General features: G+C 41.7%; 1 protein-coding gene across 5 annotated transcripts; it reads left to right on the top strand.

Moving 5' to 3' along the window:
• Nucleotides 1-16,470: 16,470 nt before the first annotated feature.
• LEPR (leptin receptor) lies at nucleotides 16,471-64,869 on the top strand. 5 transcript variants are annotated; one of them, XM_064454879.1, is made up of 19 exons: nucleotides 16,471-16,571; nucleotides 22,209-22,267; nucleotides 26,488-26,787; nucleotides 27,807-27,924; nucleotides 35,245-35,450; nucleotides 37,040-37,185; nucleotides 37,886-38,030; nucleotides 40,832-41,128; nucleotides 41,305-41,422; nucleotides 45,180-45,379; nucleotides 47,448-47,596; nucleotides 47,850-48,006; nucleotides 48,096-48,178; nucleotides 49,645-49,861; nucleotides 51,033-51,215; nucleotides 51,788-51,883; nucleotides 52,428-52,530; nucleotides 53,227-53,302; nucleotides 58,214-64,869. In XM_064454879.1, the coding sequence occupies exons 2-19, from the start codon at nucleotides 22,228-22,230 to the stop codon at nucleotides 59,027-59,029; spliced, it is 3,450 nt and encodes a 1,149-aa protein (XP_064310949.1). In that variant the 5' UTR covers nucleotides 16,471-16,571; nucleotides 22,209-22,227; the 3' UTR covers nucleotides 59,030-64,869. The 5 variants fall into 5 exon arrangements, with proteins under 5 accessions (XP_064310949.1, XP_064310950.1, XP_064310948.1 ...); XM_064454880.1 differs by lacking the exon at nucleotides 16,471-16,571 and adding an exon at nucleotides 16,625-16,806 and having other exon boundaries at nucleotides 40,832-40,975; XM_064454878.1 differs by lacking the exon at nucleotides 16,471-16,571 and adding an exon at nucleotides 16,625-16,806.
• Nucleotides 64,870-71,680: the final 6,811 nt, after the last annotated feature.

Genomic DNA, 71,680 nt, shown 5'->3' with positions numbered 1-71,680 from the left:
AGAAAACAAATTCTGAGGCAGTCTTTGACTAAGCAGTTGGGGGTCACAGCTAGTAGGCTAGAGAAGATATATACACAGTGCATCTTGGGAGAAGGTAATATGTAGGGAGTGGGAGAAGAGGCAGAATTAAGGCTGACCTTGTGGGTGGAGGCACTGTGGCCTTGCAGGCACTTAAAGGACAGAAGATGAGATATAGGACTGGCTGAAGTCATACGAGACTAATGACATTAAATATGTCTTGATGGATTAGGAATTGGTTTGGTTAGGAATTGCCAGTGTAGTTGTGTGGCTTCTGTTTTGCAGGGTAAAGTCTGATAAGTGGTTTATGAAAGCACTGGCTACCCTTAAAGTATAGGGAAATAGTAACAAAGAGATTCTAACTATAAATAGAACGTGAAAATGAAATGATGATCAGATCCTGCCAGTCTTCGTGTGCACTGATGTGAATCTCTGCTGCGGTTACATTTACCAAAGATTATTGTTAGGTTTGCTTCTTTTCTGGACTGCCTTTTGTGTACTCCTGTAAAAAGGCCTCTTAAGCTATAGTGGATAGACATATGACCCTTTCCATTTTTAGAGAAGAGAAATGCATCTGAGAAGAGCTATGAAAGACACATGAGGGTCTCTCTTATTTAGGGATTTTTTTCCCTTTTGGGATGGTGGGACAAGGTTGGTGAGGATCCTTGTACTCATTCTCAAACTTCCCCTGCTTTCATGAAAAAATGGTGGCATTTTCATTTATTGTGGGCATGAAGTAGGTGAGGTTTCTATTTTGTGTTGGATGAAACTCATCACTGATACATAAACATTTGAAATAAAATCTTCTTCCCATGGCCAAAATCACAAAAGATTTGGATTAGACCACTGTTCCATGTGGTATTTTTCCTGTGTAGTATTGAGTGCATGAATGTCACACTGGGCAACAGGCTGAATTTCTGCCAGGTTTAGAAATGTCTAAGTTGCTAAAAGGCCTTGGGTTTTTTTTTTCCTTTAAGTTATTTGTTCAAAATTCGTTCTCATTTTCTCCACCTTTTAGCTCTCTTGCCAGTTATATTCTGTGAATTCATATGCTCTGTACTAGGTGACACACTTGAGAAACTTGGGTTGGTTCCAGGTTTTATAAAGTGCTTCTGGAGATAGATTTCCACCACCACCCCCTTAGGGAAAAAGCAGTGGTGTTACTTCTGTTTCACTGAAATGTGGTTGTGTAGTGCTCTCATCCTGGCAGGGATTATGGAGATAATAGACTAAACAATGCTCCTCTTCTGAACCAAAAGCAATAATGTTTTTTTTTTTCCCCATGGTTATAGCATCAGCAAAGAGTAACTTTACGTGACCAGCAGTGTTTTGGCTGTGCTACAGTCTCATTCATGTACTTTTTCACTATGGTCTGAATTGAGTGAATACACATCAGGAAGAAAAATTGAAGGAAAAAGCAGGCCAGCGCATTGGAGAGGTGTCTGATAGCTCTACATAAGTTACCTTCACTCTTTCCATCGTCCTCTGCTCTCTATATTTTCTAGCTGCTAATTGCTCTTAGGCAAATGCATGATTACAAAGTGTTTTTACTGGAACCAAGAACCCTGGCTAAAGCACCAATGATCTGTTATTCTGTCAAGCTGCATTTTTTTAATTCCGTTTTTTTATGCGCTCCCTTCCCCTCAGCACTTTTGCCTGGTAAGTGTTTAAGCACATCAGAGGGGAGAAATCCTGCAAGATCTCATTCTGCTGCTAGAAGTTGGAAACATATTAAATCACACGCAGTCCATAAACTGACTTCTAGGTAAATGCTGTAAGGTGAAGAGTTCAGGGAGGGAAATCAACACATAAGAACATATGGAGAGCTTGTTTCTCTTTTTCCCCACCATAGGGACACATGAGAGGAAGGTTTTCAATAGTTGCTTTTAGTTTAACTTGTCTTTGTACTCTCGGTCTTTATTCCTGCCCATAATGATATGAAAAATGGAAAGGTGCAGCTGTAGGCACCTGTACTATAGCATTGTATGTCCTTGGTTCATTTCTTCCTTATCTGCCAAAGAGGGACACATTTTGCTATCAAAATATCTTGCTTCTGTAGAGTTAGAATAGAATTTAACCATGCCAACTTGCAGAAATAAGACCTCATGGAGAGCAGAATAGGTCTTCCTAAGATAGCTGAGCAAGGTTATCTATGTCTGTCTTGTGATTACTAACTGTAACTTTAATAAAGTAAACTGATAGGTATGCAGGGATGCAAATAGAGCAGACATACAGAAGCACTTGAAAATGGTAACAAATCAACTAGTAAGAAGCTGGGAAAATAGTGGGAAGGACAGTAGAGGCAGAGCTCAGAATGGGCCATGCTGCTTTGCTGTTCTAACAGGCTAAAATAAAAGCTACAAAGGAGAAGACTATTTGTCCAAAGGAATAATAATCTGTCATTTTACCATGATTCCTACAAGAGGAAACTAAATTACAGAAGGACCAGAAAAGCAAGATTTGTCTTATTTCTCCATATTGCAGTTTTCTTTCTACCTACATTCTCCTTGTTCTCCCTGGAACCTGGAAGGTTTCATGTTCCCACACATGGGGCTTAGTAATTTAAAAGAAAATTAGATCAAATGTACTCTAATTTATAATCTGAGAAGTAAAATAATTAGAGAAAAAGACAATTTATTAGAAAACAGGTTTGCCATTTAAAATACTGCAGCAATGAGGTACAAAGGTTCACATAGCAGATTGGTTTTCTGTATCTCAGAGGCAACATAAGTACAACCTATGATGTAAATGTTACTATAGTAACTAGTGTTTTTATTTAAAAGCCCAGTAAATTGACATATCAAACCCATGTAGCTTGTCAAAATATAAGTTGAACTGCAGAGCCTGCTAGTTGAAGGAACACTTTTATTGCCAAACTTGTATTTTTGCTGCAATTTCCCCCAAATGCACTCAGTATTTTCTTGTAGCCAAACTGCCACTTGGCACTCAGTCTTCAGTAATGGTGACAGCACTAATTACCTGGGACTTCTCAAGCAGCCATGTGAAGGCTTAAAAAGGGGTGAAGATTCCTTCTAGGGATTTTTCTGTAGATCATTCCCTCTGCCTCCCCTGAAAGATTATTTCTAAGAGCTAGAGCTACCTAACTGTAAAAAGAGTATTTCATAACATATTCTTAATTCTGTACCCCTCCCTTCTATTCCATTGATTCAGCTGAATAGGAGAGATGGGTCCGTTGAGAAGCCAAGTGTGTTTAGTGCTGTTCTGTTTACCTCTCTCCCTTCCTCTTGCTCCATCTGAGAAGCTGGTGTGACTCTGCCCCTCCTGACCCTGTGCTGGCCACAGCCAGGGCTGCCATCAGAGCTGACTGTCCCCTGAGGTGTCAGCTCTGCTCTCTCAAATTCGCATTGTCTGCTTTGATTATAAAGTAATTACAGATTTGCATAAATGAAGAATCATGTCGTATGAATATCAGGGATATATTCTGCTTTCTGTGCTAATATTTTCCATTTTGAAACCTTCCCTGTGCTTGCTAGCATGAATTAATGTTAGCTGTTTGCCTAAAAATGAGTGAGTGGGGTCTTGCTGTTCAACCTGTTGATATTACATATCTTGTGTTGGACTCTGAGGCTTTTGTGACTAGACCATTGATCCATCTAAGGTTGAGTGCCAGGAGGAAACCCATCTTGTGCTGTATTTGACATAGCTTGTTTTCTAAAAGGTCATACTCATAAGCATATGGGAATGTCAAAAGCTTAGCAGGTTCTTGCAGAGAGGTTGGGATACAACCTTTGCATTTGCCAGCTCTAAGTTCTCAGAGGGTTTTTGGTACCCTTCAGGCTTTAAACATATGGGGTATGTCCTGCAGGGTTCCTCTCTGCTGGGAAGGATGTGATCTGAGGAAGGTGGTGTGAAGGGAACAAGCCTCCTATGAGAGTTTTTAGAATGATCATCAACAGGATCTGAGCCCCCAGGCAGGCTGAAGAAAAAGTCCTGACAAAGGATTGGGAAGATTAAGAGCCAAGAGACCAGAGCAAATGGGTGTGAAGCCTGTTTATAAATGGAAGGAACTAACTTGAAGCTAGGGAAGGAGGCTCAAATATATTGTAAGACTGTCACCTGGGGAGACAGGGCAGTAGCAAGCAGAAAACTGGGAGAATCTGGATGCAACTCACCTGGGCCAGGATAGAGAGGGAAAGGCTTTTCTGCAGCTTGCAATGGGATGGAGGGAGACTGAGGTGCGTCTCCACATGGCAACAGTGCACTGTGTTGTCTGGTTAGATTCCTGGCTATGGCAAGTAGGAGAATTATATGCATAGTGCCTGTAATCTGACCTAGGCCACAGAAAAATCAATGTTAGTTTGCAACAGTGCATCTAGGGTTATGACAGAGATGAAGCTTAAGTCTCACTTGCTGTCAATAGTGATCTTTCTCAAGCTGTTAGTTAAAACTCTGCTTTGATATTGCTGATTATCACTTGCCCTGAGGAGGTTTATACTTTAGCAGGCAAGATGAGAAGAATTGCCAGTATTAACAATGAGTACCAGATGGGCTGAGTCGATTTCCAGTGACTCACTTATGATCAGACTAACCAAATCTACATAAACATGGTGCAAATAGCAGAGGCCTTGGCTGACAAGTCCATACGGCCAGTGTGACACCATGCAAATTTACAGTGTCGGCCCAAGACCACCACAGACCTTTTCTCCTGGGGCTGCACTTGAGGCAGTAGGCTCAGCTTGCAGAGCTGCAGCAACGTGCTCCCCAGCACTTAGGAGACCTGTTAGCATGGCCAGAGCTGGCCTTTTGCGCTGTGCTCAGGCTGCCCTGCCAGCGAGCACAGTTACAAACTCAGCTTAAACCTTGTAAGCTTGTGCCGTGGTTTAGCCGGCAGCTCAGCCCCACGCAGCCGCTCCCTCACTCCCCCACCGGTAGCTGGGGGAGAGAATCAGAAGGGTAACGCTCGTGGGTTGGGGTAAGAACAGTTTAATAATTAAAAGAAACAACAACAGAAATGCAGCGTAAAAGAGAACAACGAGAGGCGCAAAGCCCCGGGGGGTGGGGGGAGGAAGGGAGGGAGGGGAATTACCGCCGAAACAAACCGCACGCGACGCAGCTGCTCCCGAGCCTCCAACTGCCCCCCCCCCCTTAATATACTGGTCATGGTGTCACATGGTACAGAATGAACCTGCCATTGGCCAGTCGGGGTCAGCCGCCCCCGCCATGGCCCCGCCCCTCCCAGCCCCCCCCCCCCCCCCCCCCCCGGCCACGCGGCAGAGCGCGGGAAGCTGGAAAGGTAGCCGACCCCCACAGTGAGGAGAATTAACCCCTTCTCAGCCAAAACCAGCACAGCTTGGCTGCCTTAGGAAAGAGAAAAACTTTCTTCAGGATAACACCAAATATCAAATGCATCTCTGGCTGTGTAAAGATATGCATTCATAAGGGAGAACTTCAATATTTTAGGTTTTTTGTTTTAATCTCTTTCACAGTTATTTTTTTTTAAGCATATATTGAATACATTATCATTAATTTCTCTTGATGATGAGGTACAACTCCCACAGGATGATAGGATCACTGGGTATTTAAGGTTAGAAGGGACTTCAGGAATTCTCTAAAACAACTTTATGCTCAGGCAGAGCCAGCTCTGAGACAAGCCCAGGTGCCTGGGGCCTTTATCCATTCTGGTTTTGGAAATCTCCAAGGATGGAGACTGCTCTGTCTGTTCCACTGCTTGACTGTTCTCATGGGGGAAAAAGTTTTTTGTATAATTTCTGAACCCTGTTGTTTGAATTTATGCCTGTTGTCTCTTCTGACCATGCACCACATTGAAGAGCCTGGTTCTGTCTTGATAACCTCCCCTTGGGAATTTGTGCACTACTCACCAATTTGTGAACCAGTTTGGCATTGATGCATCCAGATGATGACATTTTTTCTGCAAAAATGCATGCCGTTCTGTAAGTATTTTTAGTATTTTTTGTAAAGATGCTTCAGACACACTTATTTGGCAAACTCTGAGATGGTTCATGGAAGTAATACAGATGCTTAAAAGCACAAGGAAATATAAAAATTTAGAAACCTGATGTGTCTATTGACTTCAATTATTAATGTGTGGAAAAAAAGCATGATGCAAAAGTGGGCAATTTGTCTCATATGAATCAAACTTCTTACACTTCTCTCATTAATAATTTTCAAAGTCTCTATTATCCTCAGAGACTTCTCGGCTTTGCGTAATTTCTATCTATATGACTCACTGAATTACTTAATCCTCTACAACTCTTTTCTTGCCTCAAAAACTTTCATTTAAGATGGCAATAGTAGTATATATCACAATCTACATTCATTTAGTTGTCTCAAATTTTTTTCTCTCTATATTAGGAATGGAATATTTCAATGTACACATTTCTGAGCATCTAGAATATGCAGCTGAACATAAATATCCTGATGACAACACTTCTTACTTTAGCCTGGTGGCGATTTCTTCCCTTCGCTTCTGTGTGTTTCCATCAGGTGTTTAGCAACATGCTGCTAGATCCAATATGGATGGCCACATCCATCTTGGGACAGCCAGGGTGGGAATACTCATGCTAGGGGAACTATAGTGAAAAGCCAAACAGTTCTAAGTCAAAGTTTTGTTGAATATTAGCCTATTATTTCAAAAGGTTTTAATCTGTCTCTTGGTATCCTTCTGGTTTTTTCTGCGTGCTTTTTGGGACAGGGAGAATCCTCTCACAGTGCATTGGTAAACAGATCTAAGGTTAATACAATTATGCAGAGTGAGGCAGGTTTTTCCTTAATATTAAATTTAACCCCAAAGGCAGATCTTGGTAATCATTTGTCAATAGTTTCACCTGGATTAGTTTCTCACAGGAGGAGGATCTACTCCCTTTTAGGTGCTTGTCCAATGTGTCAGAGAGATTAATTTTATCCTTTCATATAAAGACACAGACTTGGAATCCCACTTTTCTTTTTCCCCGAGGGCATCTTAATAGCATGTCACCAGGGCACTCTTCGATAACTGCTCTGCAGACAGGATGGTTCAACTGTTCCACTGTTCACAGCCAAACTGGTCTTACCCTGCCATCATGTGAGACAAAGATACGAGTTTCACAGATCTTTTAAAAAAGAGAAGATCTATTCATACTACACTGTTGTTCAAAAGTTTCTCTTTATGCTGGCATAAATGTCTGGGAGTGAGTCAGTGTTTTAAGATCCCTGTTTTGCTGCTAGTATCTCTGCTGTTAACAGATGTGATCCATTCGTGTATGCCTCCAAGGTGAATCACTGTCAATGAGGTTTAGACACCTAACGATGAATGATTCTGTCCTGGAAGGTAAACGTGTGCTTCCAGAGCTGCAATTGTTTCTCCAGTCCAAGGCAACACTATTTTTTGTCCTAAAACAAAATGAATCAGCAGGGGACTTCGGAATAATGGGGAGGAGTTATTCTGCTCTAATCCAACAGACAACCTTTCTAATTTATCTTTATTAAATTAATATAGTTACACTTGCATCAGTCTGGAGAGGACATTTGAGCATGCAGTTGCTAGGGGTTTCCAGCAAAGGAGGAACATACGTGTAATTACCTGTTGGCATTTGATGGTATGTCTAAGAAGTTTTAATGTCTCTTCAGTTGTTCTTTATTTTGGTTATAAGTCAACTCTATTTTTTTTGATTCTGCAATTAAAATTTTAGTTTGTTAGTGTATTTCATGGCAATTTATTGTATCAGTCAAAGTATGGGACTGCAGTATGTGTACAGCCGTGGGAAACAGATTAATCTTTCAGGGGAAAGAACAAATTTTTTTTTGCACAGAACATGTTTAATCACCACCTCTGCTGTTTTTAATTTGTAATGCAGATTGCAGAGAGCATTTCTGTGCACCCACAGAAAGTAAAGTTTCATTTTGTTCATGGTCTTAATACAGTAGCAAGCTTTTGGTTGACTGATTAAGCTTGGATGCTGGCAGAGAGATAAGTGCAAAATATTCTTGCAGCAGCAATAATGTACTACTGAAAACATCCCCTTGTGGAGGCAGAGCCCATCTTTGTGTTAACTTCGTTATTGTCCTGGTTTCAGCTGTGATAGAGTTAAATTTCTTCGTAGTACCTAGTCTGGGGCTATGTTTTGGATTTTTGCTGGAAACAGCGGTGATAATGTGGAGATGTTTTAGTTGTTGCTAAGTAGCGCTTACACTGGTCAAGGACTTTTTCAGCTCCCCGTGCTCTGCCGGGTGCACAAGGGGCTGGGAGGGGGCACAGCTGGGACAGCTGACCCAAACTGACCAATGGGATATTCCATACCATATGACATCATGCTCAGTATATAAAGCTGGGGAAGAAGAAGGAAGGGGGGACATTGGGAGTGATGGCGTTTGTCTTCCCAAGTAACTGCTACGCATGATGGAGCCCTGCTTTCCTGGAGACGGCTGAACACCTGCCTGCCCATGGGCAGTAGTGAATGAATTCCTTGTTTTGCTTTGCTTCTGTGCGCAGCTTTTGCTTTACCTATTAAACTGTCTTTATCTCAAACCATGAGTTACCTCACTTTCACTCTTCTGATTCTCTCCCCCATCCCACCAGGGGGAGAGTGAACGAGCGGCTGCGTGGTGCTTGGTTGCTGACTGGGGCTAAACCACGACAGTTATGAAAACAGACTTCACCTTTGGTGGTCATTAAATGATTCAGAAAAACTTCTGATGCATACATGCATACATGTGAGTTGTTTTTATGTAGAATAACAGTATTTGATTTTTCTGTAGCAGTTCCATCCATAGTTAGTCTCTTTGACCTGTTTAAATGACTGGAGAAGAGAAGGCTCTGGGGAGACCTTATAGCAGCCTTCCAGTACATGAAGGGGGCCTACAGGAAAGCTGGAAAAGGACATTTTACAAGGGCATGTAATAATAGAACAAGGGGTGATGGCTTTAAACTGAAAGAGGGTAGATTTAGATTAGATACAAGAAAAAATTCTTCACTCTGAGGGTGGTGAGGCACTGGAACGGGTTGCCCAGAGAAGCTGTGGCTGCCCCATCCCTGGAAGTGTTCAAGGCCAGGTTGGATGGGGGTTTGAGCAACCTGGTCTAGGGGAAAGTGTCCCTGCCCATGGCAGGGGGGTTGAGACTAGATGATCTTTAAGGTGCCTTCCAACCAAACCATTCTACAATAAACTGGTTAACTTGGCATGAATCAAATTGGATAGATTAGAGGGGAAAAAACCCAAGAGAAAAATGTTGAAATGACATTTAACCTGGTAGGACTGACACTGAATTTCTAACACCTTTTCTGGCTCTTTCAGATGCATAATAGCTCAGTTTGCACCAAGTAGCTAAGGTGTCGTGGTTCAGCCTCAGCTGGCAACTGAACACCACGCAGCTGCTCGCTCACCCCCCCACCCCTGTGGGATGGGGAAGAGAATCGGACCAGCAAAAGAACTTGTGGGTTGAGATAAGCACAGTTTAATGATTACAATAAAATGATAATGATAAATGATTATGATAATAATGACAATAATGTTAATATAATAAAAGGGAAAAGGAAGGGAAAGGGAAAACAGGGAAAAAAACACAGAAACACAAATGATACAGCCGCTCACCACCCGCCAACCGATGCTGCCCGTTCCCAAGCCGTGATTGCTCCCCCCTCCCCCGGCCAGCGCCTCCCAGTTAACATACTGGGCATCACGTTACATGATATGGAATATCCCTTTGGTCAGTTTGAATCCGCTCTCTTAGCTGTGCCCCTCCCAGCTTCTTGTGCACCCAGCAGAGCATGGGAGGCTAGACATGTCCTTGACTAGTATAAGCGCTACCCAGCAACAGCCTAAACATCTGTGTGTTATCTCAACAGTTTGTTTTTTTTCCATGCTAATTTCAAAGCACAGCACTATACCAGCTAGAGTGAAGAAAATTAACTCTATCCCAGCTAAAACCATGACATAAGGTTAGTATGCTTTATATTTCTGCATCTTTATTCAGAACTGGAAACCTCAGAAAAGTACTTCTGTTTAGACTTAGGTTGTCACTAACCTGTCACTGTTGGGGCAGATGGCTGTAGTGTTCTTCCTCGCTACAGGAGGAAAATAACTTGGGGGTTGCTTTTTTGTTGGTGTGGGTTTTTTTTTTACGCTCTTGAGTGGGAAGTTTGCAGGTCTTTCTACAAGCCTAGAAGAGACTTGGTTGCCGTACTACCTGGCAGCAAGATTAGCATCTCAATAGATATCTATATGGATGTAAAGCTGTGCAGGAGACAACAGATGTTTTTATTTGTAAGAGGTCAGAGTACTATCACCTGCCAACACAGTGCCCTGTATGACTGTATCCAGCATGATTGGTGGAAGGGAAGGAATTGTTTTAATTTTGTGTTTTTAAAATAAATAAACCTTCAAGGCTAAATAACATTGAGTACTTTTGTTCTGTCAGTGAAACTTCATCTACAGTTACATGTTTCTTGCTCACAGTCAATTGCAAAGCATGCACGTAGGTCACCAAAGTCTTGTCATGTGCTTTGCAAAAACACTTGGGACTTGGTGTTGTTCTTCAATGTGTAACTCTTTAAAAGGCTTCTGGACCTTTGTTATTTTTATAATGCTTCAAGGGAGAAAATCTGAGGTGAAATGCAGATGCTGAGAGAGAATAAATGTCCTTGTTGTTTGTATTTATAAAAACCACTCTCAAAAAAAAAAGTTCCGCTTCCACAAAGAGTGAGGCCCTAAGAAGAGGGGATGCTGTGCTGAAGCTGGAGAACGTCATCTTTGATCACAGGCTTGCTAAACTGGAGTGGATTCCTTTGAATTGGGACTGGCAGGGCCCAATGTCATAGGCCCAATGGTTAAGTACACATTTTGATAACATGGTAAAGGTGCAAAAGCTGTGGAGCTCACTCAAGATACAGTTACAGGAGCAAAAGAAGGAAGATCATGGGTCAGTTTGCTTAACATCCTGGACGCCTGTATACACATGAATAAACTATGGAGAAACTGAAAATCTTTTTATTGAGTCAAAACAACACTGCACTGGCAAAATAGAAACTTTGTGAGATAATTCACATGGGAAAGGAAAGACTTGTTCAGAGAGGTCTGAAGGCATGGGAGGAACGGAGTCTTTCTCACTAGGACGTGTATGATTTTTGCTGAGATCCAGCATATATAGGAGGTGAAGGAACTTTCACTTTGGGCAAAGATATGAAGTAAAAGATGAAGGTAAGTGTTTATTGTGTATTGCCGAAGAAGTCAGGTGGATGAGGATTTTCTTAACCAGAGCTTGTTAACATCTTGAGAAGATTTTTCTAGATATTTTTTTTTCTGGACTGAGAAAGAGGAACCAGTTGAGAATGTGAAGATGTAAGGTTACAGCAGAACAGAGATGAAAGTAGTTGAGAAAGAAAATTTCAATCAATTCACATACAGTGAACATCAAATTGAAAGTAAGTCTGAGAAGAAAGGTTGTCTAGAAGTGTTGGCATTTTCTTGAAAGAAATACACATGAGAGGCAGGAAAGTGCCTGCTCCAATATGAATTAAAGGCAGGAAAGTTTAGTAGAGGAGCAAATGATATTTTCCTCAGTAATGTGAAACTTTAATTGGAATTGAAAGCTAGGTTAAGTTATTGAAGAGAACTTGGTGAAAAAATAACACAAGCATATAGAGGTAAATCAGAAAGACAAAGGACAGAAAAAATAGGACTAAAAGGGTCGCTCAAGGTGTCCAAGACATTGTTCTTGGTAGTGAGAGGAATTCCTACCTACAGAAAACTTATAACACCATAACATATTATCTTTAGTGATGTTTTTTATGCTGTCTCATGTTACTTTCTCCTAAGCAAGCTAGGGAAGTCTAGTCTACCTTAAATGACTGTAAAGCGTTCACTTGGACATAAAGGCACTTTAAAAAAAAAAAAAGGGCAGTCAACAAGTCACAGATTGGAAGACTGTATATGGGGTGGTTGTTCAGGGGTACACCTGAAGTCTAAAACTATTTGATATTTTCAGTAAGTCCTTGAACAGTTGAAAAGGGTATGTTATATTGAATCTTTGGATAATGAAATACTAGCAACAGTTGCAAACACTTTAGAGAACGAGATTAGAATTTAAAGTGATCTTGACAAACTGCTGAAGTGGTCTGAAATAAATAGGCTGTAATTCAATAAAGACAAGTGCAAGGCACTTAGCTGAGAGACAAACTGAGAAACTGCACAAACAAGAGTTCTGCAGGAAGGATCCGAGGGTTAGGGAGATGTGCAAACAGAGCCTGCGTCAACACAGGCGCGCTGTTGGGACTTAAAAAAGCAAACGACCTTATGGGATGTCTAAATATGGTTGCATCGTGTAAAAAGTGAGATATTTCTTCCCCCTAAATAGCACTACCAGGACTTTGGTTGGAGTACTTGCGGGCATTGCTCCTCAGAAGAGAGAGACTGACAGGAATAAGTCCAAAGGAGACGAGTAAGCCTTACCAGGTCCCCAGAAAAGAGGAGCTATACAGAAAGACTGAAAGAAATGGAACTTCAGTTTACACAAAGGATGATCAGTATGAGACAAAAGCACAACATACATCAGAGGACTTCTGAAAGGAGGAATTACCTGTCTTCTGTCTTTCTCAAGTACGTGGAAAAAGTACAAGGATTAAAAGTCAGGAAGATTTAGTTTAGATATTAAGGGAGGAAAATAAAAACCTTAAATAAATAAATAAATATGCACTAGTGTAAGTTACGTAAGTAAGATTTTTTTCCTGGTTCAGTGACCACCAGTGCTACACGCGGAAGTGAAAGCAAGCTTACTCTGTCAAATGTCTGTCTCAAGATGTTCTAACCTAAATAGAAAATTATTTTCTAGTGGTCCCTCTTTGGACCTCGCCTAGCAGAGACATGGCGGACTAGACAGTTTGTGACAGCTTTTGCTTACACTATGAAAGTGTGGGATACAAAAGCTTCAACGTCTTCCTAACCTCAGACACAAATTGTATGTAGTCAGAATTCCCAAACTGTTGTATTAGAATACAGAAATATTTTTAAAATAGAATTTGTCAATTAGAGATGGTGGTTATTTTAATAAGGAGTGAAATTGGCTGATGCTACTTTGAGGAAATGGATCATGAATTACGGAAAGTCAATAAATAAATTAAAGCCAATCAGTAGGTTTGTTTATACAGCTATGGTAGAACTATTTACACAATACAAAAGACAGCATGATATGGTCAAGTCTGTTTACTGAGAAGGGCTTGCAGTAGGTAAATCAAAATATTTTTCTTCATACCTTATGAAGCAGAGATACTGCTTTTTGCATTTATTTTAAAATAATATTGTTCAAAATAATAAACCAGTGTAAAAAACCTCAGTTGCACATACCTGGGACTTAACAGTCTCTTGTATGCTGGTTCTAAACTCTTGCTGCTTTTTCCAAGAAAAAGGATAAGCACTAGCAAGAGTAAAGGTGCATTTTTCTAGCAGGGCTCAGTCCTCACTTTAAGTTCCTTGACATAATTTCTGGGTTTTGTTTTTTAATTGGGAGTTCCTGTTAAATATGTGGTGTTGCCTTACATATATGTCAGCTCTTTTCTCAGAGCCCTTTATTCATGAGGACAAACACTGAAGTGCAAAAGGGTCAAAATATGATTTAGTCCACTACTTGTGAAGTAAAATGTGACTTTTATCCACAGCTCTTGAAAAAGAGAGCCAGCAGGTAATGGATACATGTGTTACAGCAGAAGCAGGTCTTTGAGAGATTTGAATGAAGTAATGTCCTTAAGAGAAAATAAGCCATACAAGAGGATACCATGCAAGCCTTGAAAATTACTGTGGAAGTGAGGAAGTGGGAGATAAAGCATTGCTTTGTTTCAAGCAGCAGTGTGATGAAAGGTATATTCAGAGAGGGAGAGATACCTGACTGTCAGGTAGTACTAGAATTTAAATCTGCGCGTGTGGACAGAGGAGTTGTACTGAGTGGTCTGAAGTGTGGGTGAAACGGGTAGTTACTCAAGGAACTCACACTGGTAGCAAAGAAACTTGAGGCTAGAAAAGTCTGTCTAAATTATTTTAACAAGCTCTTTTGTTATTAGAGGCACAAACCTGTATAATAATTATTCTAATAAACTTACTAAACCCTCACTTAAACTGTTTCTTTCTTGTACTGTTATTCCCATTAGATTTTTCCAGAAATGAGTCTTTTATTAGCCAAGATTCAGATTTTAATAACAGGCCTAAATGTTTCTGTGGCAGGTTTATAACCAACTGATTTAGTGCCAGTATTGTCCTTTGCTTTAAAAAGTTCGTATTTCCTTCTCCTGGGGTTTACTCCCCAACTTCACCCAACACACAGTGTCTTGTATGTTTTAGAAATCAGATGATATCACACCCTGTATTTTTTTTCTTAACTCTTATTGTACTACTAAACAGATTGGATTAAAATACCAGTGCCTGGGTCTTGCCATTTCATGTGCTAATTATTCATAACTCTGTTTTCATGTATTAAACTCCTTGTGTTCTCCCTACTGTGGCTATAGAAATTTTAGTTTCCTTGCCCCTTGTTATCCTTCCTGCTCCTAATACTACTGTCAACATTGTTATCTCTATGGCAAACTGAGGAGATTCTGTATCTAACAAAGGGTTACAGCAAATCTGTAATCTCTACTTTTGCAGATTGTTTTAAGGGTGTTATCTCTAATCTATAACTTAATCTCTGCTATTGCTATTTGGTTTAGTATTTTTTCCAAGTCTCCTTTGGTTGGGTTTCTTGCCATATCTTTAGTGACACCTGACATGGGCTACTGTTAGAGACAAGGTGCTCTTGGTGCGTATTCTACTCTGGGCCTGATCCAAACTGGAAATTCATGCATGTAACTGGGCCCATAGTGTATAACCGTGGATTCGGAAAAAGAACAAACATACCAAAAAAGTGGCATTTTTTATCTTCACGTAGTAACTGAACTTCCAGCTTCCCTGTGAAGGTAGCTTCTCAGCTACATATGGTGTAGCTTTTTGGAAAAGTACAGATTGCTATGGTGTAGTCGTTGTTTACCTGGTCTTCATTAATTTCATACTTGAAAAACTAATTTTAACAATTCAAGGTCAGGATTTAAGCTTAGTTCCAGTTACTAATTTTCACTGTCAATTTCTTTGGTATGGCTCAGGAGTTTTAAGTTAAACAAAATCTTTGCGATAACAATCCACATATAGCTGCTATTAAAACGTCATTAGCTATAGGAAAGTAGTATAGTAAAGAAGAGATTAAAATAGTCTCTCTGCATCCAGATTGTTCAAAGAAATGTTAATTTTTAAAATACTGGGAAATAATTATCTGTCTTTCAACTGAATGGTTCGTAACAGTTACAAACCTAGTGCTTTTTTTTTAAACACATTATCTTTGACAATTTTATGGTGCAGGAATGAGTTCCAGCTGGAAATCTGGGTGTTTTGAAGAAATAGCTCCATTGTTTGATATTGTAATTCTAAACAGAAAATAATTTTTCTAGATTTTTTCCTGGAGAGTCAATTCAGATTATGTTTCAGAACAAATTTCTTTGGACTAGCGAGTCCTCTGTGGGCAGTGGATGTTAGTCCTGCTGAACTGCAGCATATGCCCGCAGGAGTTTCAGTGAGCGGAGTTGCACATAGGGTAAGAAGGAACCTGGGATCATCTCCACGTGATAGTTCCATCCCAGCGCATGCAAAGGTAATGATCCATGTTTTGTATTTGCAAATGCACGTGAGTGCCTGGACTGGTAAATCGGCCACAAACCCTTATCTGTGACATGAAAAGAGGATCAGACTTCTCTACACATCATCCAGTGTGTAAAAACACTGAGACTTTCCCTAAGGATTCTCTTTGTTTAAGAAAGAAGAAAAGAAAAAGCATGTAACAGGGTAGCCTTCTCGCAAGGATATGTAAGCGACTTCAGTACTCTGCATGTATTTACTTAGAACTCCATGTCCGATTTTGTGTACATAACCAACACAGCTTAAATGCAGATGATAAAGCTATCTTGCTTTTCAGTAGCTTTAGAAAAATCAGAAAATACAGGATAATGAGTTAGTTTCAAAATAAAGCTCTGATTTTTGTCCTTAAACAGTCTTCGAACAATTAGCATTTTAAAAAGTCAATCAAAATAAAAATTCAAATCATACTTAATACCACAGGGGAAGTCACCACCGCAGTGAAGATGATGGCAATCCCTTCAGTATTTTGCCCAACCTGACATACCGTCTCGTATGAACAAGTTTTTTAAATAAGAGGTGGGGCGGCTCCGGCCCGGGGTTGCCCCCGCGGGGGCAGCGGCGCCGGGTCGGGGGCTCACCTGCTCGGCGCCGCCAGGCCCCGCCCGCCCGCCTCGCTGCCCGTGAGCCGTCTGAAGGCTTAAGCTTTACCTTCTTCGGTGGCGTGCTATTTGTAAGGAATTAAATTAAAATACTCTGGGGGAAGCACCGCCCCGTCCCTGCGCCGCGCTGCGAGGGGGCCTGGGCCGCGCGCCCCGAGCCCCCGCCCCGCCATCCCGTGTGTGAGGGGAGGCCGAGGCAGGCCCCGGCGCCAGCCCCGGGGGGCCGTGTGGGGGGTAGCCGGCGCCTCGCCGCCGCTGGCGAGCCGGCACGGAGGGACGGGCGGCGGGCGGGGTGAGGCGGGGCGGGGCGGGGCGGGGCGGGGCGGCGGGAGGCAGGCAGGCACCGTCCGGCGGCGGGCGGGCGCTGGCGGGGCCGCTGCGGGGAGGGCCGCTGGGTGCCGCGGGCGGCGGCGGGGCCCTCCGCTCCCCGGCCGGGGCTTCGCAGCGGGCGGAGGCGCCCGGCGAGGGGTGACCGCCGCCGCGTAACTTCGGCTGCCGGTTAAGGCTCCGGGAGTGAAGCGAAGTAGGTCGGTGAATTTACGGTTTGTTCCGCTTGTTTCTTTAGCTCAGGTTTCTTGCGGCTTTCCCCGCGCGAACAGCGGCGGGGCTGGGGGCCCTGCCCGCTTCCCTCCCTGCCGGGAGGCTCGGCGGGGCGCTTCCCCCCGCCCGTGGGGCGGCCGGCGGGGCCGTGGGCTGCCCGCGGGGGGAGGCGCCCCTCCGGCCGGCTCCTTCCCGCCCGGCGGGGGGACGCGGGGCGCAAAGCGGCGGCCTTGTGCCGGGACGCGCACCGCGGCCGGGGCGGCAGGCGGGGCTGTTCCCCCGCCGAGCAGCGCCCGAAAGGACCGGGCGGCTTTGGAGGTTGGCACGGTGCATCCAGATCGGACCTTTTTTTAATTTTTATTTTTTCCTGAGGCTCAGCATCTGAAGAAAAAAAAAAAAAATCTCCATGAATGTGGGTTGTGAGTTGCTGATGCTGCAGAAACCGTTATAGTCCGCTCTGATAAGAGAGCGCTTTGGGAATTTAATGTTAATTAGTGACACAGCATTTATAAACAGCGTTCATAATGAAAACGCTGAGAACCCTTAACTGCCAGGTGTGGATGTAATATGAAGGAGCTTTAAGTGCCAGGTAGTTAAAGGAGCTCTGCTCACAGCTGCTTGTTAGGAAGCAACAATCCGTATTAATCAGTGAAGAACAATGACAGTTTTCTCTATTGCTGACTTAAAATCAGGAATGTTTATGAAACGTATCTCAAATTGTGTGTCATGAGCATGCACAAACTTCGGTACTGCGCTCAGCGCTGTGGTAGCGGAGATGCACGAACAAATGCAACTGCTGTGCTGCTGGGTCCCCCACCTTCCATCTGCGGTGGGCTGGTGAAGGGAACCTGCGAGCAGCGTCGGTGTTTGTGAAATGAGGGGGTAGTTTCAGTACAATCAAGAGAAATTGTACAATCTGGAGAAACTCTCTAAGTTTGGGTCGTTTTGCTGTTGAGTTTCAGAAGAGAGGCTCCACCAGCAGACTTGGAGACTGTTTCTGTAGCTGTGCTTTTGCCCAGCAGTCGTGCATGAGTGAGACAGCTGTGCTGCAAGTTCTACTGTACTTAGCGCGTGGGGAGACATGCAACTTGGGTTGCCTTGGTTAAAGCTTTAGTATTAGAAAGCAAAATTATTCAATGCAAGTCATATTTATTGCTATTTTCTATATTCCATTTACTCTGAAGTCTTTATTAACAATATTTACTAATATACTAAATGACAATCAAATGCAGTGAAATTCCATGCCCAGGAGGGCTGACCGAAAACCAGGTCTTGCCAAAACCAACAGCACTAGAAAGCCCTCAGCACCCTTAAACAGCAGGCCAGAAGATGCTGTGTGTAGGCATTATTACTAAAATATTTTTATGCTTTATGGAGATCTCTTAAATATTGAAAAACAGCCATCATGGTGGAGTGCTTGCAAAACTCAGGGACAGATTGTGTGCTTGCAGTATTATGTTCCTGTTTCCCATTAACTAGCAGCTGCTATTGGTTATTTTTGGTTTGTTTTTTTTGGTTTGTTTTTTTTTGGGGGGGGGGGGGGAATAAGAGAAAAAAGGAACTGCAGACCCTATGTGTGTGATACATTACTGGAGGAAAAATAGGAGATCCTTGCAACTGAGTTTCTATAAATTTCTGTTGGCTTTGAAATTGCTCATTAGAAACCACTAATAACTAATGTTGCAACATTGCTCATCTGGTCCCTTTGTCCCTATAAAAGTAATTGAAAAATTTACAGTTGAGTTTAGTGGTGTCGGGCTTGTGCTACTCCGCTGTGTCCAGGATGGCTTGTAGAGACGTGGCACTCTTAGTCACCAGTGCCACCCTCTGTTCGCTGATGTTCAAACTGGACGGGTAGACCTGCGTCATACTGTAGTCCTCTTTCCATGTCAACCCTTTTTTTGTAGTTCAGAAAGGAGACAGGCAGAAATGTAAGCTGTCAAGACAGGAAACTGAAAAGAAAAGGCAGCTCCAGAAGGAAAAGGAAAATTGCAGTACATTTTCCGTGCCCAGTGAGCAGGTGTCTGTGGACCACCAGCCATGCTTGCTTCAGGCTGTGCTGAACATGTTTCTCGTACTGATATGCCAGTGGATTGTATGACTTCTCAGCCAGCCTGTAGGGGAAGAAAAAAAAAAAATTCTTACTTTCATTGTTGTCCTTGCTTGTCTGATCTGCTGTGTTTTGTTTTAAATTGGATGTTTTTGTAATGAGAGGGACTCTCCTTACTGAGGTTTTTTGTACAGTGGTTAGCATGGAGAGGAACATACTATTTACCTATGAAATTGGAAAATTTCTTACATGCAGCAGCAACAATGTTGGTGGTTTCAGAACATCAAATATGAAGATAGATGCGTTAAAATGGGCCTGATTCCTTCCATTTGTATGGATACTTAACCAGCCATGGATAAAACCATTTGTCCGTGCTGTGTTAACTTACTCCCTCTGGGACAGAGCTATAGTTACAATTTTAAATAATTCTCCTTTATTATCTTCCTGTTCCCTGTAACCATTCTTGCAAAACTTGTATTCTTTCTTACAGTGAAGTTAGGAATGCTGGTAAATTCAATATTCTCACTAGAAAAGATATTGGATAGTCCCATCTGGTCCAGTAGTACGTTTTTGTCCTGGGAGTTATCTGTGGATATCAGTTTTTACCCAATTCCTGTGTAAAGGTTACATGAGCAATACTGAACTTCGAACAGAAAAGGAGCTAATGCTAGTGGCATATAGTTCCCATTGCTTTTTGATCATGTACAGCACTATTTTTTGTTCATGAATATTGTTGGAACCAGGGTTGAAAAATAACACCTTGTAAAAATCAGCCTAGATCGATGCAATAGAAGTGGGTAAAGAAGATGTCTCAAACTGCCCTGAGCTGTATTTTTGCCTTCTGGTCTGAATATTTTTAATTATGGTAAAATTAGTGCTGATATCAGAATCTCTTTGCTCTATCTGGACATTTATATTGGCAGAAGGAAGGGAAAATGCCTTTATCTTTCACAGACTGCATAATTATAACTTGCCTTCTATGAGCTCTATGTGGTTCTGGGGATCTGCAGTCACTTTCTTTTCAGTCTGCTGTAGGTATTGCATGGATGAAACTAACACAGCAGCTGCTGTTAACACCGTTAACTATTTGTCTTCTTACTTCCAGGAGCAAATGAGAGATGGTGTTTCACATGTTTCTTTGAAATAGTACAATGAAATGTATATAGTTACCAAAATAGTGGTTCTTTCTTTCAAACATCTAGGAGCAATAGGGCTAAGATACCTGAGAGACAGCTTTTACTTCTTGCAGTGCCTGTGGTGGGAGGGCAAAAGATGGATCATAACTTTATGGATTATTTAGAGCTCTTGATGGTGGACATTTTTTACTTGTTTCAAAAGTAAGAGCTTTACAGCATTTGCAATAGCATCCATAACATATTGATGACTTTATAATCCTTTGAAATGTATGGCTGATTTTCTTGTACAACATAGGGAGGTGATGTCTGCCAGTTTCCTACTGAGAAGTGGTTGTGCTATGAACAGCAAAGTTTTGTTGCACCTTTGAAAGTGGAACATGGGCTGTTTTTCATTAAACCATATGTTTAATAGTATGAATAGTATATGTTTATGTCAAGTCAATTATTTTAAGCGGTTTGTTTTTTGTGGTTTTTTTTTTTTCTTTCAGTCCGAAACTCGGAAAGAAACTAGATAACTTCTATCATAGGTTTTTGGAAATAATCCCAGCCTGTATCTTTGTGAAATTACAGACTTAATAGACAGTTGTAGCTAGATAATTCCTCTGGCCTTCATGGCTCACCTATTAGGAAATAGACTAATGGAAGAGGTACAGGTAAGGTTGGCCTTCTAACAGCTATGCTGAGAGGCACATTTTCCTCTGAAGTAGGGATTGTGAAGCACTGCCTTTGAAGCTTTGAGCTTTCCTCTTTAATTGCTCAAAATGTAGCTTAAAAGGTACTCTGATTATAACCTGGGTGAATGGGGGGAAAAGTGGATGGGTCTGACTCATCTTGCAGACCAAAATGAAGATGGTCTGTGCTGAAGAAATGGCTTGTCTCCGGCTCCAGCCCGAGCTAAATTTGCAAGGGCCTTCCTTGTAGAAGAGCTTGCAGGGAGACAAGAATACTGAAATATTGTAACTTCACTGGGCAGTTGTCTGTTGCTTCAGGTAGGCAGCTATGCCTATTGAATCACCTCTGCTTTAAGCCATGGTCAAGGCTTAAAGCAGTGTCATAGGTCACTGGATGATGATATCAAACTCTGGTGAGGACAAAAGGGCGAGGAGGGACAGCTGTGAGCAGAGGATGTCTTTCCTTATTGTAACCAAATGATTTGGTTTTATTAGCAGCCACTGGTTCCTCTGTGGGGCTGACCCTCCACTCTGCACTGGCTTGTTGAGGTGCTGCCCTGGGTGAGACAACAGGGATGTACTTGCACTGTGTATTGACAGGAGTGGAAAAACGAGGAATTGTTCTGTTTCTCTCCTTCTGGTCTCCTGTGTCCACATACACTTTCCTTCCAAGCTGCAGAGCCAACAGCCGTGTAGCCGCTATGGAGACTCTCCCACCGCAGTAGCCTGTAGGTATCATATAGTGTGTATGTATATATAGTACAGTACATGCAGCCCCAAACTGAAAAGCCAGTGGATTACATGGCATTGGCACCAGTTTTTTTGGCGACATAGATCTTCTCAAGGGAATTGTTCTCAGAAATATCTAAGGAATGAGAATACTTTGGAGGGACTCCCCAAATCTTATTTCTTGTCCCAGCATTCTCTGTCTGACTTAATATGTAAATTTTACAAATCATCTAGTTCGGGTTAACTACAAAGGCAACCAAACTCTATATGTTTTTCTCTGATATCCTCCGTTGAGCTTTTTTTAAAATATAAAAATACTTATATGTGGGTTTTAACAGAACTGATGTGACTATAGGATGAAAATCAAAAAGAGGAAAGTACCTCAAATGAAAGAAGAGTATTGAAATATTGTTATAAAGTGTAGTGAAGTCTTCGCTGTTAAAGTGGGTGCCCGAGTGCTTTTGTGTGTGCTGCACTTTGAAAATCGAGTATCTCTTGGGCATTTTGATTGTTCAGATTTGTAGTGCCTTTCAGATGACCAAACCCAGAAGGTGAATAATGATGAGCAAAAGCCTGGAGAAATGAGGTTCTATATAGTCCTAATGATGAAAGAAGAGCTGTAGTGATATTTAGTTGATATTCTAAGCAATGTTGGCTTTTTTCTCAACTGACATTCTGGTTTTGTCCTTCCTTTCGGCTTACAAAGGCGTAAGTATCAAATTAACTGAAGTGCAACAAAATGAAACCCTGATGAAATAATAGACATAATTATCAGCTCTCAGTTAATTTTCTATGTTTTTCAGATCAGCTCTACAAAACAAGATGTATTGGCGAATCTTTCTGACCATTTTTATGCTATTGGGTAAGTTACTAAAAAAGTAAGTCTCTTAGAAATTAGGTAGAATAAAGAGCAATCACAATTTCTGTTTTACAGTGGTGTTTCAAGTCATGCTACTGAATTAGTATTTTCTCACAACGTGCAACTACACAGGACCTGGTGTTATCATTGTGCGGAATTGATATGTTTACACTCTCAGGGTTGTGCCTATGTATCTTCTCCCAAAAAGCAGTGCAACTTACTTTTAAGATCATTAAACATCAGTAGAAAGTATGTGGTGAGTCAAGACACATTCAAATAAACACCCCAGTCAAAATTTGATAACATGGGCAATTTGTTTTGTTACCCTAATAGGTCAAAAGTGGAAGGAAAAATCTTGGTGCCATCAGAACTGTGAAGTTCCTGTTTAGTTCAGTGTAGCCAGGGTGTCACTTTGAGTTCGAGCTCTGGTTTTTTAGGTAGCTGACATTCCTGCTTTCGTGTGCACAGTGCTGCTAAAGGGTGCTCAATTAACTGTAAATGTTGAATATAATAAACTGATTTTCTAACTGGGAAGCATCTGTAACAATATTGGTATATGCCGTTCAGGGACAGCTGGGATTTGCTTTTCTTTATTTGATTAAAAAACGAATTATTTAAAGACTTTTGGTGATGATCCTTAGGGAGAAAGCAGATGCTGTAATCCAATGAAGCTAGTTTCAAAATTTGTGTCATCTTCACAAAAGATTAATAAATCATTAGATTTCAATATCTTTTCTGTATACACGCATAGACACCTTTCTGAATCTTTCTATATACATACCTTTATCCGCTCAGAATTGAGTATTGTGTTGTTGACAAATTCTTCTTTCAAATACCTTATGTAATCTGTAATCTAAACATACTGTGTACCTTTTAATTAGAAAACCTGGGTGCCTCAGGGAGTTTTCATTAGGCTTCAGGGCTGTTTGGCACTGTCTGGTAGCCTGTAATGACTGAAAGTCACTGTATCTATCAAGTAGCCATCTCTGTTTCCAAATAAACTAACAGCCATGGTTGGCATCATTGTAGCCCTGTTAACCCAGATGTGAAATAAGCTGCTGTTTGAGGGATAGAACTGTAAGTGATGGCCTCCTGTGTGTCTGTGTCATGGACTAACTATTACACCTGTAGCAGGAAAATATTCCTAATGCATGCTGCAGTTTATTAATGGGCATTTCAGAGCTGTAGCAATCCTATGGTAAATGTTCTGTATTGTAATGCGTTATAATTTTCTACCACTTCTGCAGAACTGGTAAGTAGCTGCACACATTTTGACTTTATAGGATTTAATTAATCCTGTGAGATTTTCTGGTGTGATATGCAAGGGAGGGAGTCTGCTTTTTAGAAAAATAGATGACTGGCAGAAATCTCTTCCCACCCTGCAACTGACTCTCCGAATTGAGTATTATGTTAGTTATCTGTCCTGCTTCACAGGCAGTCATGTCATTTAATCATTTGTCCTTTTTAAATCATGTATTATGGACTAAGAGTCTGTTCAGTCAACTGAATCCTTTGCATGGAGCCAGGAGGTCTAACGAAGCTGATATTTACAGAGGCACAAACTCTGTTAAATGAGGGAGGAGGAAGGAGCAGAACCCTTCATGAGTCTGGCAATACAAAGTCTGTGTAAAGGGAAAACGAAACACTTCAACGCGTTGCATAGTAATACAGTATCTGCTATAAAGGTAGCACACATGTATTTTTTTAAAGGCTTTCATTTTGTGTTTGCATATTATTTAGCTTGTGTGTGTGCTATTAATCAAACAGCACTAGAGGAAGTCTGTGGGTTTGTTGGTGGGTTTTTTGGCTATTGCAAGGCATAGAGCATGAATTAATTTCTATCTAATGAACAGCTTAAAATATTTATGCCCTTACTGAGCGAAAAGCTAAATGCAAAGTGCAGAAATGACCCACATGCCTTTCTGTAACTAGAGCTTGAATCTTTGAAATTCATGCAGTGTTTTACAGTAAGCTATTTCCAAAACTGACATGCTTATTCTCAAAATCATTGTTAGCGTAATTCAAGCTATGACTTACCAACAAGAGCTACAAATGTGGTCAAAGATATTTTATTTTGAAGAAACTGATTTAAAAGGTTCTTCTTTTCCTACATCTCATTTCCCAGATATTGCCCTGGGGTTGCGTAGTTCCATACAGTCATGTATTCTTGTAATACTGTTCTTTGGTATTTAACAGCTACAGTGTGACTATGTGCTATATTTACAAGGGGATTATTTTTTCTATGTAACGGAGATGTGTTGTAAGAGCTGGATTGTGAGTGTCCCAGCACTGCAGGGGGAGATAAGAGTTATACCTGTATAGTGTGTGAACTTAGGTTTAGGATTCACTGTATTTTGAATTAATATAAGCCTATTTTCCATAGAGAGATGCTTCCTCTTGAGTCTTGGTCTTCGACCTATTTCAAGAGGTTGAGAAAACAAATCATTGGTTGTAATGACCTTGGGGGAGAAGGCTGGCATCTGTCAGATGTGACACCAGTTCAGAGGGGGTGTTTTTAGTAATTTTGCTTCCAGCTCGGAAGGGAACAGCCCTTGGAAGTAGTCTGATTTTTATGTAATGAATTTATTTCTGTATAACATCATAAAATAATTAAGGTTGGAAAAGACCTCTAGGATCATCAAGTCCAACTGTCAACCCAACACTACCATGTCTCCTATACCATGTCCTGAAGTGCCGCGTCTACGTGTCTTTTAAATACCTCCAGGGATGGTGACTCCACCACCTCTCCAGGCAGCCTGTGCCAATGCCTGACCACTCTTTCAGTAAAGAAATTCTTCCTAATATCCAATCTAAACCTCCCCTGATGCAGCTTGAAGCCATTTCCTCTCATTCTATCACTAGTAACCTGGGAGAAGAGACCAACACCCACCTCACTACAGCCTCCTTTCAGGTAGTTGTAGAGAGCGATGAGGTCTCCCCTCAGCCTCCTCCTCTCCAGACTAAACACCACCAGTTCCCTCAACCTCTCCTCATAAGACCTGCTCTCCAGACCCTTCACCAGCTTCATTGCCTTTCTCTGGACACACTCCAGCGACTCAATGTCCCTCTTGTACTGAGAGGCCCAAAACTGAACACAGTATTCCAGGTGTGGCCTCACCAGTGCTGAGTACAGGGCCACTATCACCTCCCTACTCCTGCTCACCACACTATTCCTGAGGCAAGCCAGGATGCTGTTGGCCTTCTTGGCCACCTGGGCACACTGCTGGCCCATGTTCAGCCGGATGTCAGCCAACACCCCCTGGTTCCTCTCTGCCAGGCAGCTTTCCAGCCACTCTTCTCCAAGCCCGTATCATTGCATGGGGTTGTTGTGACCAAAGTGCAGGACCCAGCCCTTGGCCTTGTTGAATCTCATACAGTTGGCTCCAGCCCATTGATTGGCCTGTCCAGGTCCCTCTGCAGAGCCTTCCTACCCTCAAGCAGGTCAACACTCCCACCCAATTTGGTGTCATCTGCAAACTTGCTGAGGGCCCACTCAATCCCCTCATCCAGATTGTTGATAAAGATATTAAACAAGACTGGCCCCAACACTGAGCCCTGGGGAACCCCGCTCGTGACCAGACGCCAACTGGATTTAGCTCCGTTCACTGCAGCTCTCTGGGCTTGGCCATCCAGCCATTTTTTTGCCCATCGAAGAGTACACCTGTCCAAGCCATGGGCTGCCAGCTTCTCCAGGTGGGTGCTGTGGGAGGCAGTGTCAAAGGCTTTGCTTGAAGTCCAAGTCGACAACACCCACAGCCTTTCCCTCATCCACTAGGCAGGTCACCCTGTCATAGAAGAAGATCAGGTTGGTCAGGCAGTACCTGCCTTTCATGAACCCATGCTGACGGCCTGATCCCCTGGTTGTCCTGCACATGCCTGGTGAGCTCACTCAAGATGTATCGCTCCATAATCCTTCCCGGTACCGAGGTCAGGCTGACAGGCTGTAGTTCCCCAGATCCTCCTTCCGGCCCTTGTAGATGGGCATCACATTGGCAAGCCTCCAGTCGTCTGGGACCTCCCCTGTTAACCAGGACTTCTGGTAAATGGTGGAGATTGGCTTGGTGAGCTCCTCTCCCAGCTCCTTCAGTACTCGAGTGGATCCTGTCAGGCCCCATAGACTTGTGAGTGTCTGGGTGGAGCAGCAAGTTGTCTACTCTCTTTTCATTGTCAAGTAATATGAAGTTTCCCTTTTATTTCTGATATCTTTGTCTTTATGTTTGCAGACCTTCTTCAAATAACAGTTGCCCACTGTTTGGTCCATCAGATTCCTCCCAGGAATTTTACATTACCCTGTATGCTGCAGAACGAGACATTTTTGAGTCCTTTCTCTGCTGGAGTTGTAGACAGCTGGTCTGGTTTGAGGAGAGCATCGAAAGCCAAGCCTTCCTTGCTAATGAATGAAGAAAGTTTTCTGTGTTGCCTTTGGAGTGGTAACAACATTGATTGTTCTTTGTACAGAGCAAGCATGCAAGCACGGAATCTTATTCCTTCAGAAATAATTATCTCTGCTTCTCAGGAAATAGGTAGGTTTACCATTCAAGGGCATAGGAAGTTACTACTTCTTCAAAAAAAAACAAAAACGGTTGAGGTCTGTTGTTTGGGGAGCAGGCTGGGTTGTATTAATGGATATTCATCTTTATCCAGAGCAGACAACATAGTGTAGTCAAATCCTTCCTCACAGAATTCTGTAGTGGAAGATAGAGGAAATTGTATAGCACAGATTCAAAGGGGAAGAAAATAGTTGGCTGTCTTTCTAGGGGAATGCTGAACAAAATATGTAGCACTGCATATGAGGATGTAAGCCCAGATCTTCAAAGGTGTTTAGACACTATGAGAAATATTTTAAATATTTTTGTGGATGTGGGCTTCAGACTCCTTCAGGAGGCGGGGGAGATGGAGAGCAAATGCCATCTTTTCTGCCTGGATTGTGATGCCTTAGTAAATATCTGTACATGGATTAGATTGAATTATTTTTTCCTAGACTGTGTTTCTCTTCCTGTAAACCACAGTCTCTGGCAACATACTGGCCAGTTGGCCTATTGCTATCAGTGGTAGGAAGCTCATTGACCTCGGTAGAGTAGAATTTCATTTTACGAGAACTGTCCAATGGAAAAAATAGATCTCTGTTAAAGACTGCCACACTAAATTTGCTGTTGTACATGCATTTGTGTGCACAAAGTGCTTGCAGTACAGCCACATTGAGGCTGTAGCTGTTAACAGCAGCAAAACCTTCAACCTGCAGCAGCAGCTTAATTTCTTTCTTCCCCTTGTGGCCTTGTCTGTAAAGCCTGGTAAAATATATTCCTTCTCTAATAATTAGAATGCAGCAGTATCACATAGGTTGTAAGCCTTTTCAGTGTTAAAGGGCATATACTGGTGCCCATTTCGGCAAGGATTATTTATAAATGTTGGCACGCTTGGGGTACAGCCTCACCTTAATGAGTATCTGTTCTCTTTGTGAGTGAATTTTACCCTGGCTCTTCAGTTCGTTTTTTTGGTTTTAATGTAGTTCAGAACTGTTTAATCCCTTTCTTTTGTTTAGATTCAAACTGGAACATTGAATGTTGGATTAAAGACCAGCTGGACCTGCTAGTTTGTAGCCTGCGGTTTTTGAAGTTGTACTTGAAAGCTGACTTGAAGGTTAATCTTTTATATGCTGTGTAAGTAGAGACTCTGATAAATTTGTCACTGTCAGCATTAGAAATCTGAAAGCATTTTCTAGAACACCAACATTGGCCTCTCAAGCTTGCAACATAGTGGTAGCATTAGCTTTGCAAGCAGATGATACATTACGTTTCTTTGTCTTATCTAAAAATAATCTTGAACCATATGGGAAGTTTATGTTTCTATCTTTGAGAAATGGTTGGAATGGAGAGTCCCTTTCCATGCTTCTTAAAACGCTTTAATGAAACCAGTGTTGAGCTGCTGTCCTGGCTTCAGCTGGGGTAGAGTTAATTTTCTTCCTAGTAGCTGGTATAGTGCTCTGCTTTGGATTTAGAATGAGAATAACTTGGTAACACACTGATATTTTAGTTGTTGCTGAGCAGTGCTTATACTAAGTCAGCGACTTTTCAGCTTCTCATACTGCCCTGCCAACAAGGAGGCTGGGGGTGTACAAGAAGGTGGGAGGGGACGCAGCTGGGACAGCTGACCCCAACTGACCAAAGGGATATTCCATATGATAGGACATCATGCTGAACAAAAACTAGGGAGGTTGGCTGGAGTGGGCGGGGCTGCTGCTTGGGAACTGGCTGGGCATCAGTCAGTGGGTGGTGAGCTATTGCACTGTGCATTGTTCGTTTTGTATATTCTTTTATCATTAATGTTACCTTTCCTTCCTTTTCTGTCCTATTAAATTGTCTTTATCTCAACCCATGAGTTTTACTGTTTTTCTTCGAGTGAGCAAGTGGCTATGTGGTGTTCAGCTGCCTGCCAGGTTAAACCATGACACTTGCTAAAACATCTTTGCTTTTAAAGTTGTTTAATTTTAAAGCTGCTGTCTTTGTTCTGCCTTTTTTTTTTATGCTTTTGACTATAATGTTCTCTCTCTTTAAGTAGTTATGTTACTTAACATTTAATACAATGCTAAGTGGTACTCCAGTCATATTGTTGACTCTGAGAGGCAGCCACCTGTGCAGTTGCCACTGTGGTAAATATTTTGTGGAATGGTAATGTATGGTAATCTTACTGATTGTGGGCTGAGTAGGTCTTGTATACATGACTTGCCTGATTTGATCATAAAAAGATCTATTTGATTCTACTTCTGAAACCACACTGTTTCCTTAGGAAACAAGCTAAACAAAAATATTTGAATTGCTGAATTTACAGGTGATGACTTCTACTTAGAAGGCTGGAACTGGATGACAGATATCACTTGCCACAAATTACCCCTGTAGTCAGGGTAGAAAGCAAGTGTATTAACTGGTAGTAAATATGGTTGTTCAGCTGACATAATACTTTAAAGCTGAAATCAGATTTTGAGTGGGTTTCCATTTCCAGTGTTCCTCATTACGTTGATTTCTGAAATACCATTACACGTGTATTTGTGGGAGAAGTAGATCTGAATTTGCCTCTGTTCCATCCAGTCTCAACTGCAATTAAAAAGTCTTTGCCAGTAATCCTAGTGTAATAATCTCTATATTGAATTTTGATGGTATGCTTAACATCCGTGGAACAACAGATTCAAGTCCCAGCCGGGATGAAGAGGTTCTTTATATTATGAAAGGAATTCAGTAAGTGTCATGCAATTTATGAGAGAAGGCCCTGTAGACTCACTAGAGTCCTTGTGGCGTTTGTGGCATTTCTGTATTTGATTACTTCTTGCTGCAAAGGTGAGATGCAGTGCAGTCCCTGACATTGGAGAACTTGTTTTGCTCCCCAGATTTCATATTAATATTTTTCTTTTAGGGTCCCGATATTCTGGGGGAACAGCTAGCAAAGCATTTCCGATTTTGGTAAGGTGACAGCTTTCACTGTTGGCTTGCTGATACCTTAACATTTTATACACATCAGCCAAAATACCTTGAAAACATTCCCAGTTTTAAAAATATGCATTCCTGGCATGTGTTACTCCCTGGGAGTCTGGAGATCAAGCCAGAATTCTCACATATAGGACAGGCAACCTACAAAAATAATGACCTAGAAGAATCTACAACAAAGAAGCTAGGGTCCTCAACAGCTTTTAATTTTTTTTCAGCATTAACGAAGCCACCCTCTTACTTTACACATCCACAGTTTGCCTGCTTGTAAATGATATCAGGTTTCTGTGAATAGAAAATGTTCTGTTCTGTCCAAAACAGTGCTGTGACAGTATTCTATAAGAGGCTCAAGCAAGGGTAGTGATAGGGCTTTTACCTTCCCTAGCAGCATGTCTTTGGGAGGGGAAAGATTGTTCTGAAACTTAATTAGACAAATTAGGTTAATTGTCTACCAAAAGTGAATGATCTTTCCACATGTATGTATTCTAGGAATGCTGTAAACCCTGATGGTTAATTACATTAACTGAAATCGCTTAGCCTTAGGGATCCTTTTGTAGTGACACAGATGAATGCTCCCAGTTTAATTTTGAGCACTGATTATAATTTGCTCTTTCAGCATATGGTGATGTATAGGGTATGCTCGTATTTCTGACCTATTTGAAGTACCTGTGAGGTAATCCTTTAGTTCTGGGATTAGTCTTGTATGTTTTTAAGGGTAAATCATGCAATTTGCCTCAAGACTAGGGGCTTAGTTGACTGCATCAGTTATACATTGAGCCTTCTTCAGCTGGAGAACATCAGTCTTTCATTAGAGATTTACTGTCTTATGAGCTAGGCAGCCATCAGATGTTCTACAGTTTAATGGGGCAGCTTGTTCAAATAAGTATTGTCCTAGAGCTACTATATATCAAATACATTGAGATATAATTATTGAAAGTCCTTAGAACCTCAGACAGCTTTGCTCCGTCAATTCCTAATAAAGGTAGGCTTGCACAAACACAGTATATAGAAATATTGAAAGCAGAGTTACAGTGGTGACCTTATTTCTTGTAGCCCTCAACAAAGTTACATAAATGTGATGATATACCTTTCCTGAAATTAGAGGAATTGTAGAAATTCATGTGTTTCTTCCTAAAACAATTTTGACCTTTTGTTTTCGGTTAGGTGTTGCAATTGCAAGAAGTAAAGACATTCTGCAACTCCTAACTTAAAGTCTCAAAGTTCACCACAGGGCCACGGATTAAATTAGCATAAGTAACAACGCCTTCTGAAGTATGACTGAATTGTGCACCAAAATACAAAACATTTAGGAAGTGTGAAGTTAAGGTGTTGACTAAAAGAACTATCTGTGCACAACTTGAAAAGTGCAGTGCTTGAAGTAGAAAAGAGAAGAAAGCCTTGGACGCGGCCCTTGTTGCAATGTTAATTCAGGGCATGCAGTATTTCATTTTTTCTCCTTTTCTGCAGTGTCTTATGCTGTAGTCCCATGTTTCCAGCTTAAAGTCAGATTGCCTTTGCACATCTCCCTCCCTTCTCTGCCAGCCATTAACACTTAAGTCCAGTTCATTAGTTTTCTGTTGAATCTCAGAGGCGGGCTCTGGTAATCCATTCATGGAAGTTCATATGCTTAGTATCTATCTGTTTTTTGTCTTACCTCTCTGTGCCAAGACAAATCTCTCCAATTCCAGCAGCCAGCACTATAAAACTAAATGGGGACATAGTATATACTCATATATTTTATAAGCCCTCTGTATTTCCTTCCCTCCCACCACAATTTGGATCTGGCTTAGATCTGATCACTGTTGTGAGATGTAAAGTGCTTGTTGAACCAGGATTTATAGCTTCTCTCAGTGTGCTGCAAGTTTGATGGAAAACTTTGCTTTTTAATAGCCCATTGCTTTGTTTTAAGTTTACCCAAAAGTTCTCCTCTCATCCTACTGAATGAAGGCACTGACTTTTCCTGAACTTGTAAGGGCTTTATAAGCATAAGCTCCTCTAAAGTCAGTATCTACAGTTTAGGAACAGTGGTTATTCTGTGACTGGATCCATCTGCAGCCAAACCAAAGGTGACAGACTGCTCATGCAATCCAAGGCTGCCACAGTTCTCCAAAATATTTTGGCTTTCTGTTGTTTTGCCTGTAATCAGTCTCATACATTTAGCCCAGGCTTGGCAATTTGAAATAAGTTGATGTGGGGGCCCCTCATGATGATGTCCTCCATCGATCTGTTCTCTCATCCCAAACTCAATTTTGTGAGATAGTCCCTGTGTCTCATGAGTTCACAGAAATGCAAAGATCATTACCCTGCTTCTAAGTATCTGCATACCTTCCTCTGGGAGCAGACCTGGCATCTGATAACTTAGTTTGGTCTTTCCCCTTGCTTTGCACTGGTTGCCTGTAGAGGTAGTGAGCCGTAAGAGCTACAGCATAGAAGCGAGGTACTGGTAGTTCTCTATTGCAAGGGGTGGAAGACCTTCCTGGCATGGAGCCACAGGGTTTTCCTCCAGTTACCCTTGCATTCCTATGCACAGTATTTTGTACAGTAAACAAATGAAAAGGTTTGTGTGGTAGAGGAGGGGAGAAATAACAACCCATGCCTGTTTACTCCCAAATAAGTGGCCTTTGAAACAATGCTAGCACAACGCACATGGAGATGAGCTCTCTCGTATTTTTTTTCCCCGTTACACAGGGCGGTCTTCTGGGCGCAAATAAGCTCAGTTTGATGGTTAAAAATTGAAATAATTATTAGGAATGTTTAGGAAAAAGATGGGGGAGTGGTGTGGTGGTAACTGCTTTCCAGATAGATCCGATTAAAGACACAGTTTGATGAAAAGACTACATTCTTATGGATTGATTGTGGGATTTTTGAGACTAATAAAACCCGTGAGCAACAATAAAAGGCAGGAAAATGTAAAAGAAAATTCTGTGAAGTCTTTGTAAGGAAATTCAGGAGAAAGAAGCGTAGCCACAACTATAAAACCAAAACTATTCCAAGTAATTTAAAAGCTCTATGTCTGCCAGATAACATCAGCATAAGGTTCTGTAATTCTTGTGTCCTGAAGTCTATGAGTGCTGGTAAAAATTATTTTAGGATGATCAGTATTGACTGACTGGAGCACTAATAATGTAAACTACCTATTCACATGAATCTGTGTGGCTTATGGGGTCATTACTGCAGAGTACAGGTGCTATGAGAGCATAGTGTTATTGAAAATCCTTGTGTTACCAGCTCCAAAGAGTATCCTAAAAACAAGGTGGATGCATAATGTGTGTGTGTGTTGGTCAGGGAACGATGAGGGGAGTTGGGCCCTGACTGAAGGAGATCCATGTGTGTACATTGTGGGTTCCCCTTGCAGTCCCAATCAGCATGATTTGCATGTGCTCTTCCCCATAATTCATCAGCCCTTTGTTCACTTCCAACCTCTCTGCAGTTTTTGACCTTTTCTTTTTTAAGTATGGCAGATTATGGTAACAGGATCAGTGATTCATGCCCATTTCCCCTGTGCTCGACAGTCAATTAAATGTACTAGATACCAAATCGACGAAAACCAAAAAAGCAGGAAATGTCCTTTCTTCTCCTACAATGTAGAGTTCTCTGCCCTCCCTTAATTCAAGTGTTACAATGAGTCATACCAGCTATAAAACTATTTAAAACTTTTACAGAAACGGTCTTATTCTATTAACTTACATTTCTTTCTCTGAATTAGTAAGACAAAACCCTTACTATACAGAAATAATTCCAAAATTACTTCAGAATTATTCAAACCAAGCTTTTTTTGTAAGGATGAAATGTCAAAATCGGGAAAGGATCCAGGATGGTTTAACTGTCAGGATTTGTCTTGGCTTTGCTGCTGTGAGAAGTTTGGCAGCAAAGTATTCACATTATTAAATTCACTACCTTAAGGAGGCCTGTGTCTCTGAATACATGCAATACACCATAAATATGTGTCTGTGTTTGAAAGACCCTAAAGAATATCTGAGGAATAGAAATGAGAATGAAGAATACTTTGGGAACTGCTGGTTACTCTCAGAGTAGAAGCAGCTTTTTGCCCACTTGTGTGGTATTTATTTCAGAAATTGAGAACAGTTTGACTAAAGTCAATGGAGACTGAAAACATGTATAAAAGAGTAATCATACACATGAGGATTGCTCTAGAAATGCCTGTAAAACATACTTGAAAAGCATCTGTGGACTAACGTGTACATGGGAAATAGTATGGGTCGTCTTCATGCTGCTTCTTGAAGTTGACCCAAGAAAAATTATGGAAGTTGGAGATACAAACTAAGTGTGATGGCTGTACAGTATGAATGCGTATGTTCTTTTTGTATCCTACAAAACATTTGCTAGCATCGAGACATACTGTATGACTGCCTGTATCAGTATATGCTACTTTGTAATTTATTTCATTTTAAATGTACTGAAATCATATTACTATTAGAAAATCTGATTGAACTGTTTGTGAGATTTATATTATACCTATGCAGCTATTAGTTGTTTAAAACTTCAAAAGTTTATCTTAGACCATACAATTTTTGCAGTGGATTATGTAATTAAAAACGGTGTATGTTAAACTCTCAAGGAATGAGTGTTAATAGAAAGGAAGAAAGAAGGCAACCGCCCTGCCTTGAAACTAAATCTGAACATTCAGTCAAAAGTAGTCCCATGAGCAGATACTCTGAGAAGAAATCAAAGCAAAATGCAGTAAGTTACTTACTAAATACTTTTCCATGAGCCTGTCCAAGGCAATAGTAGCAATGCGTGTGAGTAAATAATTTGCTTTCCTAGGAAACATTAGCCTATCCAATAGACAAACATGCTGTGCATAAAAATAATTAAAGCCTTCTCTTGGAATTAACTGCACAATGTTAAGACTTTTGGAAGACACAGGTGTCTTTTTATTTTTAAATACCATAAGTTGTTGAGAATTAGTACTAAAATTCGTTCTGAATAGTGGAGTTCTTTAGCCTTTTGTTATTCCAAAACTCGTTTTTCATTTGAATAATTGTTTTTTATTATTATATTACTTGTAATGCTTAATTGTAGCAGAAGCTCGAAGGAATGTTAAATTGTTTAGATTTTATTTCAGTGCCTCATGAATAGGAATTAGAACATAATTTCTACAGGGGCGGCAGAGAGCTTTCAGTTACTCCACTGTAAGGTAGACTAATTTTGTGTTTTGTGTGCCTAAGAAGTATCTAGTAATAGTTACCATCAGGAATTGGAAACTAGTCTGACTAAAGTACAGGTATCATCTAGTATTGTAACACATTTGTTTTAAAGTCAAATGTTGGGAATACATCTTAACTACTTTACTTGGCAATCATTTCAAAAGGGAGAAGCAGTAAAAGCAATTGGTTATAATTACTGCCTTTTTTACTTTTTCAGTAATTTAAACAATTTTTTTTTTAATAAACCGTATCCAGATGGACAAACCTCCTCTATTGAGATATAGAAAGGAATACTGGTTTGTTTTGGTTTATGGTTTGTTTTTTTCCCTCACAGATCAGAGCTTTCACTGGGAGATATATCTACAAGCTCTCTAAAGGGGACTGTCATGGTTTCTCAGTGTGACTGTAGTGAGTATGACAAATGTGAGTGCTGCGTGTCTTCTCTGAGACTCAACTACACTTATGTCATGTGGCTGAAGATTACGATTGGTGTAACGCTTCTGTGGTCACCTTTGATGTCAGTCAAGCCCGTAGACATAGGTAAGCCTGACCTATATTTTAAATGTTCTTTAATGGAGAACAGCAGGATGTCTTTCCTAGAGAAGGAGGGCACAGACAAAACAGGAAAAGGCTTCCTGGTGCTGTCTCACTTGCTCAGGGTGGTGCTGTATGTGTTTATTAGCTGCCTAATGCCTGTCTGGGCTCTAGTACAAAACCGTACTGAGCAAAGGCCAGGCTGTCAACATACTTGATCTTTCATTTCTAATCAGGACCACTCTGTGCCTGAGTCTGGGGCAGTGATGGAGCTTATTTGTCTATGTTACTGAGGACTTAAGTTTAAAAGTGAGGCGGGGGAAAAGCTGTTCCTGAAGTTAGTTAGGTACTAAAACTACCTCTTCTTTCAAGCAGCCCTGCTGTCGTGATGCTTTCCATCCAGTTCTTTCCAGCATTTTCCAAGTTGGAAAACATTCCTCTGTATTTAATTGAGTTAAAACCATACTGACATTATGGATTTGATATGTATTCCTATCTAATATGCACAGTTATTGCAGATCTTGGCAAATTTCCAAAAGGCAGGACTCTGTCAGCTGTGGGGGAAAAAAAATGGAAGCTTTATAAACTTCTTCCTAATTAATTACTTTTCAGACAGAGGAAGTTAAAAGTCTCTGGGTGGGCTAGTTTTGAAGATGAGAGGTTGCATTTATTATCATGCTGCTTTTAAATTATGCTACAGGAAAAAAAAATTAAAATTCAGGGTTCAATCTGCCAGTGTTTAAAATGATACAATTAGTTTGTTCTGCTTAGTGAAGTATATTTTTTAAATGCATAATATTAGTATATGTTTGCCAAGATTTAGCTCAATTAAAAATTATTTTGAAAGTAAAGCCATGAATACTTGTGTAATGTAGAGTTGTACTTGCTTATAAATGATATCAGTCGAACAGGTGGCATCAGTAGAACAGACCTAATTTGTATGTAAGAGTCACAAAAGTGTGATTTAGAAGTTTCTGACTTTTGTTTTTAAAGCTATGCCTTTTTCCAAGGAAGAGTGAGTGTAATCCTAATCATCATTCTAAATTGCCCATCCATTTCCCTCTCCAGAGAGTTCTCTTCATCCTTGTAAAAAATTTCTGAAACCCTCCATTTTTACTGTGCCCTAATGTAGCTCTCGTGGAGACCTTCTTTAATAGCCATAATCACTGTAGAAGGGATGGGAATATTTAGAAATTTGTGTACGGTATGAGGACATTATCTCCTATCTCTTAAGCAGTTGAGCTCATTGCTTTGCTCAGCACTCCCATCCCTCTCAGTTCTCTTCTCAGCAAAACAGGTTAGTGCTTGGTTACTGGGGAATATCATGGCCCAAGGCAAGAAATGCACGTAGTTTTAAGGCAAATGTTAGGTCAAACAGCATGTCCTGATAGCTAACTATATAAAAGTGCCAGGGCGTGCTTTTCCAGTGATATTACACAACATTATTCTGTCATACACTAGCTGTAGAGCAGCTCTTGAAAGCTGAGCTTAAAGAAAAGGCATGAGAGATATTTTTGAATCAGTAAAAACCGATTACTGCCAACAATCACAAGCAATAAGGTTAGTGGTAAACTTGTCAATAAATTTGTCCACAGTAAAGCCTGAACCTCCTTTGAACCTGCATCTGGAAATGACAGACAGAGGTCAAGTGAGAATCTGCTGGTCTGACCCTGTGCTGCTGCCATACCCGCTTCAGTATGAGGTGAAGATCTCTGCAAATTCAGGTCAAGATGGCTGGCAGGTGAGTCAGCTCTGCTCACTCTGTTCTGTGATGTAGCGGTGCAGGTCGGTGGGTCTCTTCCAGAGCTCAGGATTTCCTACCATCCTCCTTGTCCTTGGACAGTGACTCTGGTGGGTTGAGCAACATGGCTGGTCTGGTGGAGCTGGGCATGGCACACTGGTTTCTCCTGAGCTGGTGTGTCCAGCAGGCCCTGGTAAACATCAACACAGTGTGGCAGAGCTGGCAAGCTGGACTTCGCATCTGTTACACTAGGAGAGCTGCTACACAGTGATGAAAGACCCGTCTCCTGTTGGGTCTTGCAAACAAACTCCCATCCTTCTTTCTGGATGAAATGCTAGATTCTGTGAAGTCTAAAGGCAAAGCTCTCTCCTTTCAGCAACGCCCAAAGTCCATGATACACGCGTATATGTTTAATATTTATAGTTTTTATTAGTCAATTGCTTTTTCTGTTGCTACCATGCAACTGGGTCTGGAATAAAAAGGAGCTGTTAATTAGCAGTCGGTAATGAAATAATATGTTTTCCACAGAGGTGTGCAACCTCTACCATATTCAAATTTACAGTAAATTTAAAGAATAAAGCTTTTTTTACTCATCTTGCTACCTAAAAACTACTCCCTAGATTATTTGTTCTGGTTCCCTCTGTCTCTTTCTTTTTCCTGTTTCATTTTACAACAATAATGGCTTCTGATAATCCAACAGATGGTTCAAGTTGCTCTGGAAACCTCACTGGCCATAGACAATACACTACTTGATTCTTCCTACTTAGTTCAAGTGCGGTGCAGGAATCGTCATGGCCCAGGGTTCTGGAGTGACTGGAGCACACCCCATAATCTCAATTTAGGAGGTAGGTCACGTGCAGTCACTCATGTGCAGTAAGTAGTCTTTTGGAATAGAACAGATTTCCCAGTTTGGTTTGTTTTGTGGAATGAGGATGTGTTATCCAGGAAGGTACAGTATGCATGAGTTGGGCTAAAAAATCCTTTTGAGGTTCTTTCCCCTTCTGCTTCTCTTTCTGCATGGCTTTGCCTGAGATTCTGCTCTTTTCCTTTGTACAAGGCTTGTGTTAAGAGTTCTGGACTAATTAATGTAGACTGCACAGTCAGCTCCACGTCACCTCCTTGTCTGGCCCTGTTGCTTGTTCACCAAGCACCTGTTCAGACCAAGAAAAAGCTCTTTTCTAAGAGTTTTTCCGTTTCAAAAGACAGTTGCCAGCGTTTAACCTCTATTCAATACAAGGTTTTTCTCCTAACGCTTTCTCTAACTTCTTTTAGTATGAGGCTTTTGTAGCTGAACTAAAAGCACAGAACACAGTTTAGGGTTTATAGATTTAACATAATCCATCTTGGTTTGTACTGCTGAGCCTCATTCATAAATGGTATAACAGACCCAGTCAGCCAGTTTCAATGCATGTGGCTTTAGTGTTAAGCATACAATCTTATGTACTGTAATTGATTTACTACCCAAATAGAGTGAGTTCCTGACATGTTGCACAGAGTAAGATGTCTCCTGGACTGAGTAAAGGGCTCTTATGATTTAATGAGGTCCCTTGTATCAACATAGCTCTTGCTAAAATGATAGATCATAATGGCTCTTTATTCATGGTCAGACTATTTAGGAAGGGAAAGAAATTTTGTCTGGCAAATCCGTGGTCAGTTATCAGGATTGCTGATTTGCTTTGCAGATTGAGCTGGTTTGGGTTAGCCTAAAGATTTCAGGATTTTTTGCATTGTATTTTTCCGTTCTCTTCTTATGATTAACTGGAAATATTTTGGTCTGTGTTGTCACAGGTATCCTATTACATGACAGTACTAGTGCTTTACCTAGGTGTTTACATGTAGACCTGCTTACTGTATGCTAAACAGTGTAATGAATGTGCTTAAATCAAGTATGAAGGAGATAATGAACTTTGCAGAAGGAGCTCTCTTCCAAGAAAGCTGAAAATTCACAGGCCCTCATGGCAATCAAGCATGAAAGACAGGATGCCTGATTATTTCACTACCGGCCTAACTGGCTTATAGTCTTTTGGATTTATATCTATCTATACAATAAAAAAAAAGTGTGTGTGTGCATATATATATATAAAAACTATGTATCTTTGAGAATTTTGGGGGATAAATACACATGTTCTCTCTCACATACGCGTATACTAGTATTTTCAGAAAGCGTGTATGAGTGTATTGAGAAATTGTGAAAGAGGTGCACTAGATACTGTTAGATTATTTTTTGTTAATCCTGTTATGGGATATGTAATAGCATTAAACAGACATCTCATCAGCAAAATAATCCCGTTGTGACGAGCCTCATGGCAGCATAGAGGGATTAATTTCTTCACTGCAGGAAGCTCAAATTGGCATATGGCCTCCAATGGCCAATGATAGGATGAGCGAATGGAGGAACAGTGGAGCATGCAGCACAGCTGGGATCAGCGAAGCAGCTGGTAACAGGAACACTGCCTTGTATTCACGGAGGTGCATTAACACCAGAAGAGTAAATACTGAAATCAGGCAGTTATGGTTTTGTACATTCACATTCATATTTAATATGAAAGTCTTTGACAATGACAATATTGTACATCTGCTTTACTGTCTAAGAAGGCCTGAATTTTGGAAAAATCCTAAAAATACTTGACATGGTTCCTGAACTGCGGAAAGCAAACCTGACCTTTTAAGGATTTTCATGCTGTCTTTGTGTTGATGTCTGGCAAACTGTTCCTTTTCAGCGGGTCTATAACACCTGTAGCTTCCGTAAGTATGTGACTGATTGAGGCTGAGCTTATGCATGTTTACATGCTTTGCATATTCACTGTCTTTATGCCTAGGTGAACTACTTACTGTATCACTGCTATCGTTTGGAATTAACTACACTGCTGAGATTGTAAACAAGTTTTTGAGACATTAATCTCCTGCTGACTTCAATAGGAGCAGGATTAGTAACTACTGGAAAGCTTGAAAAAATTTTTTTTTTCCAACCCCCCTCCCCCAGTTCTGAATAGCAATCCTCTCAAAATATATGTCCCATTATTACAGTAATGCTTCAGCTAGCATATGATTTCAACATCCTTGCAGGGTTCAAAGGGTTAGAATTTTTTTTTTCAAACCCAAATGTCACTCTTCTCTTATTTGGATCTTCTGTCACTTTTACCTGAAGACAATTTTACAATTTTAAAATTTGTGGTGTATGTCTTTGTTGAGACAAGTTACAGAAGCTAAGCCTTTCTAGGTTGCAAGTACTTGTTGCAGTATTTAAATAAGCTGACCTGATGCCTTAAACAGTGTGTTGAGTAAAAAGCAGCAGTGTTAATCTGGTTAATTTACAGGAGCCCATATGATTCCCTGTTTCCCTTGTGCTGCTGTGTATTGCTTTCACTGTACCCCCCAGTGATTTTCTGCTCGTTTAATTAATGTTTGCCTGGGGATATTAAAGATAATCTTAATCAGAATTTACAAACATCAGTTATGGAGGGAGACAGTCAAGGGTTCATTTCTGCTCCTCTACCCTATAGTCATTAATATAATTAAGAAGTAGGAAATTTAGAAATACAATTGCATGATGATAATATTCTATTGACATATGCTTTTATATTTTTGTCTTCAGATTCTAATCTCAATTGATTTTTTTTTTCCTTTTTTCTCCCCTTCTGTGTAGCTGACGTCCTGTACTTCCCTCCTAAGATACTGACCAGTGTTGGTTCTAATGTTTCCTTTCATTGCATCTATAAAAACAAAACCAAGATTGTAGTGTCCAGGAAGATTGTTTGGTGGCTGAATTTAGCAGAAGAAATCCCAGAAAGTCAGTATACACTTGTGAATGATCGCGTAAGCAAAGTTACTCTTTTCAACTTGAAAGCAACAAAACCTAGAGGAAATTTCTTCTATAACGCATTGTACTGTTGTCATCAAAATAGGGAATGTCATCATAGATACGCTGAATTATATGTAGTAGGTAAGACTCCAGATGATTTTAAATTACAATTTTGGTGCATTTTAATAGTAAGGTCAGAATATTACCATTTTAAACTCCAGTTAGCTTTTGTCAAGCAGTTATGGGTTGTAATGCATGTTTTTTGTATTAAAAAAAATATATCTTTATTAATAAAACTTTCAATGTGTTTTAATTAGATGTGAATGTCAATATCACATGTGAAACGGATGGGTACTTAACTAAAATGACTTGCAGATGGTCTGCAAACCCAAACACATTGCTCCTGGGGAGTTCCTTGCAGTTAAGATACTACAGGTACAGCTTTTAATGTACTCTTTATGTTTGGAAAGTGTTGCTCTGGAAATACTATTAAAGCAAAAAATTCTGAATAGATGTGATCATAAAATGTGCTCAGTTTCTGTAAGCTGGGCTTTTTCCCAACTGGAACTCCAGAGGTATTAACTACGTGTGCAGAAAGGTGACCACAGATAGAATCACAGAATCATTTAGGTTGGAAAAGACCTTTAAGATCACCGAGTCCAACAGTTAACCTAACACTGCCAAGTCCTCCACTAAATCATGTTTGTAATCATGGAATCATAGACTGCTTTGGGTTGAAAAGGACCTTTAGAAGTCATCTAGTCCAACCCCCCTGCAGTGAGAAGGGACATCTTTAACTAGATCAGGTTGCTCAGACCCCCCATCCAGTCTGACATTGAATGTCTCTAGGGATGGGGCCTCCACTACCTCTCTGGGCAACCTATTCCAGTGCTTCACCACCCTCACTAAAAAATTTCTTCCTTATATCCAGTGTAAACCTGCCCTCCTTTAGCTTACCCTCCATTACCCCTTTTCCTGTCACAACAGGCCTCGCTAAAAAGGTTGTCCCCATGTTTCTTGTAAGTCCCCTTTAAGTACTGAAAGGCTGCAATAAGGTCTCCCCACAGCTTTCTCTTCTCCAGGCTGAACAACCCCAACTCTCTCAGCCTTTCTTCATAGGAGAGGTGCTCCAGCCCTTGATCATTTTTGTGGCCTACTCTGGACCCGCTCCAACAGTTCCATGTCCTTCCTGTGCTGAGGGCTCCAGAGCTGGACGCAGCTCTCCAGGTGGGGTCTCACCAGAGCAGAGTAGAGGGACAGAATCTCATCCCTCGACCTGCTGGCCACGCTGCTTTTGATGCAGCCCAGGATACTGTTGGCCTTCTGGGCTGCAAGTGCACATTGTTGGCTCATGTCCAGCTTTTCACCCAGCAGTACCCCCAAATCCTTTCCCATAGGGCTGCTCTCAATTTCTTCATCTCCCAGCCTGTATTGATACCGGGGGTTGCCCTGACCCAAGTACGTAACATGGATTCAGTTTACAATGTTCTTCAGCATTTGTAAAACCTATATATGCAGTTTGGAAGCCAGTTCTCTTAAAGTAGATGTGTTTGCTTGTATCAGTTATAAAAATTATTCTTCTAGTTGTTCATATCTACAAATTGTGAGGAAATAAGGGGGAAAAGCCCCATTCACAGTGAGAGTGACTGAGCATTGGAGCAGTGGCCCAGAGTGGCTGTAGAATCTCTGTCCTTGGAGACGTTCAGATCTCAGCCAGACTGGACCCTGGGCAACTTCATCTGACCTTGAATTTAACCCTGCTTTGAGTCAGGGGTAGGTCTTGAGACCTCTTGAGGTCTCCATCCAATCTTTCATTTTTCTGTAATTCTGTATCTTTTTTTCTATATAGAGATAGTAGATAAAACTACTGGGGTGGAATGTAGTTCATTCCAGATGGAAAAGATCATGTTTATAATGAGAGAATCAGATCTTAGTTTATAAAGGGAGTATCACTTTATGAAGGTAGCATCTTTGGTGGCTAGAGCAATTCTTAATTTTCATGGTGTTTTGGCCTAGCTTGTTTTCAGATAGTTTAATTTTGCCTGTCTTTTGGAGAGAGCAGGAGAACTGGAGTGTGGTGTGGAACAAACACGTTATTGTTTGCAAAATACAAGGATGATCATACCACTGATTTAATAATCACTTTTATCTTCATTCATGTGCACAAATAGTGCCTGTGGTAATATTGTTTTACCATGAAACTAAAAAATCCCTTTGAGTTACAATATATTGAGCTTGACAGTTTCATAGAACTGTGTTAGCCTGTATATAAACAAGATGGACAGACAGACAACCCTTCCTGAGGAAAAAAATCTTTAGGTTTACCACTCTCCTGGACTGGATATGCAAAAGTTTTGGCAACAAGCTTAAATCAGCCCTGAAGGCCTAATTCCTTGGAAAGCTGGACTGTCTTCTCTGTTGGAGGTGGATTGAAGTTTTGAACTATCATAGCACCAAGGTGAATGTTTCTCAGGACTTTGTGGACTAAAGTGATGACTGGAATGCTGGAGATTTTCAAGTGGAGGTTTTTAGGGTAGGATTAGTGACTAGCTGACTGCTAAGGTAGGTTTTGTTTTGACTGTCTTCACAAATATGAATATAATGAGTGCCCTGCTGAGCAGGGAGCTTGAAATAAAAACCGTGCTGCTCTTGCCATGTTTTTTATTCCTACTTTTTCACTGTTGAGGTTTAGCTAAAAATGTTGTTTTCTAATATGAAGTGATAATCCATACATTGGTTACAGTGCTACTGCTAGATTAACCAGTGAATGTTAATACAGATTGAAAATGCTTCCCAGATGAGAGTACTTATCGTGATATTTCTTTTTGTGGTTTTTGGGGTTTTTTTGGTTGTCTAATAGTAAGGTCTGAAAGGGGTGGGGGAAAGGGAGATTATGGGGAACCACATGAACGTAGTGACTACCAAAAAGTAGAAGTATAACATGTTTAAAAATGTATAGTTATGAAAACACATTTGCATAAGATTCTATTGCATATTGGGAACAAAAATAAAAAATGAACTTGAATGTTTACAAACTTGAAACTAAATTAAATAGCCAGGTTTTTTAATTGCCCAAACTTGATTATAAGAGGCACCATAAATACGCTGGAGTTGCTAGTGTTTACTTAGACATAGGCAAATCCACAGGGTGAAAGTTGAAAGTTAGATGTGTTGCATCGACATCAGGCACATCAGGTTCTTCAGGAGCACACAGCTATGCTTCTTAGCTACTGAGGCAATCACATTTTACAGATGAAATCCAACACTCTACAGTAATGTGGTGTGATAGCTTTGCTGTTGGTGTTTTGTTTTAGTTGGGTTGTTACTACATCTTCCTCTACAGTCAGTGCTGCCAACAGAAACAGCACAGAAATGATCATCCTGTAAAAACAGAAAATGCGAAGCTAAACCTTCAAAGCACAAGGCAACAGTTTAATCAGTATTAACTATGTTGACGGAAAGAGGAGAGATTCAGCTAAGTGTAACTTCCATTGTTCAGTTGAAGAGCTAATACCCCACCTGGCCACTCTCACCGCAAGTCTGAGCTGCGCAGCAGCTTAGGAGAAATTTGAAAACTTTCCATCCCATCACCGATAAGATATCCAGTGTCATTTTATCCAGAGTCCAGGTCTCATCTCTTCTGTTGCCAGATGCCATACTATCTGCAGGATTTTAATACCAACCTCCAGAACTGATATTTTTATGTGATTTCCATCTCCTGGGGACTTCACTGTACTTGTCCGATTGGTCCATGTGGCAGCTTTGCCCTGGATGTCAGTTGGTATTTTGAAAGTCATATTCCTGGCTGCAGTAATCTCTTGGCTGGAGATCTGCCTTGCTGTTTACTGCTAACACATACAAGTCAGGTAGCATGGTTTATGAGTATTTGGAGATGCATGTGCTTGTTGTACCTGTTTCTTCTTGTTGTTAGTCTGTTATCAAACGATTTTGCACTGGGGAGAGCCTTCATGTCCTACTTCATTCAGGCTAGGAGTCAAAGCTTTAAGAAGTAATGCTGTAGGGTTATTTATCGATTTAGTGCAGACTCAAGTTCAAGATCTGTCCAAATAATAATCAAAAAAACCCAGATGGCTCCAGTGACACCATTTGTTTTAATTGCCTTCAGACTCCTATTTTACTGATGCCATGAGCAGCTTATAGTTACAGTGAATGTTTTTTTTTCTCTTTTAAGGAGCAGAATTTATTGTTCTGACTTTCCAAGTACTTCTCCAAAATCAGAGGTGAAAGAATGCCATTTACAGAAGAATCATTCTTATGAGTGCACATTTCAGCCTATTTTTCTTTTATCTGGATATACCATGTGGATAGAATTTAAGCACTTACTAGGAACACTTGAATCCTCACCAACTTGTGTCATTCCAGCAGATGTGGGTAGGTCAAGATCTGTGCACGTCTTTCCTCACTTGTGACCTTGGATTTCATTCCTTATATGGTGTAGGTAAAGTAATTGTTCATAGCATTTTAAATAAATTACATTGTGGAAAGAACATTAAAACACAAGTACTTTCATATTGTCTTCTAAAAGATACTGGATTAAATGTTATTTTCATACGCTTTGCTTGGCACAGGAGCAGACTGTATCTGCAGCTAGTACCTATGAAATAAACACTCAGTTTTGCATGTTTATCCTCTCAGGTGTTTTGCAAAGATGTCTACAGAAAATGCAAGTATCATATTTAAAAAGGCAGTCTTGTTTTTAACATTCTTGGTTATCTAATTTTTCTGATTTCTTCAATTAGTTTTTAAGTTTATACTTTGATACAGTGTAGCCCTCTCTGTATTACACAGTTATATATTAATTTAAAATCATAGGAATGTTCATGCTCTTGCATACTTTTGCAAAGTTTCTTTTGTGACACACAGAGCACCGACTTAAATTTGCATAAAAGCAAGAGGCAGGAACAGTCTTTGAGTGTTTTCAAACACTCCAGAATGTGCAAAGCATGTCTTACCTGATCTGTGACTCAGAGCGTTAATTGGACTGTGTATTTTTGGACACAAACGTGAACATATGTAGAAAGAAAATATGGCAGCTAGACCACAGAAGTGCTACATGAAATAAGGCAGAATACAATACATCTATTATGTGTGTGTGTGAGCATGCATACAGAGAACATAAATTAAACCAAACTATCCTTTGCATTTCTAAGTTTAGAGTAAGCAAAAATGAACGTCACAGGAAGGAAAGGCAAAGTTCAGTGCCTCAGTGGGGTATTGGAATTATTATTACTATTATTACTATTAATTTGTGGGCCTTGTAGTTTTCAAGGTTGCTCCTGTCTAGTTTCAAGAGGATTGTTTGTGCCTTTTGACAAGCAAGTTTGCTGATTATCAGAGAACTATTGGGTGTCAGAAAGGAGGGTGGTGTGAAGGACGGTGGGTAGGAATCCTGCACTTCTGCTGCTTAGGCAATGGACCAAAAGAACCTGGCACCTTGTCAGCATGGCAGCTGTAGTCTTAGTCTGTGTCGGGCATGTCTATGCTCTCACTTGGCTGTGCTCTCTTCGGGGAAAGGTGGTGGCTTTTGCAATGCTGCTTAGTGAGGAATTCTAGCAGAACTTTAGAAGTCTGGTTTATTCAAGTCATCCCTTTAAATAAAAAGCAGTTAATAGAATTGACCTACACTGGACGAAAGGTGCTCTGCATCATAGTAAACCAAAACATACTCATCCTAGCACCACCCAAAATTCAAAGCTTTTTCCTTTTTTTGTGTTGTTTTCTCCTCACTCACCATCTGATTAGTCAAAACAAGTTTATTCTAACTTTGCTTTGGTAACAAACCAGGGCTTTGTGACATTCATGTCCAGTCTTCTCGATAAGCTCAATTTTGGTGAAATTTCCTATTAGTAAAATAAAATCTTAATGTAAGATTTCCATTAATCACTGCGTAACGTCTGTCGCTGTCCTTTATAGGAGTTGCCTTTCTGGGCGATGTGTGCTGCTACTTTCCACAGTGGTGCACCCCATTACTGCCAGGCCGTATCTTTTGTTGCTTGTACCAGGGGAGATAGCAGGTGCTAGCACCAATATAAGCTGTTGTAGTTTACAATAAAATGAAGTGTACTGAAACTTGCCCATGGGTTATTCTTTTTTTTTTTTTTTTTTTTTTAAAGAAAGGGTTTTTTTCTGTAAGAAATTTTGATATTTCAACTTAGGATTTTCTTTGGTGATTTTAGTTGGGGTCAAAATTGGAATGAATTTCCTGTTAGACAAACATTGCCTTTCTCAGCAAGGCTTTTTGTCTGCAGTGAATGGGCCAGCCAGCCTGGATTGGTGAATTGTTATGTTTGTGTTATAGTCCAGCTTTTCTTGGAATAGCAGAGGCTACAACGTGTTACCTGCCACACTCAGGACAGAATAAAGTAAATCATGATGATTGGATTTAATGAGAAATGTCAGTGCAGGCATTATAGTCATTTTTTTTCTTTCAATTTTCTAGTGAAGCCACTTCCTCCCTCCAACGTTAAAGCAGAAATCACCAGGAATGTTGGGCTGCTGAATGTGAGCTGGACAAACCCAGTATTTACAAACGATGATCTTAAATTTCAGATTCGGTATGCTGTGAACAGGGAAGAAATTGCATGGGAGGTACTGTCTTTTTTTATCTAGATTGAAGGATGAATCGTTGCAGTGTTGTCATTTAGTGTGTTAGCTGGTTTTTGTGGAATTTGTGGCATGCAATGAATCGCAGTCATAAGCATTTGCATTATCTAGCAATGGAATATTACTTATTAGGCCACTTTCTCATTGGATTCATTTTCAGGAATTTCAAAAGTCAACTCTTAACAGATGCCTAAACAGCCTTTTGTTCTTACTCTAAATATTTTGACTTCTGTTACAGCTTTATGAAGTTTCAAATGCACCAAGATCGGCTGTGATAAAAGTTCAGAAACTTTGTGTTGAGTATGTTGTTCAGGTCCGGTGCAGAGAACTGGATGGATCCGGTTACTGGAGCAACTGGAGCAGATCAGCCTATACAGTTGTAAAAGATATCAAAGGTACGTGTGCTTTCAGAGTGTGCTTTGATGGTCTGTCCAGTTTCAGACTAGGTGTGACACTGTTCCTTCAAAACTGTGTAATCTTGCAGCTCCCTTACAAGGCCCTGAATTTTGGAGAATTATTACTGAAGATCCAGCAAAGAGGCAGAAGAATGTTACGCTCCTGTGGAAGGTGAGAACAATTACATTTTGGTCTTTCATATAGTTGCAAAAACCATTGGTAGAATTGCCAAAAAGGGAGTATGATAAGCACATACTGCCCTAGGAGGTAAACTTGGGCAGTCACTGTTTACAGGAGGTGATATGCAAGACTCTTGGGATATGAGTTCTTTTGTGTTACTGACTCTTGCTTAGCTAACACTAGAGGCAAGTAGAGGTTGCTGGTGAATAGTGTTTGTAATAGTCTGATGCAAGGTGAGATGGTTCTGCGTTCTTTGCTCAGTCAGCCTGTCTTGTACCTTACTCCCCTCTGTTGCTATTACTCTCCCCCACTTCTGTTTTTATTCTCTGCAATCTTTCCTACAGCCAGCTGGCACACGTTGACCTGATTTTGTATCCTAATCTTTATCAAGGTTATAGTAATGTAGTAGAACAAAAACTTTCCTAGTGCTGTGTGATTGCTCTGGATGAGCAGGTAGGTGAGGCTCAACACAGACAGGCACTGGCAACAGACATGTTTCCAGACCTGGGAAGCTCACAGGCCAGCCTTCTGAAGTGAGCTGGTTTTTGTGCAACGGACCCATCTGAGGTCGTGGTCAAATTGCTCTTGCGCGGGTCCAGTTGCATGCACCACAGCCATGTTGAACTGTATGTGGGCTGCACCACAGCCATGTGGAGCATCCCAATATTCCTGAAGTTTTATAGTCCTTGCCACTTTAGGAGAGCCCTCAGATCTCTGGGCAGGCTGCAAGCTTCCTTGCCTTTGTGCAGAGACCAGACCTGCTGTCTGAGTTGTACTAATGCAGCTGAAGTTTCAGTGTTGTATGAGATGTTTGTGTCAGCCTAGGCTTTCAGTATTATTTGCACAAATACTATGAAACCGAGACTTAAAACGCAATTTGTTCTAATACTCAGAAAAAAGAATAACATGGAACTGTAAGTTATAACGAGAGAAGTAGTCTTCAGTTGCCAAGTTCTGCTGGCCAAGATCTCTGAGCAGAATGTGCCACTGACTCCTAGACAGCTGCTTGTATAAACACCGCTGCAAGTGCATGTAAACTGGGCAAAGCTATGTTAAAAGGTTAACGTGGGACAGAGAAAAAAAGTAGATCAGTGACTGCCCACTCATGTTTGCCCTTGTTTAGTATGCAAACAGTCACCTGTTCTGGTTTTTCAATCCTGAAAAATACTAACATAAAACAGTGAGTTACTATAGGAGTCTGAGAAGTGGTATTTCCTTGTCCCCCCTGCCCTCCCTTCGCTGGAAAGATAGCAAGTAAGTGTGTCAGCTCTCAGAGAGACAGAAGAAATTAAGTCTTTAAATGGATGACACTGACTTTGCTGAAAGGACAGTAGCCAGTCTATAGAATATCTTTATGGAGTCATGTTTTCTTAAAATTGGAACAGTGCCTTCTGCCCAAATAACATTTGCTTTTGAAATCAGACTGGGAAATTAATTAATGCCAATGTTTGCTGCAGCCACTGATGAAGAATCAGTCATTGTGCAGTGTGAGCCGATACGTTATAAAGCATCAGACATCAGGAAACACCACGTGGTCAGAATATGTTGATAATGGCACTACGTGTTCATTTCCATGGACTGAACACACACACACCATTACAGTTTTAGCCATGAATTCAGTTGGAGTTTCTTCAACTAATTTTAATTTAACTCTATCACAGCAAACGAGCACAGGTAAGAGCACCAATTAGTTACCATTCTGACATATGGAAAATGCTAGGAAACATTGTGATGCTTTTTTACAAAGCTTTCTTTATAATAAAATTCCTTTTGCTAGAATAAAAAATGTTTTATGATGATACGTTCAGCTGTATATGGGAAACAGATTGTCTATCTCACCAACAGAGCCATTTGAAAAATGAAATTTCCATTGCATGAAAACCTTAAAGATCTTTGGGTTGGAAGAGGAGTTGCCTTTAACTGGGCTGTCTTCCCTCCACTAACAGAGTATAAAGTAATTAGTCAAAGAAAAATAAAATCTTACTGTAGAATTGATCTTTCATCTCCTTTGTCTTGGGAACACCCAACATTCCTGCTAGGGAATGTTTTGTTGGTTCCAAAATGAAATACAGTCTTGTTTCTCTGGCTGCTCACCTGATGGGCTGCCAGAGTACATAGTTTTCAGAGGTTTGGCTTTACTTCCTAAGCAGCCGCCTCATTGATTTGGCTGCACTCTTGCTTTATTAATAAAATAAAGGCCATTGCTTTTGAATACTTCAGTTGTGTAACATTCATATGCAAGTATATGTTGTGGAAACATTACTGTTGTTTATTCTGGGAACTTTACTGCTGTAATGCAATTTTTAAAGCATTTTGATGGATAAAATTCTTCCTGATATTTTGTATAAGCGTATTCTGGAAACCCTGTGGTTGGTAGCAGATGTAATGGGAAGCGTTGGTCTGGCAGGATTGTTACATTGGCGCATTACTTAATTCAATAGGATTTAGGTTCCAAGGCTCTCAGTGCATGCTTTACTAGCTAAATGTTGACAGTTCAGTTGTTGTTGATAGCATTTTTTTATTAAGGAGTGATAATTAAAGAGGTGCACAGGAGAATCGGGATTATTTGTTTGATGTCTGGTAAGAAACTTGATCTGTTTAGTGTTTGGGACTAGTTGGTGTAAACCAAGCTTTCCTGGCTTAAAGAGAAATATGTTTGCTGAACTAAAGATCAGGCTGTATTATATAGAAGATAATTTGACAAGTAAGTGATAAAGTGCTGAAACCATAGGTGTCCTTTGTGTGCGTGTAGTTTATAGGATACACCTCTCCTGCTAACCTGGCTCTCACCTCACCTCTGTTTGAGCTAATGTAATTCACAGCTGTTTTCTTCTTGTTCTGTCAGTGAATGCTGTGCAGTCGCTTAGCGCTTACCCAGTGAACAGCACTTGTGTGATTTTGATATGGACGCTGTCACCTCAAATCTATGTGATAACATCTTTTATTATTGAATGGAAGAACCTTAACAAAGAAGAGGAGATGAAATGGGTGCGAGTTCCTCCAAATATTAGTAAATATTATATTTATGGTGAGTGTGCACTTGAAAATATAATACATTATGTTAAATGATATGGCACTGAAAAATGTAGCATTACTGAGCCCTTAGGTTCCTTTTTGCCTCCTCTCTGTTTCTGATGGCTTTTATGGTAAGGACAAGTAGAGCAATTCTTGATTATAATTAGAGGAATGACTGTAAAGGATTGACTGTTGCATTAGTAATCAGGTTTACAAAAGAAAGATGATCAGGAGTATGTTTGTTTTTTGGCAATACAGTAAAATTAGTTCTGGAATATTGAGTACACCAGCTAATTGTCTAAGTTAATATGTGCATTCCATTTGCATTTTGTCTTTCATCTTAAAGATTTTTACAATAGCTCCACAAAGTTGTTAATTCCATGACAGAATAATGCTAAATTATCCCAGTGTAGATTAACAGTTTTAATTTTCTGATATTAAAGTATGTATCTATAAAAGATGGCTTTCATTATTCCCCTCTCTGGGCTGATCTGAACTCTCATATGTGACCAGAGCTTCTGTGGAGGTAATTGTTTACAAGTAGGATAAGAGTTTTGAATCAAAAGGTTGATTTCTTCTTTCCAGATCACTTTATTCTGATTGAGAAATACCAGTTCAGCCTGTATCCTGTATTCGCTGGAGGAGTTGGCAAGTCCAGAGTAACGGATCAGTTTACCAAAGGTGACTTGTAGGATCTTTCTCCGTTGTTTATGAAATATGAGCTTGTAAATGCAAACTTTAAATGCAGGAGAAGCCTATATCTTACCAGAAAAAAAGGTCAGTAATGAAGTAACTGTAATATAACTATAAACAGTGATCTAGACTTCAGTTGCTTTAATTTGATAACTCTTTGTGGGATTAGTTGAGTGAGGGACCTGAATTCCCCTGCATCTACATAGTGGAGATCCCAGGTCCCTGTGATTCTTCATTCTCCAGTTGTGGAATGTTCTCTTATTTCATGTGCTCTGATTTCATTTCTTAATAGCAAAGGTGCAGTGGGTACCTCCCACAGGGGTGGAGGAGTCACCTCAGTATTTAAGATAATTCCTTCCTTTTTGTCTATTGTTCTCAAGGTAAAAGTTTGTTGATGTGCAATAAGACTGTTTATCAAGTTCTTTTGTGTTTAAGCTGTTGTTTCTACTGTTTGTTATTTCCCTTTTGCAAACTATTTGTTCACAGGCAAATTATTTTACTGCATTATTATCTGAATTCTTTTTATTTCCAGCTGGATATGAGAATGAGACTAATGCCAGCCTCTATGTGATTCTGCCAATAGTTATTTCAACCTCAGTTCTGTTGCTTGGAGCATTGCTGGTTTCGCACCAAAGGTAAGTTGTTCGTTGCCATATGAAAGCCCCAGACAGCCTGTAGAAGAAGGTGATGCAGCTTAGATGATGCCTGTCTGCTCAACTGGTGGACAGAGTTTTGCTGGTGAAAGCTAGGAATTATTTTTCTTGTATATTTGACGTACTGTACTGAAAGGCAGCAGGCTCTGTGGAACACCGCACATGCTCGTTACCTTGTGAAAGTCAGACCATTGCCCTTTTGGGTCTAGTGTCCTTGCAGTAAGATGATCGGTGCTGTTCATATGACTTCAGCCTGTACCACATACATACTCCTTTCTTCTGCACAGCAATTTGTGAGCAAGTTAATGAGTGTCATGTGCTTTGAATTTGTAAAGCACTCCGAGTTCCGTATTTAATTGTCATCACAAACTTAGGTCTGAAGTAAAAGCCAATTGAAAAAAGTCCTGCTGAGTTTTGTGGAAGGTAGGTTGGGGTCGTATTCAGCAAAGACTGCCTGTACCTTTAATACTTTTGCAAAACTGCCACCTGGTATGGCACTTCTTTATTTTTTCCTATTGAATTTTGGCCATCTATAATATCTAAAATGATTGATTCATTGTCACAGTGTTCTGATAAAGAAAATTGCACAGATTCCTTTTGAGACATAGCAAAGGTGAATGGCGGCAGTACGGAATATGAGAGAATGGTACCAACTCCAGAATTTACCTAATATTTCAGAATGAAGAAGCTGTTCTGGGCAGATGTTCCAAACCCCAAGAATTGCTCCTGGGCACAAGGAGTTAATTTTCAGAAGGTGTGTATTTCCCTGGTGATGCTTCTTCCCCCCACCCCATGGGTCTGACTGCTGTTTGCTCAGTACTGAACTCTACCTCTTGGGTAAACTAGATCCTACCTGAATTACTGAATGAAGCAACTCGGAGCCTCAGAAGTTAGCAATACAGCAGTTCTCTCAGCTGTAGAAAGCTAGTATCTGGAAATGGGCCAGGACCAGAGACCAACCCCTCTTCTGAATGTAGGGGGTGTTCAAATTTCAGGACAATTAGTAAATTAGTTGTAGAGTCCCATAGCTGTAACACTTATGCACCTCAGTGAGTGCCACGTGTGTGTATCAAAGGCCAAATTCTTTGCTGAGGCAAACCGCATCTCTGTTTGGCATGTGAATCAGGAGCTGTGACAAATGAGAGCCTTTATGTGGACTTAGCCAGTTTGCACCAGTGGACAGAGTTTCTCCTGGTCCCAGAGTTTGAGTATGTGTAATCATTTGAGACGATAATCTAAATTCAGGCCTGTTATTTCTAAAAGAAAGAGCGTCAAATGGCAGAAGATTTTTCAGATATTTAATTTGCATTCCCAGTGAAGGTTTTTTTTCTCATCTTTTATTTTATTTCATTTCATTTAAACAGAGAATGGACATTCTTTGAAGTCTAATCATGGTTACTGCCTGCTGAACCGTTGGGCCAGCTCCCAGGCTTCCTATACAGAACTGTTAGAAGATTTTTCTATTTATATTCAGAAGACAGGAAGCACAGATACAATACCATGCTGATTTGTTTAAATATAATGAATCCTGGAAGTAGCTCTGTCAAAAATCTAAAATGCCCTCACAAAATCTAGGAGCAAGTGCCATATTACAGACCAAACCGCAGTTTGTCACTTGCACAGGCAGAAGCACTTTAGATTTGGCATTTTTAACTTTTGTTTACTGCCCTACTGACTAGGGCTGTGGCTGGCGAAGGGCTGAATACTTTCAAGCCCTGGCTTTCAAAGGAGTTGAAAGAGCTCAGCCCTTCCCAGGATGCAGGCGTGGAAGCAGAGACATCAGACTGGTTTGGGATTTATCCAGCCTGAGTGCAAGATCTGCCCAGTTACTGACTGCACTTGAAAGTGGGTTTTCATTCTAATTGAGTATTTGTCCTAATTGAGAGCTGTCTTGGGAGTTGCCACTGACTCCAGGCACATCAAAGTGATCAAATCTCTTATTTGCACAAGTACTTGTCTTTCAAGAAAGGTCTTTTGAACTTTCTGCATGCATTTGGGTGCACCAGCAGCTCAGAGAATGCAGAAACTGGGTGTGTGTTGTGCCTTACTGGGTTTTTTGTTTGCTTGGTTTCTTTTTCCCGAAAATATCCATGTGCCTGTAATTTATATCACTTCTTCATTTGTATCATTTAAACATGCAGCCATATTAATGCAGATGCCTGAATAATCTCTAATGTTGGATCTGTGTTTGAAAAGAACAGGCCAGAAATCCTCACAGAAAATCTGATTTCAGTGGTGTTAGGGCAGTTTCTGCTTATTCTTTTGCTTAATTTTTTTTCGTGGCTTTTTAACGTGCTAAAGCACTTACTTTACCGATGCTCTATGTTTTCATGTTAAGTGAAGCTCCTGGAAACCCTTCCGTTGGGGAAGATGCAGTTGTGGTTGGGTGGAGTGAAGAGTGGGTGTTCCCCAGCCTTGTGGCAGCAGTCACGTTGGCTGGCGTTAGCAGAGCCTGTGCCTCTGGCTTGGTCTAGAAAACTAAGTGTGTTTTACTTGCACAGTTTGTTAAATCCCAGGCCAGCCTGACGTGTCTGCTGCCAGGGCTGCATCCCAGGAAGTGCTGGGCTCTTTGAATAGCTGTTAATTGCAGGAGTGTAAGTTGCACCAGTGCACCTGTGTTTGCTTAGTTAATCTTTTCATCTGTAGCAAAAGAAGCTCATGACAATCCTTGCTGTCCCCTATTGCAAAATATATTGACTGGTAGAACCGAAATAAATGTAATTAAAGTTGATGAAGTTTTAACTAGGAAAGAAGGGTAAAGCTGATGCCCTGGTGATACCGCTCCATATTTATATATCTTGTTCCATAATTAATGGAAAAGAGATAATGCATGCAAGTATGAAAGAAATTGAAGTTTGACATGATTTTTGACAGCTTGTTATGCAGTAGAAAGCATGCCTCTTCCGTACGTTGGACTAATCTTACTGGAAATTTTTGGTTAATGTTAATTGCACTGAAGGCACAGTGCCTGTCCTCAGATCAGCGTGATCAACTCTTGCTCATCTCGTGAGTGTCCAAGGCCAGAACACGTTCTTTGAAATCATGTGTTTAGGGCCAAATCCTGCTTTTTTATGTGTGCATGCAATTTCCAGTAGAAAAAGCAGTGTACAGTACTTGTATTTTTCCTTAGCTGTAATAAGGCTTGACTACATAAATAGCCTATGTACCACTGCTGGAAAGTTCTGATGCCTTTCTGAAGGCATTTGATGTAGAACTGCTGTCTTCTCCTGGTACATAACAATACTAAATCCTTGAGTCAACATCTGGTCATTACTTTGTATATTTGATATAGCACACTTGGTATTTGGTACTCTAGAACTGCATTTATAATTTTATACTGATTGTTTTGCTTACAGCAGCCAGAGGTTAAAACTGTAATCTAAAACAGGCAAGTCTTGCATCCGGAGTCTGCCTTGCAAGCCTTGACATGTATGCGTGATGCCAAAATCATAAAAAATCCTCTTATTTGCTCAATAAAATAGTAAATAAAAATTAAAAAGCTTTAGGACCTAATGTTGGAGAAATCACTGAAATGCAACTACAAAATTTTTACAGGGAAATTAACATCAATCTTGCAAAGACTCATGCATATCTAAATTGCCCTACTATGGCCATGGGCCAATTTGCAATCTGTCAAGTTAAATACACGTGAAAGTCAAAATCTGGTCAAGGCAGAAGTAGGCCAATAGCATATTTAGATGTATCTGTGTTTACCAACTAGAGTGCAAAGGAATTTTGATTTTCATCTGTCTCAGGCATGTTAACTGGCTCAGAGGGAGCTGTTGCTTATGAGACAAATAGAACTTAAAACCTGGACTGAACAGGAGAGCAAAATACAGTGTTGCTTGAAATTCCTTGTTTGTTTTGGATCTCATTTCATCTGGCCAGCAGAGTCTGGGAACTGGTGGCCTGAAACGATGGCTTTTCTCCCAAGTTTTATGGAGCTACTTTGCCTGTTGCTTAACACAGTTTGTGCCCAATTTATACCATACATGCATATGCTGTGGAAATGCAGCACTATTCAGCCAGCTTACTCTGTAATTGCTGATATGCTGTAGTTCTACGTTTTTCTTAGGACATTGGATTATGCACTGTATTTGGTTAAATATCTGACATGTTTTAATAAGTGATGTGTCTGAGTGGACAGATGGTGGCCTTTGCCAAACAACATTCCTGTCTTTGAATGTGATGTATTTAATCTTTTCAGGCAATAATATCTGTATGTTTCCTATGCATTTATAAGAGCAAATAATGGGGGGGCTGGGGTGAGGGAGCATGCAGATTTTGGAAGGAATATAAACCATCCCTGTTCAGGATTAACCAGCCGCTGGTTGTAGGAGGGCAGGTGTATCAGGAGGAAACATGGTTTCTTGGTTGTTCAGAAGCTTCCCGATAACATACATCTCCCATTAGAAAATGCCACTGTGGGCAATATAGACTGATCGGACTGTTAGTCCACTTTGGCACAGCAGTGCCTGTGCTTCTCTGTCAATTCACAGCAAACCTGTGAGCAGGAAGATAGCTTTCACTGGGCAATGTAAGGTACGATCGTTAGGGCTTGATGTATATGTTCTAGTAGCATCCTACAGCTCATTTCAATAGCTGGTTAGTTTTATATGTGGTTATTGGCGTTATTTTGAAGACTAGGAGAGATTCCAGTGGGCAGGTTGGTTTCTGTGTGGGAAGGTGATGGACTTCAGTGGGGCAAGTACCAAAGCAGTTAGAAACCTACTCACCTGCTTTGCCATGTGAGGGCATGGGCGTTACTGATAGCTAGTCTAGACTAAAGTAGTAGCCTAAGATGTGCAAGTTAATTTACTCTTTTCTGTAATCATATACTAGTCTAAGTATTTTGACATGTTCCTAGTTGTTTTGGCAGCTTTCCTGCTCTAAAATATGGTTTGCTAATATACACAAAATCTGTTTTTATCTATTTGTTTTTTCTTGAATTCATCAGGAAATATATGCTTTTCGAGTGAATTTTCCTTTTTAGCTAGGAGCTCCGGTTTTGCTGTCAGCTTGTGCTGTTGTATATTTTACATGCATATATATTAGGTAGTAGTAAAGCATACATTTTTCCAAAATAAACGTGTACTTCTCTTCATGCAGTTCAAACATATAGCTGCTATTCAGAATGGAATGCTCTAAAAATACTAAGGAAAGGCTGAATTTGACTCTAAATAATATAATCCTACCAGGGAAAGTTCCTTTAGTTGACATGTAAATGGTTAAGTCTATTGTTTCTACAATCTAAATAAAAAGCCAAGGACATCTAATGGCACAAGACTTTTGTCTTGTGAAGCACTTATGAGTGTTTTTAACAATATGTGCATGTTTATCAATGTTGAAATGAATGGGACCATTGAGCTGCTTCTCTTTCAGCTTAAATGATAGGCTGTCTTGGCTGGATTACTGAGCACTTCACAGAACGCTTGCTTTGCAGCACTTGACACACAAACCAGTTTTTGCTTTTTTTGTCTTGTCCCTCAGTCTTATCCTACACACAGACATAAAGAAGAGAGGCAGTGTGTGTTAGAGGATTTTCAACTATATACTCTTACTAAAACTGTGGGGGTTTTATCTGTGATTCTTAAAATCAGTAGCTTCATACTGAAATAAAGCTATTAAATAATAGATAAGCATTAAAATATATCTTTTCTTCTAGCCTGAAACTTTTGAGCATCTTTTTATCAAGCACCCCGAAGCAATGTCATTTGAGCCTCTTCTTCTGGAACCAGAAATAGTGCTGGAAGACATCAGTGTTACTAAAGCGTTGAAAAAAGAAGACACACAAGAATTTTTTGTCATTGATTCAGTGTTTACAAAAATTCAAGACTCTGAACATGACTCTGCTTGCTCTAGCAGCCGTTTCAATAGTAGCAGCTTCTCTGAGAGTTCCCATGATGACCAAATCAGTGGAGAAATTACAAGGCAGTCTGATATTAAATACGCTACTATTCTCAGTAACTCCAGATCAAGTGGGCTTTACGAACAGCAAGTGCATCTAAGAAGTTGTTTTGATAGATGCTTCTTAGCTGAAGATTCCTTAGTTCCAGGAGCCTTCTCAAGTAGCTCTTGGGAGGTGGGAAATGGGGCGTTCCTCATATCACCTGATTTGCCTGGCAGGCAGCCCAGCAAGACTCTTTCCCTTTCTCTTATTTCTTCAGAGGGATTTTCAGAGCCTTCAGATCAGGATGACACTTTCACAGATGGAGATAGTCCTGAGCGGAGCCTGTATTACTTAGGGATAACATCATTAGAAAAAAGAGAAAAGGACATTTTTTTAACAGAAAGTTCGGGGGTGATGTGTCAGTTCCATACAACCGATCTACTCAAAGATGTGGGGTTTCTTCAGCATACACCTCCAAATTTAAATGCATTTATCCAAAGTAGCCTTAAGTATAAAGCCACCGTGCCATACATGCCACAGTTTCAGATGACTGCTGCCAAGGTGCAAGAGACCCCAGAGAAAAACTCTTAAGTCATCACACCATAATTTGATACTCTTAACGGCTTTTTTTTTTTAATAAGTTCCCCTGTTTTTCTCTCTCCTGACTTTTTTCAGGAGCTCTCCTGTTTTGCAGCTGGTAACTGGTTCTATATTTGAGTGCCGGAATTTTAGTAGGAAGAGATTCCACTTCTTGACCTAATTTTCAAATGCGGGGCCTTCCTTTAGAGATTTGATTGTGTTCAAGTTAGCCTCCGGTGCCAAATTATCTGTTGTTGATGCCTGTTAGGTGTATGTCTGAGCACCCCTGTGAAGAACTGTACTTGAAATTGGACCCCGTGCTGTAGGTGTTCAGGTGAGAGGATGGGATATGATCCAGGCGCCGTCCATGCTGACGCTCAGCCGTCAGGCTCTGTGCTAGGCTGTGGTCTGCCCCCAGGGCAGAGGCTTTGGCAGATCTGTAGGCGCTCTGTAGCTGCAGCTGGCTGCTACGAGTGTGCACGGCCATCACGTTGCTCATCTGCAGGCAGAGCACAGCAGCACCTTCCAGGTGGCGTCAGTGATGACAAGAGACTCTTCCTCCAGCTGGCAGACAAAGAGTTGGGGCTTTTGCAGACCTCGGGGTGGAGATTCCTAAACGCTCCTCAAGGGCTGGGAAGGATTCAAGTAACACGTACCAAATGAACACGGCTCCTTTTTCATGCGTTTACTAAGTGGCCCTTTACAGTCCCGATGTGGATCGCAGCCTGTTCTGCAGCAGTGGGCTTCTTTCAATCTGTTGTTGTCAGACGTGGCCATGTTTTCCAGGGGGGTGAGCACAGCGTGGCTGTTGGCAGTACAGACCCATACGCACATTTCTTCTCGCTGTTCAGGAGTAAAGCATCTCTTCAAACATGTCAGCAAACTGTTGAAAGAGCTTGTTCTTGTTCTAGGGTTTGTTTGGGGTCCAGACCCCAAGGGTAAGATAGAAAGCAGTGACCTGATATGTAGACTGAAGTATGTACATGAATGGGGTTTTGGGGGGGGAAAAGCTCGAATGTGTCGTTTCACTGGGAATGAGCTGGGGCACTGAGTGCTACAGACCGAGTTGACCTGGATGCGGTGCAGCCACTGGACACTCAGGAAGACTGCCAGGTTATGATGCATTGGTATCCACTTGGACTGGTTGTAAACAGATGCACTGTACAAATACCAAATATATTTTTTAGGCTTTTCTTCTCCAAAATCCTGATGTATTTATTGCTTGGCTGACATCTGTGTTAAACTGAGCCTGTGAATACACAGATGGTCCACATGAAAAAGTAGTCAGAACGCTCTGTTTCAGTTGTTGAAAGGGAGGCCCTGACCAATGATGGCAAACTTGCGGCTGCTGTTGTGGGGCCTCTTTTAAAGTAAGTTGAAAATATTCATCAGTAGCATCAAAGAGCTGTAAAAGAAACTGTGAGGTCAGAGATGTGCTGAAGCGTGCACCAGTGTATGAAAACTCCCTGAAGAACGAACAGTTCCAGCAGCTAAAGACTTAACGGTACTGCAAGGGGAGGAAGGGAATCAAAAGTCTTGTGGCTACATTTAATTGTGGGGTGTTATCTGGGGAAGTAAAATGTCCACATTTTTGTTGTTGAACATGAGGTGCTAGTACAAATGGTACTGCCGCAAAACTACCATCTCTTCCAGACCCCTTTCCTAAGAGCCCACAGTAGAAAAAGCAGTAATTTGATCCAAGGATCCTGTATTTTCGATCTTCGGTGAGCTAGCCTGTCTGTATGGACGTGGAGAAGTCGGTTTGCCTTCATGAGCCCTGCTCCGCTCAGCTGAAAAGCTTCAGATGGGAAGAAAATTAGGTCTTGCACCTCAGCTGTATTTTCTGGGGTAAGCAGGTAAAGAAAACCACACTTATCTGCAAGCCAAATATATTTTTTCTACTTTGTAGTTAGTAAATATTTTTGTATACATGCCTTTTCAGAGAACTATTTTGAGGAGCTAAGAAAGATGAATATATTGTGTGTTCCAAAGCTAAATTTATGTATAACTTATATAGGCAATTAAAAACAAAAGGGCAAAACCCAGCAACAACAGTAAAAGGTAGGAGAGGTGTGGAAACACTTTAATATATTAGTGATAAAAAATCCTATGGAGCAAAAGGGACCAAAGCAAGTATTTATCTGCACTTTGAATTTAAGACAAGCTTTACAAAAACTCCACCACTTTTTCTCAAACAAGCTGCTAGCCTGGCTCTTGCTGGGTGTCTCTGTTTCTGGATGTTGCCTATGACACCAATCTAATGTACTTCTTTCAAAAATATTATGTATGGCAGGAGGAATTAAAATGTGGCTTGTGTTAGTAACCAAATCTCCTTGTCACTTGAAAATGTGATTGAAGGGAGAAACCTGAAGTCTTGAAAATGTTCCTGTAGAGTTCCATGAGTAAAACTGTGATTATCACCCAGGTGAATGCTAAACTTAGAATTAATCTGAAAAAAGAAATTAACTCCTGCAGCACGTGACCTTGATGTGGCACAACCTCGAGAATCCTAAGAATGCCATGGGAACAGACTCGGGTGTGGGTTCTGCCTCTCCTGATGGTTTGTCCACCAGATCCAACACCCCCCCCCCCCTCCGAAGTTTGAATATGCAGGGAGGCTAGCATAGGTCTGCTGCCCCACCACACCCACCCCAGCCCATGCCCCAGGGATCACTCCTGTTGTGCAGCTGAATTTGGGGTGGGAGACCTAGATTCCTGCACATCAACCCTCTCCTCTTGCTAACCTGGGATGCAGAGGTAACGTGAACTACTGAAATGTGGTTTTGTGACAGCTGCCATAGTTTAACTGTACGACCTTCTGCTCGGGGGAGAGACTCCCCTCCCAGTGCCCCGGCAGCACACCCCTCTGCTGAAACTTCTTGCTGTTGGGAAGTGAAAAGGGTAGTGCAGTTCTCTGTAGACTGGAATAATAAATGCATGGTTCATCATGAAGTTTGGATTTCTTTAATTACAGTGTTCAGAAAAATTATTTAGTTGCATTTGAAGGTTGTCCTTCTCAGGAAATGAAAAGCTCACATGGATTTTACCATACAAAGTCCTTACCCAGTAACTGTGTAAATCCAGGAGTACCACTAACCATGGGAAGACTCAGCTGAGTGACCTGGTGAAGGCTTTCCTGGGAACACGGGAAAATGTGGGAGTTAATCTTCTGTCCCCCATCACACAGGACTCTGACATGCCTCAGAGCTGATGGCAGGAGAGCCTTTGCAGCCTGGACTTGCTGTGGCGCCTGCAGCTGTGCCTAAGGGTAGCTATGTTAAAAAAGAAGTGTAGAACGTCTTCCCTTGATGGAAGTTGGTAGATATCCAAATATCGCCACCTTTGGAAGTCCAGCCTGTCCTCCTGGGTGCCTCTCTGCCATCCCAATTGTGTTTTTTTGCTAATGGCCAGAGCAAGTGGTGCTCCTTAGATGAACAAATTGATGTGGCATTTACAAAAATCCCTGCAGCGAATGTAAGAAATACTGCAAATATTAGCTGATCTCTTCTGCTTCAGCAAAAATAAAAGATTTTAAGTATAGTTACTGTAGAACCAAGAAATTTAATCCCTTAATGTAGGTATGCCTTTTCTTAAGCAACCTCCACACCATGTCTCCAATCCCTAAGTTTCTGACAGTGCAGGGAAACCCAGGCCCTGACCCATAGTGAAGGGCAGGATGCAGCTGTATGAGTTTATTCAATAAATACTTCCTAAAACTGGCTCTCAGTCTGGCATTTTCCTCCTTATCAAGTGGACATTCAATCCCTCTCGTCACCTTTCTTCACTCTTGTATAAAGCCAAAATCTGCATATCCTGAAGCCACCATCTGCTGCCATCTGCCTCTACCTGGCCTCCGGTTGTGGTTTCAGCTCTGGCAGCTCCTGCTGGCAGCATCTGCCTTTGGGAGAGGAAGTCAAGAGCTGGGGTCAGTTAACTGTATTCTTTTCTCACCATTAGTTTTCTCCCTGAAGTTCAGGTCAAATTGTTTAACAAAGCTGAGTACCTCCCATACCATGTTAGGTAACAGTGTTTTATTTTGTGTTTACAGTGCTCTCCTCCTTTCACAGGGCAGCCAATACATCTGCCTTATGGAGGAGCAAAACCTCATTTGTTTATTCCTGGGTGAGATAAAGATGGGCAGGTATGGTGCCTGGGCAAAGGCATTTTGTAAGGTAATTTTGGAGGGTGGTTTTCCCTGCAGAGCTGCAAGCAGACAGGCCTCCGTGCCTTATCTCCGCGGCTTCATGTCTGGCGCTTCGCGTCATGAGAAAGGGCTGGACCAGCAGGCGCCTGCTCGGCTGCATGTGCCGAGCAGCTGGTCTTCTGTCACTGTTGGAGACCTGAGACTCAGTTCCCCTTTGACGTACTGGAGACACGCTCCACCCACAGCAACGGAGTTTTGCTTGTGCCAGTACCGAGTTTGAGTGTTGATTTTTAAGAGCAGATCTATCATTATGAAGTACCCAGGAACTGTAAATGCTATACAGCAGTTACACCTGCAAGCATAACTCTTTTTCAGGCACACTCCTTATGAAAGAGAGTGAAATTTAAATACACTGTTATGCATTTAGAATTAAAGTTATCAGAGGAGAAAAACTTCTGTATTCATCTCCCAAGATTTTTCCTGACAGCTGGGCTGTTGTAGCCAGCATAGGAGCTCCCACTCACTTCATAAGGCCTGTCTGCTGAGGCAGCGGGTGCTAAGGGACACGGCTGTTTCACCCAGTGAAGGGCTGGAAGAAGAGGTTTATACCAGGACTTGTGTACCTGAAGCTGCCTGAAACAGAACAGAGCCAGGAGTCCGTGCTTGGTGCCTCTGCTGGGCTCCGGCCCCATCTTGGCAAGAGACCTGGAAAGTCCCTGCCAAGAAACAGGGAGAAAGTAGGGAACAGGGTCAGGCCGTGATCTGCATTGGAGGAAGAGGGCTGCTGGGGGCAAAGCAGGTTTCAGCTGATGACCTTCATCCCCAGTCTGACACAGTCCCCTCCAGCTATGGCCACTCCTGGGCTCGGTGCCTGGGAGAGCCGTGGGGCCTCACTTGCCCCGGGGCACAGCGAGGGAAGAGAAATGCTGCAGAAGTGCATTTCAGAGCGTCCCGAGAGCATGGTGCCACCACGAACCTGGGGCTTGGCTGCAGGAGTAACCCAGCGCAGTTTCTGTTTGCTTCTAATAGTAAACCTGTTAATGGGTCCCCATAAATGCACCTATGCCTTTGCTACAAGTAATTCAGTGTTAGTTAATTCCCAGTAAAGTTCGTCGTTTTGCAGAGAGGTGAGTGTTTTGCCGTGGCTCCACACCCACCAGTAAAGGCATTTTCAGTTTAAACTGGACAAGCAATTAGGAGCAACCATGTGCAGCTTCTGAAGTACATATTAAGCCCTAATACTAAGCTCCTGCAAAATAATTTTGAAGAGCATTCAGGAGTATAGCTCATTTATCTAAAAAAATTAATCAAATGTGTCATTATTCCTTTTACATGTCACTTGCAGCTACAGTTAAATGATCTTTTCTTTTTTTAAACTGCAATTGATATTTGAGACAGCAAGAAACTGGTTTTCATATTTTGTAAATATGTGAATTGTTAGTCTGTTTTTGAGCCCCAATCTGTGCGATCAGCCTTGGGTTTGAAGCACGCACACAAAAAGTATACAGTAAAACGGGGTTTGGTTTTTCTTCTTTTCCCCTTGCATAAACTGTGAACTAATTTCTTTTCTGTACGTGGCTTTCATTTCTGGAGCATTTACGGTAATTATTTCCCGCTGATGAGAGTGTAACTTGAAACACCGCTTTCTAACAGTGTCAGAGTAATTTTGTAATTATTTTTGTGAATAAAATGTTTATTGTTGATGTCACTGTTGAATAGGTGTTTGCCTATTGTAGTGAGCCTTTGCTAGTGTGGGAGCCAGCAGTCTGTGGGAGCCAGTCCTGCCCGCCCTGCTGTTTCCCACCGATGAACCCGATCACTGATACGGTTTTTTTAAATTGGGAAAATCTTTGGCGTTTCACTTTGCAGTTTACTGGAACTGGACCTGGAAGGGATCAGAGCTGCTGTGTAATACATAACATTTCTACCAGCTGGCTCTTGAAACATAACATACTGTTGTCCCGCAGTGTCCCACGCTGGGCGGCCATGGCGCTGGCTTGTGCAGCAGATCCCCGTGCAGCCAGACGCAGGGCAGAGCTCTGAGGAATCGCTTTTGCTAAGATGGATGATCTTAAGGGCCTTTTCCAACCTAAATAATTCTATGATTCTATGATCTGGCTCATTTGTTGCACGCACACCTGGTCGTCCTGTGCCCGTGCCTGCAGGTGCAGGACTAACTGATGTAAAGAGCAGATTTCATGCCCTTGTCGCTGTCTGAATCCCTCCTTTGTTAGCGTGGCTGGCACAGCACATGTAACCTGCTCAGTGTCTGCTCTGGTTTTTGACATTTCCCTCCCTGCTTTGAGTGAAATATTCTCCTGTGATGAGACACTACAAGTTGTTTCTGTTATTTTGAGAAAGCTGACAAATGCATTGCTGTGCACAGCCCCTGCCCCACAGTCAGAGAGTTCTGGCTGATTTGGGACAGAAATGGCAACACGAAGACCTCAAGCATCCTGAAAAGCCACCGAGTCCCATGGGAGCTGGGTTGCCCCATCACCCCTTCCTCACTCACTCCTTCACTGGAGGAGCCATTGCCACCTGTCAGCTGCTGCCTGGAGTGGGGCTGCGTGGGGAAGGGGCCCCAATGTCCCCACTCTGAGTTATTTTACTTTACAAGCCCCATGGCATTTATTTGCCCTGCAAACAGTTGGGTGCCTGGCGCACTCACCTGTTCATGTGCTGCGAAGTCCTGCTTTATGTGCAGGTTTACCCCTGGGAGCTGTCTCGTCCCTGTGGGTGCCACAGAGGCCGGGAGGAGACACCAGGTGTGACCAGCCCAAGTGGCACCTCTCTGCCCTGGGAAGCATGCAGGATCAATGGATAACTTCTGGACATGGAAGGAAAAGTCCTGTGATGCAAGCAGGATTTGCAGCTGGGTGCTGGAGGGGAAGAGGGACCAATGGAGAGAAGCAATGAAACATTGAAAGTTGTTTTTTTCCTACGAAATACATAGCTACTTTGTTGTGGGCTGGGTTGTTACCTTTAAATAAACATAGAAGAGGTAAAATTACCTCTTTAAGTGTTTATTTTATAGCCTCTTTTTCCCTGACAGCTGTGTCGTGCTCCTGTGCCTGCCCCCACTGGGGCACTCACACACGGAAGCTCTCTGCTGCAGAGAGGGAAGGTCTCATGTTTTTTCCTGTCTCTCTCCTGGCACTGCCCAGAGCCTGCAGCTCTCCAGGTCGCTGAGCCCATCCTACCAGCTCCCCGCTCGCCTGCTGGCCCGCTGCCGAGGCTAAGTCTGGGGGTGAGCTTGCCCTCGCCCGCCAGCTGTCCTTACCAAAACCTTCACTGCCAGTTGCAGAAGGGCTGGTCCTGCTAAGGGACAATGCCGCTGGATCGATGGGGATAGGGCAGCAGGAGGAGACAGGACATGCTCCTTTTATGTGTGTCTCTGTAAAAAAAAATAAAATGTGTGCTGGGGAGGAGTATTAATTTTTGCAGCTTTCAATCTAGTGTATTCTAAGGTTGTCTGTAATAAATACTACAATATGGTGCACTGCTGGAGTGTGGTTTTATAGTTATTTGGACATTTTTGAGTAACAATATTCTATGCAAATATTGCAGTTGGTTTTATTATCCTACTTTATTAGTTTTAGTGCAGTAAACTAAACTACCACCGTCACTAACGTAAGTTATCCCTACTGACAAGTGTAGGGAGATGGCAACATGACAGGGTAAGGCTGGAGCATGATGGCTTTGGAGGCTGCACGGCATTTACAGGGGCAATGAGCACTATCTCTGTAAGGGCACCACCTTTTCCCTTTCTGCAGTTCATATTTAGAAGACCTGCAGGTGAAATTCGGTGAAGCGGGTAGTCACTGGCCTCAGGCAGGTTTCCATCCCCTGGCAAGTCAGGCAAATTACCCTGTAGGTACCAGCTGTGGCCAAGCTATTGGCTAACGGCTTTCTCTGTACCTCCCTTCTGCACAGAATTTGTACTTAATTTCCTCTATCCCTCGTTCGCCAGGCCCGCAGGCCCCCTCGCCTCCCACCGCAGGCAGGCAGCGGCTGCCGCCCGGGGTGCGCAGCACCGGCCTGCGCGGGGGAGCTGTGGTCGGGAGATGGCGTCGGGAAGTAGAGAAGAAACGTCCCCGCCTGCCTCCAGCTTCTCCGCTGCCCCGGCCAAACTCCACTTGCTCTGGTTTTCGTGGGTCGCTGCTGGCTGAGGGCAGAGGAGACACCCCCCCACCAATCCCTGCATCTCTCTGAGACACATGCTCTGACTTTCTGGTGTTGGTACCAATGAGATCTATTCTGTCCAGTTAAATCTCAGTGTGCCAACTCAGTGAGTGTTTTATGATAATAACACAAAACTACTTGTATTTAATAAAACCGCCAGCCTCATAGGACACTCCAAGAGCCTTTAGCCCATCAGTGAGCTACCGGTCCCCAAATCCCTGCAGGGTAGGAGAGATCTCATTTCTCTCTGTCTGGAAGAGCTCAGCAGCTCTGCTGTATGACCTGCTCTCCAACCCCAGGCACGGAGGCGTGCCTGACACACCTAGATGGGCTGCGGAAATGACAGGAACCTCATGAAGTTCAAAAAAGAATAATGCCAAGTCCTGCACTGGGGAGGACTCACCCCCCAGGACAAGCACCAGTACAAGATGGGGGCCAGCTGGCTGGAAGGAGCTCTGTAGAGAAGGACCTGAGGGTACTGGTGGACACCAAGGTGACCATCAGCCAGCCATGTGCTCCTGGGGCAAGGAAATCCCCCAGCACCCCGGGCTGCGTTCAGAGCACAGCCAGTGGGTCGAGGGAGGTGATCTGAAAATACAGAAGTGAGCAATACATGCTTCCAACGGTTACCCAGACTGTAATTTTGCTGTGGATATGCCAGTTTATGTGTTCCCTATTGAAGAAAAAGTAACTAAAATACAAGTTTCTGGTGTGAACTTCTGTAAGGGGAAGGATCCCATTCCTCCAGTCTTCCTTTTCCTGGGGAAGAAATAGGAATTCGTTTTGTCAAGGCTTGAATGAAATCCATAGGCCGTGGTGTGCATACAGATTTTTCCAATGTGCAACACTAAAACACTGAGATTTCAGCACTTGACCCAGTGGCCAGATGCTGCGGTTCACAACGACAGGGCAGCAGCATGTGGCTCTCACAAGGGAGCGCTGCGCCTCTGGCATGCAGCCCCGGGAGGACCGAAAGGACCCACAAAAAAAAAATTTCCTTTCAAGAAGAACCAAACTGGAAATACGCAGCACCCTTGTGGATGGAAAACCACTTGATTTTGGCAGGTGTCATTCTGTTCACTAATTATACTAAACAAAAGAAAAGTTAATTGTCTATGTGAGACTAATTAATTACTCCCCATCAGGAGCTTCTTATGCAAAGGCTGTCATCAGCAAAGCAGGGAAAGGCACTGAGAAACTCTCACTAGGAGATCTGAAAATCAGTGTTGATGGCTTATGAAATAATGCAGTGTCCTGCTGTTAGGGAATGAATTCAAAAACAAATGATGAAGAGAGATGGAGGAAAGGAGATCCTGGGGAGGCTTTTTAATGTTGATGAAAAACCTTGAACAGTGAGGTCTCTGGGCTGTGTGGAGCCTGTGTATGATAAAGGTCACGGCAGTGCACACCTCCGTGTGTATTTCAGCTGTAATTAGATCATCTCGCCTTGCCTTTCTTAGCACCAGCAATGCACAGCACCTCTTCGCATAGTCCTAGATGGGTCCCCTCTGAATGCAAATGAAGCTCATTTCCTATCCCTGAAAATTACTTTTAAAACATCCATTTATGTCTTTAAAGCTGAGCGCAGCACTAAGGACAGATAACAAACACAAAACTTTCTGATGCTACTTTTACAAAGCTCCTTCTCAGCAGAGAAACTAATTTCAATATTGAAACCAACAGCTTGTCAGCTGTGCCACTTTGTGAGGAAGAATGGATGTGATGGAAAAGCCAAGGAACAGACCCACTGTTAATTCTCCCAAATCAAAGCCGGCGAGGCAGTGCTGGCAGACTTATGCATAGGTGGGCAGGAGACACAGCACAGGCTGGAACTTGTGCTGGAAAGAAACACTCAGACTTATTTCAAGCTTCAAATGATGATTAAAGATCTGGGCCAGAAGGGCCTGGCTGTGAAATAATTATTTAGTCTTTTTTATTTAGTCTTCTGCCTGCCTAATGTCAAAAGCGAGTTGCAGAGACCTGATGTTGTTTTGCCAGAAGAGCTTGCCATCCCTCTGCTTTCAGTTGTGTGGTCATGAAAACACCAGCTGAAGAGCTGTGCAGCCGCTGCTGCTAAGTGGGGACCGACTTGCTTCTCAGCTCTGGGACCAGGAGGGTGCCCTGTTGCAGAGGTCAGGCCTGAGATCCCTCTCTGCACCGCTCACCATCCCGCATGCCCTGGCAAATTCCTCTGGCTGGAGCAGGAGGAAAAATGGCTACAGATAGATTTCCTCCTACAACTGTATCTAATATGAGGGATGCTTGCTGGGTTTCTTTCTGTTTTCAAGCCATAGGATCTTGAATTGTGCTCTGAATATACAGACAACCTTTTGTTTTCATTTTGTCTTATAACTGTGGGTCCCTTTTACTCTTTTTCCAATCAGTTTGGATATGAAAATAGATGTTGAATTAGGAGCCCTGTCCTTATCACTCTATGATGACTAACATCCAATTTCCTATCTGGGGTTTCAATAGATTGCTCTCTAAACCACTTGGAGCTATCCAGCTGAAGCAGCTGCTCCTATGTTGCTGCAAGGTTAAAACTGCACTAGCTTGTGCAGAGATCTAAATTCAGCAAATCTGAAGATATATTTCAGTGCAAGACCTGCTTTGTGACACCTTTACGGTGCTGCCCAGAATTATTAAGTATTGACAGCGACCCGAAACACAAGCCAGGCTAGTGTCAGCGTCTGAGGCAAATGAGAAGGGCCAAATGCCAGCAGGAAACGAGCCCTTCACAACCTGCCTGGCTGTAATGAGCAAAGGAAGGAAAAACTGTGCTTTGATGATGATATTGATAGCATGGGTTTGGAAGAACAGATTTTGCCCCACATTTTCTAAGCTGACCATGCACCTTCAGCATCTGTTGCTAAAACTGTTAACAAAACGAGTCATTAGAATTTAGTTTAATATAGACCACTCGGATCACAACCTGAATCTTGTCTTGCCTGCCATTAAAGTGGTCAGAGATACAGCCGATGCTCATTGCTCTAAACAGCTGTTGTTTATCTGATCTTGTTGTCTTGTAACTGCTTTTTGTTGGATCCGTTATTGTCAGGCTAAAACACAGAAGGTTTTCTTGTTTTAAAAATTTGATGTTGTGTGTGAAAGACAGTGGGACTTCTCTTGCCAATTTGAGATCCTTTTTCACACTCCAAAAAACCACAGGGTCAGTCTAAAAAAAATCACTGGTCTAAAGTCTAAATGGCTACTGCTTTGGTATGTTTTTAGAGAGCTGATGTTAATTAGCTGAGCCTAGAAATTTAATTGTTTTGTAAAATTGGTTACATTAGTGGAGATGTACCCTGACTGAATTAGACACGTTATGGACATGATTTTCTAAATCTAGTGAAAAATCTAGATGCAAACAAGAATGCTAAATAAGAGCTTATATTTGTAGGCCTCTTTACATGGAGGCCTGACGGCTGGAAACTACCCAATGTGATGCCCATCTACAAGAAGGGCCGGAAGGAGGATCTGGGGAACTACAGCCTGTCAGCCTGACCTCGGTACCGGGAAGGATTATGGAGCGATACATCTTGAGTGAGCTCACCAGGCATGTGCAGGACAACCAGGGGATCAGGCCATCAGCATGGGTTCATGAAAGGCAGGTACTGCCTGACCAACCTGATCTTCTTCTATGACAGGGTGACCTGCCTAGTGGATGAGGGAAAGGCTGTGGGTGTTGTCGACTTGGACTTCAAGCAAAGCCTTTGACACTGCCTCCCACAGCATCCACCTGGAGAAGCTGGCAGCCCATGGCTTGGACAGGTGTACTCTTCGATGGGCAAAAAACTGGCTGGATGGCCAAGCCCAGAGAGTTGCAGTGAACAGAGCTAAATCCAGTTGGCGTCTGGCCACGAGCAGGGTTCCCCAGGGCTCAGTGTTGGGGCCAGTCTTGTTTAATATCTTTATCAACAATCTGGATGAGGGGATTGAGTGGGCCCTCAGCAAGTTTGCAGATGACACCAAATTGGGTGGGAGTGTTGACCTGCTTGAGGGTAGGAAGGCTCTGCAGAGGGACCTGGACAGGCCAATCAATGGGCTGGAGCCAACTGTATGAGATTCAACAAGGCCAAGGGCTGGGTCCTGCACTTCGGTCACAACAACCCCATGCAATGATACGGGCTTGGAGAAGAGTGGCTGGAAAGCTGCCTGGCAGAGAGGAACCTGGGGGTGTTGGCTGACATCCGGCTGAACATGAGCCAGCAGTGTGCCCAGGTGGCCAAGAAGGCCAACAGTGTCCTGGCTTGCCTCAGGAATAGTGTGGTGAGCAGGAGTAGGGAGGTGATAGTGGCCCTGTACTCAGCACTGGTGAGGCCACACCTGGAATA

This window comes from Phalacrocorax carbo, chromosome 6, assembly GCF_963921805.1.
Source record: "Phalacrocorax carbo chromosome 6, bPhaCar2.1, whole genome shotgun sequence".
Lineage (NCBI taxonomy): Eukaryota > Metazoa > Chordata > Aves > Suliformes > Phalacrocoracidae > Phalacrocorax > Phalacrocorax carbo.
The sequence above is the reverse complement of the archived record's forward strand: the minus strand, read 5'-3'. Positions and strand labels throughout refer to the sequence as shown.

Bases quoted from the DNA above. Each gene is read 5' to 3' on its own strand.
- LEPR (XM_064454879.1), top strand. From the start codon at position 22,228: ATGTATTGGCGAATCTTTCTGACCATTTTTATGCTATTGG. The intron at 27,925-35,244 runs GTAAGTAGAGAC...TTTCCCTCACAG, and splicing joins GTTAATCTTTTATATGCTGT to ATCAGAGCTTTCACTGGGAG. The intron at 45,380-47,447 runs GTAGGTCAAGAT...TCAATTTTCTAG, and splicing joins TGTCATTCCAGCAGATGTGG to TGAAGCCACTTCCTCCCTCC.